The sequence below is a fragment of the Erigeron canadensis genome, chromosome 9 (assembly GCF_010389155.1).
Source record: "Erigeron canadensis isolate Cc75 chromosome 9, C_canadensis_v1, whole genome shotgun sequence".
NCBI classification, from domain to species: Eukaryota; Viridiplantae; Streptophyta; class Magnoliopsida; order Asterales; family Asteraceae; genus Erigeron; species Erigeron canadensis.
Window position 1 is genome coordinate 17,668,090 of NC_057769.1, and position 72,089 is coordinate 17,740,178.

Genomic DNA, 72,089 nt, shown 5'->3' on the forward strand with positions numbered 1-72,089 from the left:
ACTACTTGTAATGTAATGTTGTTAGCTGTTTAGCTCAATCATTGTCATTTGCGGGTAGGCTTCAATTGGTTATTTCAGTGTTGTCATCTATGCATATCTATTAGTCAACGGTTTTCATCTTGCCTGCGCGGAATATTAGAGATCTTGAAAAGTTGATGCGCGGTTAAAACCAAAGTATCATGGAAAACCGTTTGTGTTCCAAAATGGGAAGGAGGTTTGGGCATTCGAAGGTTAAACTGAAGTAAACAAAGCGCTCATAACATCTCACATTTGGAGTATCCTCACGAAACGTGAATCTTTATGGGTTAAATGGATCCATGATAACAAGCTAAAATGGAGAAACTTTTGGGACATTCCCATCCCACAAAATTGCACTTGGGGCTGGAGGAAACTACTAAGGTTGAGACCAGAAATTAGGAGATTTGTTTGGACTAAAATTGGGGATGGTTTGCACACCTCGGCCTGGTTTGACATATGGTGTGATACCTGCCCACTTCGCACTATCGTATCACCAAGGGATATTAGAGATGCAGGCTTCTCCATTGATGCAATGGTTACAGATATTAGTAATAATGGTGAATGGTTGTGGCCTTCTGCTTGGCATAATCTTTTACCTGTCTTAATCAACGTGCCAAGTATAGGAAAGACGATTTAATCTGGAAAGGTGTTGCAAATGTTGAGATTAAATTCTCTTCCAATACTGTCTGAGAATCGATTCAAAGTAGCCAGCAGGAGATTGACTGGTTTAGACTCATATGGAACCCACATTGTATCCCTTGTCATGCCTTCAATATGTGGCTCATCATGCGTGAGAAACTGTTAACTCAAGACATTATTCTGAATTGGAGTCCATTCAGAAGAAAGAACATGAACATGATGTGCTGTGAGCTACGTAAGGCTGGTTATGATTCCCATAACCATTTGTTTTTTGAATGTTCTTACTATAAACAGGTTTGGGTAGCTGATGACACACCCTGCCTGAGTTACGAAGCGTGTCACGAAGGTCGCGCGTAACAAAGGACGCACGAAAGATTAAAAAGGATAAGAATTGTTTCCCTACAAAATAGAGATTTGTTCTTATCAAAAGGCCGGCATTTATGGATAATATCCCTTGGAGAAAACCTAAATCTTGGCCTATTTCCCAAGTCTAAGACGTTCATATAAAAGGGACGTGATGAGGCGCCATTTCATATACAACACACCATCGACATAACCAATCAGATCCTTGGAACGCTCAAACAAGATATACACATACATCAATTGGCGTAAAGAGATTCACTCTACCTTCGGGGAATCGCCAACAAACAACCAAAAACACCCATCATCCCCCTTCTAAACCTAATCTCGGTTTGGTGTACAAATATTTGGCGCCATCCGTGGGACCCCATCTAGAATCAAGAACCCACGACAAAGATTTTTGTGCACTCACGCCTCAAGAAATGGTGAAGAAGAACAAGAGCAGGCCCCTAAAGGACAGAAGGGCAGCCCTGGCGATCAGCCAAGGAACCACCAGTCACCCAGATCCGTGTCGGATTGAGACAGAAGGTTTCCATTTCCCCCTCTTGGAAGGACAAACCATCCAACAACACCCTCATTATTCAAACCATGGTGTTCAACATCGAAGTGAGAAGGGTCTACTTAGATAGTGGAAGTGAGTGTAACGTGATCTTTGAGCAATGCTTCCTCAAACTACCAGACGCCCTGCGAGCCAGAAAGATAGACCCTCGGGGCCCGTTAATCGGCTTCTCGGGAGAACACGCATGGCTGTTGGGGGAAATCGACTTAGACATCACCATTAGCGACGGAACACATGAAAGAACCGAGACCCTGGATCTTTCGATAGTGCTCTCCCCATCACCGTATAATATTCTCCTGGGGGAACCGCAATGCAAAAGCTGGAGATGGTGCCCTCAGTGATTCACAGGCTTATAAAGTTCCGATCCGAGACAGGGATAGGAACGATCCCCTCCACCTATGAGGCAACTAAGCAAGTTAGTGACGTAAAAAGGGGAGACGACGCAAGCCCGTCCGTCCCGAATGATACGCAAGAAGAGGAAAATACGATGAAGGTCATAATCAACCCTGATTACCCTGACCAAACAATCTCTATTGGTGTGCACCTTTCGGATGGATGCAAACACAAGCCATGGACATTTTCGCCTGGGAATACAAAGACTTGACCGGAGTGCTTCGGATCCTCACGTTGGAAGGCAAGCCATTCGTGACGGAGCATCGCTTGAACGAGCAAAAGCATGTAGAACCGGTTCACTAGAAAAAGCGCAGCCTCTCCGCGGACAGAAATGAAGCTGCCAGAAGGAAGGTAGAGGAGCTGTTGCAAGCCAGCATAATAAGGGAGTACACCTACCCAATATGGATCGCTAACCCTGTAATGGTGAGAAAAGGGGATGGGGGATGGCGGATGTGTGTCGATTTCACAAACATAAACAAGGCTTGCCCCAAAGACTGCTATCCCTTACCAGAAATTGATTGGAAGGTGGAGTCACTGACGGAACATAAACTAAAGTGCTTCCTGGATGCATACAAAGGGTACCACCAAATACAAATGGCGGAAGATTATGAAGATAAGACAGCATTTTACACGAGTAGGGGGACCTATTGTTATAGAAAGATGTCATTTGTTTTGAAGAACGCAGGGGTAACGTACCAACGATTGGTCGATAAAGCTTTCGCGACACAAATAGGGAGGAACCTGGAAGCATATGTGGACAATATGGTCATCAAAAGCAGAGACGAGGAAGGCCTCATGGAGGATGTACTCGAGACCTTCGGGAACCTTCGTAGGATAAACATGAAGCTGAACCCTAAATGTAAGGTGCCCTATTGTTGCGTGGATCGTAATAAGACGCGATTCGTTATGTCAAGAGTGCGGAATCCTCTTGAGATAACTAGATTGCTATTGCCTTTTGTTAATTAATAAGTAATTAATCAACCCAAGGAGATGCACAAGGCTTGTGGTTCGTGTAGGAGAACACACGAAGGAACAATTAACCTTAGCTCGTAAATTTGTGAATAATTAACAAGGATTCGAAAATCATTAACCTAATTTCGTAGATTAGGCCTTAATTACGTATTAGGCCCGAAACAACAAAACAAACCAATCTGCCTCGTGCTGACATCAGCATGAGGCTGATCCTTCATGCTGATGACGTCAGCACGAGGGACGACCCGTTGTTCTTTGTTTGACTTCGTTTGGCTCGTACATAACATCCAATCATCGTTTAAGTGTTCTACGACACTTATAAACCTTGATTCTATGTTCTTGTACCTGCAAAACAATATATAACACACAAACACAATACAAAACACAAACATATATAATATTGAAGTTCAAACGTAATCATTAAATATCAACACAAGTTCTTATTTAAATGATTACACACAAGTTCCTAAAAACATGGACGATAATCAAATCTATGTTGCGATTGTCACAACGAATCTGCATCTACAGACTCCCCCTTGACGATTGCAACTAGATCTCTTTAAAGTCTTCAAACTTGAACTTCAAAATTATCCGTTAAACAAAAGTCTTGTGCTACTCGCATGAATTCTCTCTAGTAAACAATGAGCGAGAATGTTGCGATAGCGCCTTTCTTCAATTCTCCAAAAGTCCACTGCTGAGCAAGGTGTATCCAAAAGTCTTCTATGATCACCTCTTGACAAGTTGACAACCTGCATCGGATCATACATGCGTAGGAACATCTGTTTTTGTGAATCATCAACAAACATCTGTGCTTCGCCTGAATTGATATCTATCTGCCAAAATGTCATCTCTGTCAGCATATCTTGATCCCATCTGATAGCGGGAACCTTCTTAACACATTTAATTCTTTTCTGGACAAACCGAAATGTGCCATCTGGATTCTTAATCTTCTTCAAAGGTGTTGGCTTTATCAACCTTTCTTTTGGCTTCAGACCTCTAGCACTGAAATACTTAATTCTTTCATCTCTGAATGTATTCCAATAGAAATCTGCAAGTCCATTGCTCTGAAGATTAACGAACCAGCGTCTTCCCAAATCTATCATGTCAGAATCACTAAGAGAGTGGAAGTGTCTTTGACTCATCGACATGTACTGGCATCCCTCCTTTCTCTTGATAATAAACAATTTGATTCTGTGATCATGAAACCAAATTTGTATCACTGAGAAGTATTTGGGTGCATCCTTGTCTGAGATATATCCCAAAACATTGATGGTTTATACGTATCACGTATCATCAAACCAGTATGTCCTCTATAACCTGGAATTAGTCTATTAATAATAAACTCATGATCTTGCTGCACCGGAGGTATATTAAATCTTCCAAGCCTAACCTCTCGCGTAGCATCTATATTCCAGTATAGATCAAAAATATTATCATGTCCTTCATCAACTATATTTGAATATACCGCAAACCTCAAACTTGCAGCACTCTTAGGTTCATCTGGACTATCTCTGATTGGATTGAGATTGAGATGTTCCACTTCAGCTATTAGTTCAACTTGAATGACTTCATCTTCATTAAAGACACGATCAAAGTCATAAGGTGTCTCAAACAACCTTTTTCTATCAGCTTCCGTAGTAATGAACTCTCCTTCTTCCAAATCTTCGTCATCGATACTTTCTAGATCTTCTTCAGCATCAAGATCGTCCAATGCACCTATCCTTTGAAGCTTATCTGCAATTCAAACGATTTACATATACAACGATAAAGAACATAAATCATAAGTCAAGACATAATAAAATAGTATAAATACATAAAAGAAATTAAAATAAATAATACTATATCATAAAAATAATGCAACAATTACATTAATATTTATCTTATAATCTTTATCTATTTTAACTTACAACAATAAAATTATATCATAAATGTAATGTAACAAATACATTCATATTTATCTTATAATCATTACAAAAAAAAAAAAAAATCATTAGCACTAAGGTTCATAATCCGAATCTGAATCTGAATCTGACTCTGACTCTGAAGATGTATGAGTTAACCGTGACTGTTCTTTCATTTGATCCCTAAGTGATCTTGGATCATAATAGTTATCATAATCCATAATCTCTGCTCTAGCTCTCATATGAGCTTGTGGATCATAACCCAATCTCTTTTATAGTCTATGCACAATTAAACGGTGAAAATCTGACTCTGTAGAAGCATTGGTAGTAGAATCAGTCTTAGTTGACTCACTATCCTGAGTAGATTTTCCTTTGCTAAGATTTTCTTTTTCTATATGATTATGAGGATCATTCACTATCTCCCTTTCTATTCTATCAGAATTAGAATCGGAGTTACCTCAATTGGAATCTTCCCCATCATCATTATTAGGATCATCAGGATCTACATCTGGAGCGGTCATCACAGCTTTTCCTTTATCTTGAATCCTAGAAGTACTAGCACCATCTATATTAGCAATCTCTGACTCTCTTTGTCTTGATGACTCCCCTGAATGTTTGCAGTCTTTGTATCCATAGCATCACCAGCAATATCTTGACCTTGACTTCTATTCTCTGGCTCACCAAAATCTGGTTGTGCTTGATTAGGACCTTGAGCTGGATCTTGATCTTCATGATCATCATCTCTTGACTTACTTGCTAGCTCATCATCCTTACAACCACTCTTATCTCCCCCTTGAGCCAAGAATTGGTCAAGTCTAGAACCAAGAGAATGAACAAGAGCTGTCATCATGTCCATCTCTTCCTGGTGCTTAGCAGCTTGGAGCTTTAGTTGACTCTCCAAAGCTGTGACCCTCATCTCTAACATCTTCTTCTCTGAAAATAAATGACTCAACTGCACTTGAACTAGAGCAACTGGACGTGATGTAGACGCAACATCAGATGTAGAGGCCTGAGGTGGCATCGTAGCTTCAAATGAAGGCATACGAGCACTAAAAGTTCCTGTGGGAGGCATGTGTGGCATCTGGCTCTTGACGAACTGTAGACTCCGGAGCAGCAGGAATCGTAACAGTTGTAGCCTCAGTAACAACTTATGCGCGAGAACCAATTCCTCTTATTATAAACTTTGGTCTCGACCTTCTCTCCCCAATAACAACACCAGCAGAAGTAGTAGACACCGAAACAGGAACATCAGAAACTGAAGCTCTTAAAGCAGCAACCAATGGAGTATCACCAACAGTAGGTGCATGAGACCTCTCCATGGCTTCATTATTGTAATATAGCTGAAATCGTTCGTGTTCGGGTGCGGAAGTAAGGTGTATAACAATGGTGGAAGTGTGTGTGTTAGTGTGTGTAATGAGACCGACAAACTGTGTGTGTGGAAAGATTGGGAAATATTATTATCAAAATGTGATAAAAGGTTAAAAGGTTAAGGCTTGAGGGGTATTTATACTCTAAGTAAATACATAAGCTCCCCCTCAACCTTATATTACATATACAAAATAACAAAGATAAAGAAATACAACTAAGCACTATTTTGAATTTCTAACATTCTCCCCCTTAGTGTTTGGTTGTCTTTTATCAGTTCCTCCTGTTCCTCCTCCTTCTTTTCTCTACTCGTCTTTTCTTGTTCTTTCTTTTCTTGTAATCTTGAGTTGCTTTTGATGTAGATGGCTTATCATTCATAGAATTCCAAAAAGCTCTTTTCTTGTAACTATTCCAAGAGTCATTCCAATACCTGTTAGGAATGAAATGCCAGTTAGCACCTTCTGGACGTTCATCGGGCAATCTGATATTATCTTGAAAGTTAACTGGAGGAATATTATGAGGACCTCGTTCATGACCTAGATTCCAAAGAACCCATGAACCAGTCTCAGTATGAATAATTCCTTCTCTTGGTCTAATAGTTCTGGCAGCAATAAGATCTCTAACTCTTTGACGCATATCAATTGTCTCTTGAATCCTTCTTATGTGTCTTTCTCTCTGAGTTTGGATATTTTCATTTTCACTAGGATCAGGATTATCATGTATGGCTTTGAGGAAGAATAAACAATATTTCAAAGTGCCATCTGAATACTTGGGAACAGATGCATGGACAAAGATTTTTCCTCTGAAGCTGTTAATGAAAACAAATCCATCCAATTCTTCTATTGGATCTCCAATCTGATAAGAATTCAACTTATAACCTCCTGCTCTCTGATTTGGTCTCGTGAGATTGATTCTTCTTGTTCTCCTTTCTATACCAATTTGGAAATCATTAAACTCATAATATCTGATTAAAGCATGAATATGACTCTTCAGAGCTTCATAAGCAAGGAGTTGATCTGGAGTCTTTGTAATCAAATGAGCATACTGGTTGTAGAGAAAGAGGATGTCAGAGATTGGCAAGTATTGGAAAGATTCTTCATGAACAACATAAATGTGACCATCTGCTCTGCGAACTCTAAATCGGACAAGTCTCTGGTTCTGATACTTGATAGGAGCAATCAAAGTTAACACACTTGTAATTGGACTCTGGAACTGATTATACCACTCTTCACTTCTTACTGAACTTTCAGCATTCATCATTTCTAAGCATGCATCCCTTTGATTTTGATGTCTGAAAAAAAAGAATGCTCTCAACCTATTCAAGGTCATGTTAAGTCTTTCCTCAGATGAGCAGTAAATCGGGAAGGCTCTTTCTTCAATGTATCTTGCCCTGCATACTAACTCTTCAGGTCTGACATTCAAATCTAGCATTTGTGCATAATTCTCATAAAAATACCCTTCATTGATTTGCCAGATTTTGTCTCGAGTGATTCTTGGATGTCTAATACCCATGCTAAGCTCTCTTGGAGTGTCAAGATTATTTGTATCTCTCAGATCATAGACAATCTCTTCAAAGATATCTTTCTCAAATTGTTCTTGAGACATAGCTGGTCTTGGTGGAGCATCATTAGAATCATCCGAATTAGAATCACTATCATCATCAGTCCTATTCCCTGGTTGAAAGGGATCAGGATCACTTGATTGATCAGAACTTGATGTAGTTGAGTAATAGTGAGAGATGTATTTAACAAGCGGAGGCAGATCATCTGAATCAGAATTATGAACTTGATGAGCTCGAGATGATGAAGGAATATCTACACTTTGACTTTGATCTTGATTTTCTTCTGTTGTATCTTGAACACTTGCTTCTTGTGTTGTGTTATGACCTTCTCCACTATCTTGAATATTCTCCCCCTCGGGTTGATCATCAGGATTTTGATCATCCCGACTCCTTAAGATAGTGGCCGGTCGACATTGTTGTTCAAGCTCAGTTATTCTCTTTCGAAGAGTTTCAGTTTCAGCCTTATGAGTAGTATCAGTATCCAAGAAATGTAGATATGAAAGAATTGAATGACAGATGGCTTTCTTTGGTGGGTTCAGATTAGGCTCTTCAGATCTTAATCGACGAAGTACTACCATAATGAGAGTATCAGTGGATATACCACTTTCATGAAGCCTACTAGCAGTATAGTCACTCAAATAAGTATCACTAAGATCAGATTCCGACGATGATGAAGAACTTGAAGAATAATCAGGAGAATCAGGATCAAGAAATGATTGTTGAATTGGAATAGTTGTCGTAGATATTGATGTTAATGAAGTTGGAATTTCTGATGAACCAATTCTAAGTGTACCACCAGTAAGCAATCTACGTGGTGATGAACTGGTTTGAACCATGGGAAGTTTACCAGTAATAGTATATCTTGAAGCACGTAATACACTTTCTTGTTCTTGTTCAATTCCTTCAACCAAATGAGTCACAAGATTACGAAAAATCGGAGATAGTGTTACAACAACTGGAGATTCAGAAATCGGAGTATCAGGAGTAACAGAAGTTGGCACATCAGTAGTTCCAAGTGGTTCTACTGAGTGACCTGACGACATCATAACTGTCACAGGATTTCCTGTTGGTTCAAGAGTTTGAACAACAGTTGATGATTCGGCTTCACAACCAGAATCCTTTGGAAAGTGGACAAACATAACACCGGTGTCACTTAGATCAACCGTTAAACCCAAAGCACGAATAGCCGCAGCAACTGCTCGAGCTCGAGAGAGTTCAAACCGTCGCTGAGCCAATTCAGCTACACGGGTGCCTTCGTTCAAAGCTGGCATAATGTTAGCAATGGAAGGACTTCCAAACAATCCTTGAGAGGGCACTAAAGCCGAGCTCTCTATGTTTGTTCCGGTAGCATCACCTAGATGTGCAAATGGTACAACAATCGGTGTAAGTGTCCTAGGGGTTCTAGACAAACGTGCAAAAATGAAAGTCAAGAGAGGGGCAGATGTCTCTTTATCTTCAACATCCACAGACTCTGAAGGAGTCTGGGATGGATTACGTGGATTTTGCCCATGCAAAAATGAGACGTCAGTCTGTAGAGAGACTTCCGAATAGCTAGTGGAGGTTTGACCTTGCAAGAGTTGGGAGCTCTTGTCTTCTATCCTAGGTCAAACCCGGCGAGTATATGTGGTTTGGACTAATGGAAGGCCAACGTTTTCTTTATGCCTTATACCTAGCCCGGACCTCTCATCCTCTCTAACATTTTCGACTCCTCCCTCATTTCCACCTTGTTCCTCCGGGATGTCCATGACATCATCAGCAAATTGATTGGCTTCATTATCAGATGAATCAATATCAGAATCAGCCACATCTTCTAGTTAAGCTCGTGAAAAACGATCATACTCAAAGCGAGATCTTTTGAATGTTTTCTTTTTGATATTAACAGGAATGGACTTCCTGCGGCCTTGAAAGTATGTCGGTGGAGGAGATAGGAAAATAGTTGTAGATGTTGTTGATGAAGGAATATGAGTTGGAATTGATTGTGATTGAGGCATTGCTGGGGGTTCTGGTGTTAGAATTTCTGGAAGTGGAGTTGTTTGAATTGGTGAAGAATGTCTTTGTGGTGATGGTGTTCTTGGTGATGGTGATCTTCTGATATTTGAAGTTTTAGGAGGTGGTGATCGAATAGGTCTTGGAGTCCCAGACTCAGAGATAGTATTCTCAGAAGATGTAGGGGAAGAAGGTTCAGCTGGTGTTTTTCTTTTCAATTGCTTTTTCTTTAAAGAACTTCCTTTCTTCTTCTTTTGTTGATGCACTTTCTTACTCAACTTTAACACAAACATATCACCTTTTTGTTTCTTACTCTTTGGCCTACCTAAACTGGATTCACCCTCACTCTCTTTTCTTTTCCTCTTAGACCCCTCACTTGGCAACCTATGCACAACTTGGGTAGGAACCGGGAGGCTTTCCGGTCCCAGAGTTGTTCTAATCCAGTCTAGATATGCCTTCTTGGCATCATCAGTATCGGGAACCATATCAAGTAAAAATGATGGAATCAGATAAGAATAGTTAGGGATACCAGAGTCTCTAACAAACTTGAAAGAATGAGTAACAACTTTCCCTGTTTCAAGAAGTCTTGGAATATGCTTCTTGTTCCTAATTATGCTGCGAACAATTGCCGAGAGAAATCTTATAAAAGGAATATATTTCTTGGGAGCAGATATTTTTCCATTTACTGCAACTATCAGCTGATCCCGAAGAAGTTGAGCTATGTCGTAGTGCTGATTGAACATAAACCCATAAAATATGTACAACATTGTCTGGGTCAAATTATCCATTCCTCTTGTATATGGATGAAAACAGTTGCTGAGAACAGAAAACACATAGTACCAAATTCTTGGTAACTTCTTCAGCTTGAAATCAGTTGTTTTTGTCAAAGGACCGTCATAGCCAAGTGATATCAAGGCAGCAAACATCACATCATTTGACTCAAATACATCATAATCATTTCTCCCATTTGAGTTTGCTTCTGGTAGCTTTAAATATCTTCTGAAATCATCTAAATTGAATTCGAAGTCATATGTATTCTCTCCAGAATGAAGTTCAAATTGAAAATGGCCTTGTCTACGAAGTTCTGGAGATTTAACTTTGGCTTTAGTCCTTGATGAAGATGGATCATGTGGTTGCACAAAGATAATAGATCTCCACATGTCAAATAAATATGATTCAGCAAGATCAACATCTACTGTGAGAGCATGAGTAAGAGGATAATTGTGGAAGATTGCTGAAATGATTGGAAAGCCGGGTGCATTGAAAGGATCATTCAGATATCTATTATTTCTCATATTGATGGAATTTCCGGCTATGAGAACTTCTTCAATTGATTCATTAATGGCAATCTCTTCATCATGTCTAACCTCTTCTTTATGATCCATTATTTTTATAATTTTATGTTTTTAAGACATAAAACTTTTAACACACACAGAAAAATAATATTTTAATAGCAAATAACAAGGTTCACACAAACAATTTATAAAAGATACAAGGAGGTTCACAAAGGCGATCAACTCAGTGTATCCTTTATAAATCATTTGTTATGAGAAAATAAACACAGAATAGTTAAATACATATTTTCCATATATAAGTTTATAAAGAAGTTCACAAAGGCGATCAATTCTTTGTACTCTTATATACTTTGATATGTATATAACTTTGAAAATAAGATATAATCATATAAGTATGATATATTTGAGAATAATAAGGAAGTACACAAAGGCGTTCGATTCCTCGTATTCCAAAATATATGACATTTATATGATCATACAAAACAGTTTGTCACACCACACAAGAATAAAAGTAAAATAAAATTTTGAAAGGAAAAAAATTACTAAGTATAAAAATCAGAATGATCTAAATTTAGATCGTTCTGAGTAAAACTCAGTTAAAAGGAAATGAAACGATCTAAATTTAGATCGTTTTGAAAGATTTAAAGAAAAATAATGAAGTATCGAAAACTGAAGATGAAACGATCTAAAAGAGATCGTGTTAAACCTTTATTTGAGAAAAAGTTTAAGTATGGGAAAAAGGAAGTAAAACAATCTAAAAGAGATCGTTTTAAGTTTCTCATATGAGAGAAAAAAATGTTAAGTATGGGAAAGAAAAAGTAAAACGATCTAAAAGAGATCGTTTTAAGTTTCTCATATGAGAGAAAAAAATGTTAAATATGGGAAAGAAAAAGTAAAATGATCTAAAAGAGATCGTTTTAGGTTTTTTTTTTTTTAAAAAAACTTTTTGAAGTGAAGAAAAATGAAACGATCTAATTTAGATCGTTTTGGAAAAATTTTGAGAAAAACTTCACTTCTTCTTTAAAGATTTTCTAACACTTAAAAATATAAAGTGAAATCAAATTCATGATCTCTCCTTACACTTAAAAGTATCAGATTTGAGCGAACCGAATTCATAAGAATTCAGTTACCCATCAATCGAATTCCAAACTTTCTTTCAAACCACACAGCGTTCAGACCCAAGAACGATCCAAATTAGATCGTTTTGGTCTCAGTCTCAAGGGATTAACAAAGAAATAACATGAAGTGAACAGAAAAGGTGAATGGTAAACTTATTTTACTTCCAAGTCGTTTAGAAATCAAAACGATCTAAATTTAGATCGTTTTAGAATCAAACAACTCTAAAATAAAATATCTTTGCCAAACACTTTTTCAGTTAGCCAAACATACATCTAAATTCACATTCAATGGATCAAACTGCAAATTGAGCATGGCATAACATTCATCGCTAGCCAAACTAACATTATCATTACACAACTTATCTAAACTGAAACGCATCAAACCTTTTAAACACACACTCTGATCATGTTTTTTCAAGAAAAGGGGGGAAGGGTTTTTGAATTTTCAAAAACTTCAAATAAAGCATTTAAACATGTTGTAATCATTTACACATATCCTAAACATGTTTCTAATTCACACTATCAACACAGAAGTACTAACAGAAATGAGAAATTCAAGAAAAATTGAAAAAATGACATCTACGTTCAATTTGAGATAGTACCTGTGGATGTGATTGAAATTTGATGATGTTATGGAAAGAAATGATCACAGAACGATTTGGAACAAAACCCTTAACTTCTTTTGCTGATCAACAACAAAAAGTTTTATGAAGATTTTTGGGTGAGAGTGTTAGTGAGTTTACGGGTAAATGTGAATAGATAAGAAAGAAAAAAAATGATTTTTCCCTCCTTAAAGAGAAAGAAAAGGAAAATGGGTCGGGTCAGGCTGACTGGATTAGGTTTGGTTATCTGGGTCGGGTATGGATTTGATTGGTATTAGGCTTGATTGTTTTTGGGCTTTTTCATATAACAGAATTCTTAAAACAATAATAAACAAACAAAACAAAACAAAACAAAACAAAACAAACAAAAATATTTTTATGAGTTTTAAATTTTCTATTTTTATATTTTGTTTTTCTAAAATAACAATGAGTTTCTAATCAAATAGTGAAAATACACAAACTCCCTTTCGATTTATGAATTATCATTTCTCTCCCCCTCAAACATTGCATGATATAAAACATATTGCACGTAAGCATAGCATCAATGTTTAACATATAATGAATGAAATTAGAGAGATAGAGGATTTTTTACAAAACATGCAGAGGCAAGTTAGCGTATTGGTAATGAGCACTTATTTGAGATAGTTTCTTTGAACAGAAACTCATTCCAGGATCATGTGTTGAATATCTTCCAAAGTGGAAATACGTAACACAGACCTTTATTACCTACAAAAAAAATTAAGTTGTTTTTGGTACCCACTGTTGAATGGGTCCTTTTGGGTTAGAAAAATTGGTCATGGTATTGTTTGAAGATTTAGGATCCTGTTTCTTTGGAGTTTTGACAATGAACCAACCATATTGATCCCTATAAATAGTTATACCCTTAGATGTTTCTTTTGTGAGGAAAACTTGATTAGTTTTTGACATCTTGGATATTAGACTATTTTTAGAGATAGTTTTAAAAGCAGAGGTTCTAGAAACAGATGAAACATGAGCCTTAATGGTGTTCTTACCTTTGACAGCTGGTGCAAGCTGACTTTTGGGTGAGTAAAATGAAGTTGGAGCAATCTTAGATTTAGATTCCTTCTTTGATTCAACTTTAGGCTTTTTGAAAGAAAGTTGTTTAACTTCTTTTTCAATTTTTGATTGACTTTTTGGTTGAGAACCAGTTTTGGTAGTCATCTTTTCAATCAATGCTTTTGCTTTAGCCTTAAGATTTTCAGGAATCTCAATTTTATGCCCTAAAGTCACTTTACTTTGGTCATTAGGTGTGATCATAGGGGTTTCAAAAGAAAGTACCTTTTTGACAGAAGCAAGACGTTTAGTCTTCAAAGCTTGAATTTTCTCTTCAATCTTGGAAAATGAAGATAACATTGTTGTGGACATATCTTGAATTTCTTGAGAAGAGATGCTATCATCCTGCAGTACTTTATTAGAATTCTCACTCCCATTGGATGGAGTGGAGCAATCATCAGAATTATGATTAATCATCATATGGGTAGGGGTGGTCTCACTTACCTTTGGGGAATAATCTTGAGTTTTCAGATGTTCAATGACCTTTTGTTGAGACTCAACTTTTTGTTTTAGGTTTTCAATTTCTTTTTCCAATATGGTAGTTGGAATATAAATTCTGTGAGAAATTGATTGTGAAGACACTTGTTGAAACTCATTTTGTTTCACTGAAATATTATCTATTTCTTCTAACTCATAAATTGATCTGTTATGAGTTTTCTTGTAAGTATCATTAAGAGCAACATAATCAATGTTTATTTGAGTTGGTTTTGGTCTTTCAACATCATCCGACTCAAAGTCATCCTCAGATGGTCTGATGAATTCTTGAATCATGCCAAGGCGAAGAAATTTTTCATCATACAAAGCACCAAGATCTTCTTTTTGAATTTTCTCTAAATGTGCTGGATTCTCACAACCTAAACCAAAAAGAAGTTCTGATTTATCAATCTTTGATTTATTGTAATAAGCAAAGAAATCTAAAAAAGGATTTTGTTCTATTTTGTAGATCTCTTGGTAGAACAAAATGTTTGCTTTCAAATCCTCAACTTGTTTTTGAAGAGTTTCAATTTCAACTCCTTTGAGAAAACAAGAACTGTAATGCGTTTTGCTGCAATCAAATGTGACTCTTTCGGACTAGCTTGAAATCTAGCGCAAAGACAAACAGCGAACATAATATCTGGACGCGAAGCAGTCAGATACATCAATGAGCCAATAATAGCACGATAATAAGTTGCATCCACAAGTTCATCTTTCGGATCAAGAACCCCTAAACCATGATTTTGCTGAATAGGAGTACCATGTGTCTTGGACTCTAACATTTGAAACCTCTCCAAGATGTCATCGACATACTTAGACTGATGAATAAAGAATCCATCTTTCCTTTGATCTACTTGTAGTCTGAGGAAAAATTGTAATTCCCCCATAGCACTCATTTCAAATACATTTTTCATGCTCATTTCAAACTCTTTGCACATCTTTATATTAGATGAACCAAAAATGATATCATCCACGTAAACTTGTACAATTAGATAATCTCGCTTCTTCCACTTAATAAACAATGTGCTATCTATCGATCCTCTTGTAAATCCATTTGTCAACAAATGCGTCGACAACTTTTCATACCACACTCTGGGTGCTTGATGCAATCCATAAAGAGCGGTATCCAGTCGATATGCTCTTCTTGGATAGTTCGGATCTTCAAACCCCGGTGGTTGGTGTACATACACTTCTTCTTTGACTTCACCGTATAGGAAGGCACTTTTAATGTCTAACTGATACACCTTTATACCTTTGAAACTTGCATAGGCTAAAAATAACCTTATAGCTTCAATCTTAGCAACTGGTGCAAAAGTTTCGTTATAGTCATATCCTTCTCGTTGTGCAAACCCCTGAACAACCAAACATGCTTTATTTCTAGTAACGATCCCTTTGTCATCTCGTTTGCATTTATATACCCAACAAGTTCCAATCGGTTCTTTACCTCTAGGCACATCTACTAACTCCCAAACTCCAAGTTTTTCAAATTGAGCTAATTCTTCTTGCATAGCTTCAACCCAACATGGATCTTGAAGTGCTGCCTTAACATTCTTAGGTTCTACTTGTGAAATGAAACAAGAATACAAACATTCAGTTATCAATCCAGTGTCTTTCACTTCACAAAACAAACTAGTTCGACTGATTTCTAGTTCGAACAGGTTCTGTAGCATTACCAAGAATATTTTCAACTGGGTGATCCTTATTAATTCGATATTGAGGAACTGAATCATCATTCAGACTATCTCCTAAATTTGTTCTAATCTGAAACTCAGGAGAGAGCTGAAATCATCTTCCGATTCTTCAGAAATAGGATCATCATCAGGCAGTGTAACCTTCGATGGAGTAGGTGGTGTAATGTTCTCGGGTTCACCATTATCTGAATTTGGTGTCTTATTCTTGTCCTTACCACTTTCATCAACATCAATAGTAGACTGAACATCGGTTGGAGTAGTATTGACATTTTGAGTAGGTGGAGATATAGGAGTATTATCCATGTGATCTCTTAAAATAATCACATCATCAACTGTGTCTGGATCTGAATAAGAATCAGGACCATGGAGTGAACTAAACACACTATCGTAATCGAAGTTTTTGCCACTTCCAGAATGAATAACGGGCTTATGACTGACAATCTTGACATTTGTTCCCAAATCAACTTTGCCGGTCTGTTTGTTGTAAACCCGTCGAATTGATGTTCCCAGTTTATAACCCATGAGAAATCCCTCTTCAACCTTTGAATCAAACTTTGACTGAGGTAGATACTTCAAGAAAGTACACGGTACACCAAATGGTTTAACATTCTGTAAATTCGGTTTGTTTTTATGTAGAAGCTCATAACATGTCTTATTATGACGCTTAACTACAGTAACCCTATTTAAAATATGACAAGCTGTATTCACCGCTTCCGCCCAAAACATAGTAGGAAGCCCTGAATCTGCAAGCATAGTTCTGGCTGTCTCGATTAGAGTCCTATTCTTTCTTTCAGCAACTCCATTCTGTTGTGGTTCATACGGAGAACTGTATTGATGTTGGATTCCCTTTGACAAACAAAAGACATCCATCACATTATTCTTGAATTCAGTTCCGTTGTCACTCCTGATTCTCTTAACACGAACTCCATAAATGTTTTCAATTTCAACAAAGAAATTTATCAAAATCTGTGGAGTTTCATCTTTCGATTTAAGAAAGAATACCCATGAGAATCTCGAGTAATCATCAGTAACCACCAAACAGTAGTACATCCCACCGATACATCTTACATTTACTGGACCAAATAAATCCATGTGAAGTAACTTGAAAGGATTGGCAATAGAATTTTCTTGTTTCGGTTTATGTGCAGACTTTTGCTGTTTACCTTTCAGACAAGGTACACATTTGTCTTCCATTCCAAACCGCTTCATGGGAACGCCGTCAACCAAACCATGTTTGACAATGTCATTCATCTTTCGGAAATTGATATGTCCCATTCTTCTATGCCATAGTAACGATTCAGATTCGTTTGCTTTTGATAACAAGCACACAGACTCCTTTGGATCATCAACACCTAACACAAGGCCATAGATGTCTCTCTTCCTAGGAGCTTTTAGCAGGATCCAGTCTTCAGGAATAACATATCCTGGTTTCAATATAAGTGCTTCTTTCTCATTAAAATGGACAGTGTTACCCTTGTCACAAATCTGAGAAACACTTAACAAATTATGTGATAACTGTTCCACATAATTGACTTTCTCCAGCGTAATCTTCCCATTGACAACATCACCTTGGCCCGAGATGTTGCCACCCTTGGGACCAGCGAAACTAACATACGAACCATTTACATCTTCATAATTGGACAAAACATTCTTGTCTCTTGTCATGTCCGAAAACATCCACTATCAACATACCAAAGACTGATAGGCTTCCTTGGTTCTCCCTACACATCAGACGATAAGATGGTTAGTTTCTGAAGGGAACCCAAACCTTTTGAGGTTTAGGTTTGCCGAATTCATCTCTAATGATCAATTCGGTCCAATATCGATCGCTCTGTAATGGAGCCTTGGATGAAGATGGTGTCTCAGACTGTTTCTTAGGTGAAGTGAAACGAGTCTTAGGAGGTGAATTCCTTGGTGAGTAAGTACCGAATCTAGGTTGACTCCCTAATCGATCATAGAATTTAGATGAACTATTAATTCTAACAGGAGAAGATCGATTTTGTTGAGCCATCTTCCTAGGTGAATTACTCCTTTGAGGTGTACGAAAACGACTCGGACTTACACTACTAGAAGTAGTATTCTGTGAAGGTCCCTGTCGTTTTGGAGTCTTAGATCTATTGACATTAATCCTTTGGTCTGTAACAATAGACTATCCATATGACACATTTCTAAGTAACTTAACATAATTCTGTGCATTTTTATTATCAGGATGTCTTTTTGCATACTCCTCATAATAATCCCTTTTATATGCACTCATAAATTTTGGTGAAGCTACTTGTTCAACTAGTTTACCCTTCCCTTTAGGATTAGGAATATCACTAACATCCTTTGACTTGACTTGACCGTCATTCTTAGGATTCTTGACCTTCCTATTTGGACATTCAATAGCTATATGGCCTTTTTCACGACAAGTATAGCACTTCTTTACTTGTTTTCTAGACTGACCATTCTCTATTTCAGGGATTGGTATACCATACTCCTTCATTTCATTTATGGTATCAAGCGTCTGTATTGCTTCTTCCATATTTGTTATTGGTTTAAAAGGAGCATAATGTCTATCCTTATATGGAATTTGTTCAGCTAACCATTCTTCTTTATTTTCCACACACCAAACTTTATCAATTCTTGATTTAGGTTCAATCCTATTTATAGATACTTTTTTATCATAGAAAACTGTATCACAGTCTTTCAATGTGTAGTATACTACTTCATTTGGATTAAATTCTAATTCAGTTTGTTGGTGACCTTGTAGAAGTAAATCGAAATCTTTAGACACATTACTTTCCCTTTTAAGGATAACATTTTCAGCAGTTAAACTAGTTGAATTTTCTTTTAGTTTCAATACTTCTTGTTTTAAATCTGACACCATTTTACATACGTCAATTATAGAAGATAAAGAACAAGATACCTTCTGATCTGCAGCCTTGCAATCTACCATGTATGCAACAAAGTCTTCAGTTGTCATACCTTCAGGTATCACGAAGTTCTTCATCTGTTCTTCAATGCTCTTCATGGAAATATCATCAACAGGATATGATGACTCTTCCTTTTCTTCAGATGTTTTTACTGCTGTCACTTGTTCACTCTCATATCTTACTGTCTCAGCAACATTACATATATTCTTCTATACTATCTCAGATGCAATTTCTTCACTTGAGTACACAGCATAATCAATCGTTGCAGCTACCTCATCATATAATTCTACCATGTAGGAAGGATTCGAGGTATCATCAGATTGTGTATCCCATTGATAAGTACCATCTGGATTCTGAACAACAACAGCCTTTGACTCTGAAAATGGTGACGAAACTGGCTATTGTGGAGTAGCAGGATATGTAATCATTGCTTGCGTCTTATGATTACTCGGAGTAATACTACCTTGATTATAATTTTGACGACCAGCAACGGTATTATCAATCCTCTTAGGTCGTTGACACTCTCTTGCAAAATGACCAAATCCATCGCAGTTATAACATTTCACCTTTGATTTGTCAAAGCCTTTAGTGCCATTACCTATAGGTCTCCCAGTTCTCTGAGTGAATCTTCTGACCTTAATAGTAAGCATAGCAAGCTGCCATTGTAGATCCATTTTTCCAAATCATCAGGATCAATTTGATTGTAATCCTCATCAATTACTGTAGGATCAGTAATCTTTCCTCCAATAAATGCTTCATGAGCATTACAAAAGGCTGAGTAAACACTCATTCTTCCTTCTGCAGAACTCATACTCATTGGCATAGAATGAAAAGATTGTACATTGCTTTTGACATTCGAATGTGTATTGTCATAAGCAATGTATCCAGCAATACCTTCACCATCTACTATTGGTGTAGCTTATGCACCACTTAGAAATGCATTGTTTCCTTAGCTGGATATTGCTAAATGAACAAACTTAGCATGATATAAGGATGGATCTTGTTTAAAATCCGAGTGAGTATCTTTAATCCTTCTCTTCATGTCTCTGTTCTTCAGCTTGGAGACTACCTCTTCAAAGTCCCATGTACTATATTCCTGATCATCTTGAAGTTGATGAACATAATCAGTCCATGTCTTAGGCAGTGAATCCAAAAACTTATCAACTAGCTCAGTTTGAGGATAAACAACTTCAAAGTACGACAACTCAGTGGTCAAATGACTGAATCGAATAATAATCTCGTCAAGAGATTCCCTTTTCAGTCCATTAAAGGCTTCATACTGCCGCTTCAGAAGCTTGATACGATTCTTCTTCAAAGTTACATCGCCCTCACAATATCTTTCAAGAGCATCCCATAAATCCTTTGAAGTAGTGTACTTTTAAAAAAATGTACACTATCTTGAGGCAAGGCCATAGTAAGAGTGGATAATGCCTTTCCCTCAACAGCGTATCTTTTACGTTCTTCAATAGGCATATCAGCATAAGTATACCTACCGATCACTCCGTTCTTCTCATATGAAGGCCAATCAAAACCTTGAGTTATCACTAGCCACATATCCATGTCAGTGAGACGAATGTAGTCTTCAAAACGTCTCTTCCACATCCAATAATTTTCCATACGGAAAAGATTTGGAGGTGTATTACCCCGACCAACCTCATGATCGTGCATGATCATCTGGCTTATAAGTACGGCATTGGGTGAGTTTGCGGCAGCTGGTAAAGTCGTCATTTTGAATCTTTTGAATTCAAGTAAAACGAAATACTACTTAGTTCGTATAGCACGAAGAACACGTGGCACGAGGTACAAAGTCACGTGGCACGAAGTACGAAGTCACCTGGCACGAAGTACGAAGTCACCTGGCACGAAGTACGAAGTCACCTGGCACGAAGCTGTATGACTTCCACGAAGTACACATCGCACGAAGTACGAAGTATTAGTCACGACCTAAGTCACGAAGAGTGGTTCGCGCTGACGTGGCACGAAGTTAACTGATGATGTGATCACGAACACGAAGTTCACTTCGTGCTGACATATGCACAAAGTAACACGAAAAAGAGCACGAATTTTCAAATTAACAAGAATTTTGAACGAAAATTGCAATCAATAGCTAATCAAACGATCTTAAACCTTCTGGTAATCAACCTTAGGGCTCTGATACCACTTGTAAGGTGCCCTATTGTTGCGTGGATCGTAATAAGACGCGATTCGTTATGTCAAGAGTGCGGAATACTCTTGAGATAACTAGATTGCTATTGCCTTTTGTTAATTAATAAGTAATTAATCAACCCAAGGAGATGCACAAGGCTTGTGGTTCGTGTAGGAGAACACACGAAGGAAAAATTAACCTTAGCTCGTAAATTCGTGAATAATTAACAAGGATTCGAAAATCATTAACCTAATTTCGTAGATTAGGTCTTGTATTTATACTAGTTAAGTATTGGATCGTGTGGGTTAGGCCTTAATTACGTATTAGGCCGAAACAATAAAGAAACCAATCTGCCTTATGCTGACGTCAACATGAGGCTGATCCTTCATGCTGATGACGTCAGCACGAGGGACGACCCATTGTTCTTTGTTTGACTTCGTTTAGCTCGTACATAACATCCAATCATCGTTTAAGTGTTATACGACACTTATAAACCTTGATTCTATGTTCTTGTACCTGCAAAACAATATATAACACACAAACACAATACAAAACACAAACAGATATAATATTGAAGTTCAAACGTAATCATTAAATATCAACACAAGTTCTTATTTAAATGATTACACACAAGTTCCTAAAAACATAAACGATAATCAAATCTATGTTGCGATTGTCACAACGAATCTGCATCTACACTAAAAAATGCTCATTCGGTGTAGAGGAAGGCAAACTTTTAGGATATTACATCAGCAACAAAGGGATCCATGCAAACCCCTCGAAGATAAACAAATTAAAGCAGATCCCGGAGCCAAAAACAATTAAGGAGGCCCAGAGCTTAAATGGAAAACTCGCCGCACCCAGTCGCTTACTTTCCAGGGGCGCAGACAGGCAGCTCCCCTTCTTTAAGATATTAAAGGGCTGCGCCAGCAACAAGGACCTCAAATGGACGGACGAAGCAAAAAAAGCACTAGAACAAATGAAAGAATATATCGCAGACCTACCAACACTTACGACCCCGAGACCAAAAGAAACTCTCTTCGTGTATCTAGCAGCATCGGCTGAATTTGTGAGTGCAGTACTAGTGGCGGAAAGGGATAGGCATCAAATCCCGATCTATTTCGTAAGCAGGGTCCTACAAGGCGTAGAAGCCAACTACCCAGAGCTAGAAAAGCTTACCCTGGCATTAGTTCATGCAGCACGTAGGTTGCAAAGGTACTTCCAGGCACACCTATCGTTGTTTTGTCCGATAAACCGGTAAAACAAATACTGGTGAAGCCGGAAAAATCAGGACGAGTAGCTAAGTGGGCCATCGAGTTGGGAGAACATGACATAATTTAGAGCAAGGAATGAAGTTAAAGGCCAGGTGTTCGCTGACTTCATTACCGAAGTCCATGAAGGAAAAAACTCCATGATGCATTCTGTATCGTTGGAGGTGATAGGAAGCGTCGAACATGACACCTGGAAGTTGTACACTGACGAGGCCGCCAGTTCAGACGGCTGTGGGGCGGGCCTCATGTTAATTAGCCTGGAGGCTGAGGTTTGAGTTCGAAGTAACCAACAACGAGGCCGAGTATGAAGTATTACTAGCAGGGTTGCGAATGGCCAGGGATATGAAGATCCGCAATATCCATGCGTACGTTGACTCCCAGTTAGTGGTGTGTCAAGTGAAAGGGGAGTACGATGCGAAGCAGGGAACAACAAAGCTATATCTACAAAAGGTGCGGGAATTGATAGAATGCTTCATTCATTTCGAGATAGAACACATTCGAAGAAAACAGAACAAAAAAGCAGATGCCTTGAGCAAGTTAGCTTCGCTCACATTTGGACATTTAGGAAAACAAGTACTACGAAGTCCTGAAGGAAAGATCAATAGAAGAAAAACAGGTTTCGGACCTCGTGGAGGAGGAAGGAAAGAATTGGATGACTCCCACAACGAATTCTTGCTAAGTGGAATACTCCTGGCCGATAAAGACGAAGCCCGGAAAATAAAAGTTAAAGCCCCACAATACAAAATCCTAGAAAAGAAATTATATAAAAAAGGCTTCGTCACGCAATGGCTTCGTTGTGTAGGGCCTAAGCAAGCAGAGATGATAATCAGAGAAATACACGAGGGAATCTGCGAAGCCCATTCGGGGGCATGGTCTGTCGCGACGAAGGCCATGAGGCTGGGATATTTCTGGCCAACTATGCACCAAGACTCCACAGCATTACTGAAGAATTGCGAGGCGTGCCAGCTGCGAGCCAATGTCCTGAGACAACCAAAGAATGACATAACTTCAGTTATCTCGGCTTGGCCCTTCATACAATGGGGAATCTACCTCGTAGGACCATTCCCCAAAGCGCAAAACATAAAAAGATTCTTGGTGGTTGCGATCGACTATTTTACAAAATGGGTCGAAGCGAAGCCGCTCGCCTCAACAAATGGGGACCAAATGAAAAAATTTGTGTGGGAACATATTATATGCAGATTCGGGATACCACAAGTGATAGTATCTGATAACGGACCCCAATTTGTAAAAGGAGTTTTTCCTGAGTTCTGTAAGCAGTTACAGATTAAGCAGTCGTTCGCATCAGTCTACCACCCCCAAGGAAATGTACAAGTAGAGGCCACCAACAAGGAAATAATCAAAGGAATAGAGAAGCGTCTGGGACGGAGCCATAAAGGGTGGGTAGACGAATTGCCTTTGGTGCTTTGGGCTAACAGGACAACACCAAAGAGGAGCAACGGAGAAACCCCGTTTAGCCTGGCATTTGGAACGGAGGCCATAGCTCCGACAGAGTTCCAAGTCTCGAATCATCGAATGTTAGACACGAAAGGAAACGATGAGGAACTGCGAGTAGATTTGGACTTGCTCAAAGAACGAAGGGAGATAGAAGCCATCCGGGAAGCTGCTTTCAAAAAGAAAATAGAAGGATACTACAACAAAAGGGTAAACCCTACAAGTTTTAAGACCGGAGACTACGTGCTAGGACTAAATAGTGCTAGTGAAAAGGAGTACAAGGGAAAATTTGGACCGACGTGGGAAGGCCCATACCGAGTACAGACGTCCTTCAGAAATGGGGCATATAAGCTCGAAACGCCCGAAGGAGTTCCGATCGATAGAACATGGAATAGTTGGAATTTACGAAAATTTTACTGTTAAGTTTATCTATGCATTGATATTTTTTACGTTAAATACAAATAACAATTTCAAAGCGTGTTGAATTACCACAACTAACAAAATGAATGAAAACCTTTCAAAAAAAAAAACACAACAATGCAAGGCTACGAGCCTAGAAATTAAAGCCCCACAAGGGGCAGACCACACAAAAAAGGCTAATCGCCTCAAAAGTTGAGGGTCACAACCTCAAATGGGAACAAACTGGCAGGGACGCCTGAGTAGATAACCCAAAAAGCATGGAATAAATTATATAGGACGAGATAAAGTCTAATACATAAACATTCCATCATAAAGTTTCATAAGACAAAATAAAAATTTTAGTACAAACGAGGCTTCACAGCCAGAAAATCATGCACATCAGGATCAGACAAATGAGTAACATCATAAATAAAATTACTTTGGTAGGCAGCCAAGTTCCTGATAGCTTGATCAAATGACTCCTTCGCCTTCACATAGCCGGGATCATGTTCAGAGTGAGTAGCAGAAAGCACCCCCTTTTTCTTTGATGTACTCACTATAAGATCAACCATTTTTCTATAAAAGCAGTGTTGAATAAAAGAGAGTTTTATAGAAAGAAGGAAGAAACCCTACCCGTCGATATAGATACCTGGGATTCGTGCAAGACTTCTTGAATGGCATTTACCACAGCACGTCCTCATTAGTTATTGGTTCAGCAAGAATAGTCTAAGACAATGTTTGAGTTGCAAAAACATCCCCTTGGACTGGGGGCTTGATGACACACCCTGCCTGAGTCATGAAGCGTGTCACGAAGGTCGCCCGTAACAAAGGACGTACGAAAGATTAAAAAGGATAAGAATTGTTTCCCTACAAAATAGAGATTTGTTCTTATCAAAAGGCCGACATTTATGGAAAGAATATCCCTTGGAGAAAACCCTAAATCTTGGCCTATTTCCCAAGCCTAAGACGTTCATATAAACGGGACGTGATGAGGTGCCATTTCATATACAACACACCCTCGACATACCCAATCATATCCTTGGAACGCTCAAACAAGATATACACATACATCAATTGGCGTAAAAAGATTCACTCTACCTTCGGGGAATCGCCAACAAACAACCAAAAACACCCATCATCCCCCTTCTAAACCTAATCTCGGTTTGGTGTACAAACAGTAGCTATCCGTGACATCGTGGATATGCAAAAAAAACTCCACCTATTTGGAGCGCTATTATTGATGAGCTCCTCCCGTATGTCACGTCCAAGATTTTTATCAATGTTGTTCAAAGACTACTGGTGGCAGCGACCGCTTATCTTGATGGCAAGAACGCAACAATTAAATGTTTCGCAACCATGCTCGACCTCCTGATGTATTGGGCAAGATGATTTTGAATACTATCCATGCCAAGCTGACGGGTTTTGAAGTTCAGGAGAACTCCTCGTGTTGTCTCTTTGCTCCAACGTTGGGATATCCAAGGAGATTGACTTTTTTGTTAGGAAGAGAAACTAGATAGCGAGTCGTTTTTTCTGCTTGTCTATCATGTATTTGTTTTGATAGACTAGTTTTTTTTTTCTGGTTATTATTTTTGATATAGTTATTGCTCGTTTCACATATATGGGGCCTGTCCCATATATGAACTAGTGTCATACTCTGTCATACTACTTGTACTTTATTTTTTTTGGGTTGAAATAAAAGTCACCGAGGGTTTTCCTGCCCCTTATACCCGAAAAAAAGCTTCAATACACATATGCGGCATGTCGTATATGTGAACTGATATGGTACTCTACCATATCACTTGTTATTATTGTTTTTGGGTGATATAAAATCTTATCGGGGTTTCAAATCCCCATTACCCCAAAAAAACAAACTAAATCCCCCTTTAAAATTTGAAAGAAAAATTCGACCCTCCCAATGCCCCCATAACCGAACCACCAATCAAAAAAGGGATAGAAGATTGTCTCGCAACATTCAAAGAAACATTGTACCCAAAACTACACTCCAACTCCCTCCCTTCACACTATAACCAAACTTACACTTTCCCATACATACACAAACACATTTCTCTCTCTTAAAATTCTTTCTTCCTTATTTTTCTTCTTATTTTTATGGCTTAAAGAAGGCAACAAAAAGGCAAGAAAAATCAAATCTAAATTATATTAATAATAAGAGTTATAAAGTATTAAGCAAGGGTTATTATCCAACTTCTTACGCAATCCATCTACACGAGCATGCATGTCGCCTTGTTTTAAAAGAAGCTTGCGCATGGGAGTTTTGATAGTCTTGAGCTTCTTAACAACATGAAACATGTGACACCTAGTAACTTCCTCTGCCCAATATCGTTCCACAACTTCCATAAAACCTTGTTTATGAACTAGAAAATTTGCCACTACAAACTTAATATTCCTTATAACATGGTCTATCTTGTTGGAAATCCCTATAGCTTTCTTCAACTTCTGATTCGATGTTAAATGTATCCTTGGGCTTTGAATGTCCGAGACTTCAATTTCTTATACACATTCTCTGAAATCTCTCATCTGTATATTAATCGTTGATGATCCTGTCATAACACGATTTCTAGCACCGAATTCACGTCAACAATGGCAGTTTTGTGAGAGTGTGTGTTCTTGGTGTTTGTGTGTGTTTTGAGAGAGAAAGTGTGTGTAATTGGAAAGTTGGAATTAATGTGAATTGTAAAGGTTACAATGTGTGTTGGAAAACGTGTTTAAGCACGTTCCCAAATCGATTAACATGAGATCTATACAATCATAGATGTGCGGAATCCGTCTATGATCGTCTTTAGGGTTAATTAATGATTATCATGATAAACACACACGAAGATAATAAGAACAGGAGATAAACACGAAAATACTATCATTAATCATATGATTACAAGGTGAATCCGTATGAAAAACATCTACAATGATTACGGATTACAATCATTGAGACGAATCGTGATAGTTTGGGCGGTATCTCGAGGTATAGATCTCTACCTCCAGAACCTAGTGAATGACTCTATGTTGCAACTAAATCATCAATCTAAAATTCGTGACCTAAGACTTATATTTATAGGCTAAACAAACTGACTGGGCTGTCAAATTCGTACAAATAGGCTGGGCCTTACTAACTTAATAGATCTTACGAACTTAATCTTCGTAAGGCATATATGTACGAAGTTAATAGTTCTTACGAACTTAAACTTCGTAAGCATAATTGTACGAATTTCTCAGCCTTATAGAATTATTGCATCGGACAACAAAATTGTGCACTTTATGTGCTCTAACAACGTGTTCAAGGCTATCAAGGTTCTAAGATTATGATTACTAAGGTAGGAGGGGTATTTATAGGCTAACTATACAATTATGCTAATTATCACAATTAGCCCCTCAACCTTAGTAATCATTTACCTATGACTTAACCACAAGTAAGTCCACAATACTAAATTACAATTTATCAATATTTTTGGATTTCTAACATTCCCCCCCTTAGTGATATATTGTAATGAATGAAGTACGTGTTATGTTGTCTTGTAGGAATGAATTTGATGAGCCCGGTGGTGAAGACAATTGGTGTGTTGAAACAAGTCTTCAAAGCTTTCTCTTTTGTCTTTGGAGAACTTGATTCAATCTTGGTCTTGGACTTCTTGAAGTTAAATCATGTGGTGATTCTCAATGTTCTTTTTGAACAGAGAATAATGAGTGTGTGTGTGTGTGTCTCGAATCTTTGAAGATTGTTGAATCATGAATCAGAGTTGTCTTTGGAGATGCGGAAGGTATGAACTTATCTTTGATTCTTCGATTCTTGAGTGATATTCATCTTCTTGTTTCTTCATTCTTTGATTCTTGAGTGAATTTCATCTTCTTGAAATGAAGTTTCATGAATAAGTACTCTCCCCCTTGATGTATGCATTGGAGCTTCTTGATAAAGTGTTATTGTATGACTTGAAGATCTTTGAATGAAGTATGTTGATGAAGACTCTCTTGAAGCTTTACTTCTTTGACTTGAATCTTCTAACCAATCTTTCAACTTTTGACACTTCGATCTTTGTCACTTCAACTTGAACACTTTGGAGAGTAAGCATTTGAATGAAATTTGAATAAGTCTCTTATGAAGTAATCTTGCTCCCCCTCAAATCATGAGTATAAACACTTTTGGAGCATCTTTGACCTTTTGTAACATCTTGAATAAATATCTCTTCATCTTCGGTCTCATTCTTATCTTTGAGATCAATTCGGATTTTCTTTTTCAAGCCAAGATCTCAATCAACTAAGATCTAGTGAAAATTTGAGCTCAATTGACTGAAATATAGTGAAATTCTTTCATATCATGAATATCTTGATCTTCTTATCTTCTCATCTTTGAAAGATAAACCTTTTGAAACAACCAAACACAAACTTTTCTCAACTTTCCTCCTTGCTTTCCTTATCAATTATTCTTATTTCTTCCCCAATCAATCATAATATTTTCTCCCCCTCATAATGACAAAGTTGTAAACCAATGTCATTATGCAAACGTTGATTGATAAAATATCAAAAAAAATAACATGAATCAAAACTAGATTCTGTGCACATGGAGAAATATCGACCTTCAAAACATCAACCCAGACCATTAGCCCAACCCAAAGAATCCTAGAGGTGACTAAAATGTAAGGTTGAAGTTGTTGGTACAAACATTATAGCATGGTGTTGGTGTTTTTTGTGTTTGTGCGATGAGAAATGAAACCGGATAAGAATGATCCGTTAGCATGTTCAAAAATCGAAAGGATTAATGAAATTACCGATAGAAATGTATAACTTTTTTCGGATTTCCTATGTATCATTCAGATATGCACAAAGCAAGACTCTAACATAGTTCGGTATGCGGCTTTGCAACCACGAGATTGCTTCAAAGAATATAAATCATGGTTAGTACAGCCGAAGTGTTCGATAACCACAATCTATTATCCTTAAAGACTTTTTAGGAAAAACCGAGGTCACAATTTCTCGTTAACTCAATAATCACATAAATGTAATTATGAGACCTACGTTCAATGTTGGAAAAGATGTTAGCATTGGTAGGATTTCCATTTGATCATCGTGGAATATCAATGAAGATATCACCACAAATGTTCCGGCTATATCACAAAGATAAGCAATAATATTACAAAGATATGACTCGAATGTGTCCTAAAGAAATGGATAATGATCAAATTAATGATCAACCAAGATAACTCTAGACACAAAGTGATCAAATGAAGTCGGGGACTGGAGCAGAGTGTCGCCCTTTTTCAATATCAACATCTTTCAAATGAAGAGTCAATAAAAATGTGAAAATCTCCGTGAGAATTAAAACAAGTATTTGTTAACAAACACTTGAGTGGTTAGGTAAAGATGTGCATTGCTTCACTGGGTCCATGAAGACTTCTTCAATATCGAGATATCAACAAATATCATCCGATAGAAATGTGTTTTACCCGGCGATTTGAGAATTTAGGGAAGGGTATCATTTCTTTTAACCCTTTTCTCTCAACATATCACCTTAACCTCTCACTTTTCGACTTTACTCCCTCCATCCTATTTGCACGAAAACATCATCACTCAAAATACCCTCACTATCTAATGAAAGATAGCAATACTCCGGGGTTAGAACTCATCGGCGATGATGAAGTTCATGGATTAAATTTTGAGAAACCTAATCGCTCATGTACAAACTAATCACCGAACTTCTTTTGATTGAAAAAAATTTGGAAAAACATCAAATGTGTGTGAAAAGGTTTAAAACACATTTGAAGTTTTGGAAGTTTTTGAAATCACAAACTCCCCCTTAATCTATGCAAGGATAGATCAAGAAGTTTTCCATAGAAAGGTGGAGCAAAAATTTGTTTTTGTGAAATCAAAATGAGTAAAATCTTTGTTGTGGTTGAAAACTTTTAGAAAACTTTAACTCAATCAATTGTTCAACATGAGACAACTAGGGAGTACACAAAGGCGTTCGATCCTTCGCTTCTCATATCAACAATTGAGATTTTTAAAAAAATTTTTAGTTGAAAGCAATTAACTGCTATTACACATAGATATTCATATAAGACCACTTGGAAGTACACAAAGGCGTTCGATTCCTTGTTATCTTATATCAATCGATATGTATAACAACAGGATCTTAGAATGTATAAACATTCTAAAATAAATAAATCATTGAAGAACGGGTTACATACATAGTATATGCAAGCCACTTTGAATTAAATAAAACAATTAAGAATGGGTTATACACGGAGTATGTATAAGCCACTTTGAATTAAATAAAATCTTTTTGTATTTTTGAAAATTTTATATTTTTGTATTTGAATTTCTCTTTTCAAATTTTGTATTTTGATTTTCTAGAATGTGTCAAGAATTCCATCAAAGGTAAAATGAATTAAGGTTCAAGATTTAACATACCAAGCTTGGAGATAAGAAAGTAAACCTCTTTTCATCCAATGGTTTTGTGAGATTGTCTTTAATGTGAAGTGATAAAGTGAAATTACCCCTAGTAACCCATGGTTTATCATGGATGAAAACATTATGGTTTATCATGAAATACTGGTGAACAAAATTTTATTTCAAGTAATCAAGCTATAAAATAATAATTATGCAAGACTCACAAAACAACCAAAAATTCTTATAAATGTCCAACAAGCTGAACGTCAAGTTTATTAAGTACATATGAACAAAAAAATATGATGACCGTGTAACAGCCGTGAGTTGACCATTTAAGATTTCAAGTCAAAATAAATCCTTCAGTAAATACGACCTCGTAATTTTGGACTCAACCTCGTATTTTAAGTCGACATCGTAGTTTAAGCGTAGCCTTGTATTTGGGTCGGTATCGTATTTTTGGTGACTAGCCTCGTATTCGTGACAGCCTAGTATTAAGGCCTTGTATGAAATCCTTCTTATTTAACCCTACCTATAAATACTCCCATTCTCCACACATTCTCACTTTCCACCACCTTAGCCTCCTAACAAAAACACACACACACTTTTGCTACCCCATATTCCTTTACTACCCCATCTTTACTACCTCATCATTACTACCCCATAAACAATAAGCTTTAATGAAATCCAACCTTAATTTTGTTTAGATTTAGTGTCAAAAACTGTTTTTCTACCTTCAAAGCATCATCACAAACATCTATTTTGGGCAGATTTGATGTAAGAATCAAAAGCCTTTTTATGCTCTTCTTTTTTTATTTTTCGATTTTTCTTTTAATACACAAACTACACACGCCAAGTATCAAAATTTTTATGTCCAAAACGTTTAGAATCATATACTACAGCTTTTGTCACAGTTTCGTGTGATTTCGTTAACAAAATCTTGAGATATAAGGATTTTTGTACACTTTTTATAAACTTTGTTCAAATGGGTTTTCGGGTTTAAGTCCGTTTTTCGAGTTTTTGACTTTAGGATTGTTTTCCCATCATATTAGGGAGTCTAAAAGTACAATCTAATGTTAAAAAACACCTTCCAGATCGAAAGAAACGATTAGGGTTTTCTAGAATGAATTTTGGGGAAGAACAACCCAGTTTGCGACCCCGTCAGTTTGTGACCTCGTAATTCCAATATGACCTCGTATTTCAAATGTGACCACGTATTTCAAATGTGACCTCGTATTTCCAATTACGACCTCGTATTTCAAATGTGACCTCGTATTTCAGTTTATGACCTCGTATTTCAAATGTGACCTTGTATTTGGAAATACTATCCCAGATTTACTAGCCTCTCAAATTTAGCCTCTTAAATCTAGCCTCTTAATTTCAGTTTTGTCTTTTAGTGAAATGAGACTCCAAATTCAATTTAAGACCTCAACATTGAATTGAGACCTCGGACTTCTATTACTACCTCGATATGATCAACCTTGTTCAACTTTGGTCGTTTTAGTCAACTTTGGTCGGTTTAGTCAACTTTGGTCAACTTAGTCAAACTCGTAATTTGGTCAACATTGGTCAAACTTGTAAAATTTGGTCAAAGACTAACTAGTAAGCTTTTGGACAACATAGTCAACGCTTGGCGGCACGTTATGAACACGTTTACCTAATGAACACATACCTAATTGTGATAACTTGAAACAGATTGTTGCGTGCTGGTTACTTGCTTCCCGATACCTTGCGTAGCTTAGTCTTGTTGCTAGATTTCAGGTGAGCTTCATAGTCCCCTTTTTACGTGTTTTCTCGAGGCTAAAAGGATACAAAATGTTTTCTGGTAAAACTGTATTTATTTGATATGATATTGTGACAACCTATTTTGACTGCACGATTGATAACCTAGTTTGACTACACGATTGTTAACATATTTTAGATACATTTTGATAACGTGTTGCAGATACATTTTGGTAACGTATATGATTTCATGACATGGATACTTGTTGATTCACATGATGGATACATTTGGATGCATTAGATATATGTTCTTGAGCACGACTGGTTGTTGAACTATAAGCCTGACATTTGACTAAACTAGATGCATCGGCTGGTTGTTGAACCGTAAGTCCTGACTAAACTTGATAAGTCCATGGCAACCTTGTGGTTATGAAGACCTCAAGACATTGGCAACCTTGTGATTATGGAAACATTGTGACGTGGCCTCGTTGACTATACATGAAATGCATCACGTTAACCTGACAACCTAGACTACAACTCTACGAACTCACCAACCATTGTGTTGACGCTTTTAAGTACCCTTTTAGGTGCATAGGTTAGAGGTGGCTAAGGAGAGTAGCATGGAGCCTTTATAGCAGACTTTGGACTCTAGGATTCCTTGTTGCTGCTATGTCATCTTATGTTCTTTTTGTATTAGTATGGTATTATGCCTAACCCTTGATCCCCTGCATGGGAGTTGGATTATGCTTTATTTGTGTTTTGATTTATGTTAAATGTTTGTGAAAATCTATGACAAGACTATCTATTTTGTGGATTCATTTAGTCTTCCTATGTAATATTCATGACGCATGTACTATGCGTCGCATCCTGAGTTTTCTGCCTTAGTCGGGGTGTGACAGATTGGTATCAGAGCCGTGGTTGTAGTGAATTATGTGGTCTTACCTAGACTGTAACCTAAGAACCTCATGTAGCATGCATGATAGGAATTATGTGTGCATTTTGATTTAGAGAACCTTATGTGATTCTTTATGTGGTATATAAGTTATTGATTTATTGATTGAGACGTGTGATCTGTTGGAAACCATGCTACTCAGCCACCTAAGAATCATATTGTTATCTGGTGGAGTTCGTAGGTGTGATTGTGATGCATTTAATGTTGCCATGATGATGATGTTTATTTATTCTCTTATTCCTATGTCCCCTAGTGAAATAAAGCGTTGTTAACGACAAAGTATGGCGATATATCATCACAGAAAAGCCTGATCAACTTTTCGCATGTGGTATAACCGCCTTTGGAACCGCTAGCAACATTGATCGCGCCCCGATGGTTAGAGTGTGGTAGCAACCCTGGGCTGTTTAATGGGTGTTGGTTGGGTGGAGGGTTAGCCGTTGGTACACCCTGTATACATACCTTTGCCAATACCTAGAGAGCATACCAATACTGTGATCCGAACTTGCATTAGATGTACTAGGGTATGGAGGGTTAGCCGCTGGTACACCTTGTATACATACACCACTAGTGCAACGGATGTAGGTGTTAGATTCGGACTGCACTTTAGCTGTCGAAATTTGATCGATGCATCTAATTTACTAGACATGTGGAGGGTTAGCCGCTGGTACACCCTGTATACAATACATGAATGGTGGGTTAGATGTACAGGTCAGATTAGACTTGCCCTTTTGCCGTGATTATTGAATGTTTAGTTGTGATATTGCTTTGTACTGCATGATTGACATTGATGTTAATGCTTAACTTTAGACGTAATACTTGATTTCTTGAGTTGCATGCGATAATGAATGCATACATGTATAGAATTTTAGAAAACTAACACGAGTGTGCTTGAGAGTGCGTAAATGACGTCACGAACGACTATTTCCTCATTCTAACGTCGATCACGTCTTTTCCTAATATAGGAAAAATGGTGCGAACAAGAGCAAACCCAAATGCCGAGACTCAAGGAGATCAAGGCGGCCGTGGTAATCTAAGAGGCGGTCGAGGGGAAATCAAGGAAGAGGCCATGGGAGGGGCCATGGTGGCCGAGGTGGTCGTGGTGGTGCTGCGGGTCATGTTGAGATTACCGACTTAGCTACTATCTTTGCTGAGCAGTTGACTGCTTCCATGCCAACTATTGTGGCACAAGTCACTGCTGCTATGCGTAAACCCCAGAATTAGCCTCAGAGAAGAGCACTAGAAGCTGTGCAAGAACCAGTAGGAGTTGAACCAGAGGGAGCTAATCCAGAACAGGTGGCCCATGAACAAGAGGACTACAACCCAGAAGGTGAGTTTGTTGGAGATGGCATTTATGTTGGTCCGAGACCTAGGAGAGTTGTTCGAGTAGATGTTGACGATGATGAGACCCAAATGGGTTGTACTTATAGGGAGTTCCGCCATTGTGGGATACAAGACTATCATGGAAAGGGCGGTGTTGTGAAGTTCATTCATTGGTTGGAGAAAATGGAGTTTGTGATTGATATGAGTGAGCGTGCTCCGCATCAGAGGGTCAAGTATGTAGTTGGGTCCCTCACTGGTGAAGCTTTATCATGGTGGAACACTCAATTGCGAACTAGAGGAAGAACTGCTGCTGTAGCTATGCCATGGGAAGAGTTCAAGGAACTAATGTTGAAGAAGTTTTGTTCGGCAGTGGAAGTTAATAGGTTGGAAAGAGAATTCGGAGAACTCAAGATGACTGGAGTTGAGCATTCTAAGTACACGAGCCGATTTGAAGAACTATCTAGGCTTGTCCCACATCTAGTGACACCGGACTCCAAGGGGATTCAGAAGTACATCTCTGGTTTGATTCCCCCGATTAGATTGACTATGGCAGGGATGACCCCCACTACTATGCACGAAGTAGTGTTGAGATCTGAGGCTATTACTGATGACTTGGTTCAAAGTGGAGTTTTAAGTAATTCGAACGAGAAGAGGAAGGATTGGGGAGAAACAAGCAAATGGAAGGGTGACAGTAAAGATAAGAGGGTCAAGATGGGAAAAGTGTTTGCAGCAGTGGAGACTATGCATAAGGGGTATGCTAGGCAACACCCTATGTGTGTCATGTCTAATACTCATCATTCATTGGCAACACCGTGTAGAACTTGCTACAATTGTTAGAAACTTGGTCACATAGCAAAAGATTGCAGATCACCCAGAATCCAAGCGGCACCACTAAATGTTGCACCATTGAATGCCGTGTCACCGAATGTTAGAAACCCCCAAGCTAACCGTGTAAATTGTTATGCGTGTGGGAGCACTGATCACTACCGTAATGCATGTCCCTGACTTAACCATTAGCCAGCCCCAGCAATAGCAGCGAACCCTTACCAGCTTCGCATTTCCGGTCCACCTCCACCAAGAGCAAACCAAGGCCAGCAAGCCAGAGGTCGAGTCTTTGCCCTAAATGTTGTGGAAGCTGCAAATGATCCAAACGTTATTACCGGTACATTTCTCTTGAACGCTCATGATGCTACTGTGTTGTTTGACTCTGGAGCCGACTATAGCTTTGTGTCTACTAACTTTTTGTGTAATTTAAATGTTCCAACATGTTTCTTGCATACTTGTTATGAGATTGAGGTAGCTAGTGGTAAACTAGCTAGACTAGACTGTGTAGTGCCTAAGTGTATTCTTACTCTTGAGGGTCATTCATTTTACATTGACTTGATTCCATTTGGAATGGGTAGCTTTGACGTTATCGTTGGGAAGGATTAGTTGTCCCGAGTGGATGCATCCATCGTATGCCGCGCTAAAATCCTTAGAATACCTATGAGTGATGGACATGTACTAGAAATTCATGGTGAGAGCACAGAAACTGTCGACCAACACCTTATGTGTGCTACTGATAATGTAGTCAAGTTAGCTGACAATCCTATTGTGTGTGACTTCTCCAATGTTTTTCCTGATGATGTGGTGGGATTGCCCCCACCTAGACAAGTCGAGTTTCGCATTGATCTGGTACCTGACGCTATGCCAGTAGCGAAAACACCGTACCGTTTGGCTCCTTCTGAATAGCAAGAACTAGAAAAACAATTGCAAGAATTACAAGATAAGGGATTCATTCGACCAAGTTCTTCGCCTTGGGGCGCGCCGATATTAATTGTTAAGAAGAAGGATCTTTTCGCATGTGCATTGATTATCGCGAGTAGAACAAGTTAACTGTTAAGAATCAATACCCTTTACCGCGTATTGATGATTTATTCGATCAGTTGCAAGGCACCAAGTACTTCTCTAAGATCGACCTTCGTTCGGGCTACCATCAGTCTAGAGTCCGCGAAGAAGACATACCGAAAACAGCTTTTAGCATGAGATACGGGCACTTCTAGTTTTTGGTGATGCCATTTGGATTGAGAAACGCGCCTGCTGTCTTCATGGATCTCATGAACCGCGTATGTAAGTCGTACTTAGATGATTTCATCATTGTATTCATCGACGACATCCTCATATACTCAAAGACCAAGAAAGAGCACGAAGTGTGTAATAACACGATTTCTGCTATTGATTTGATCTCAACAATGGCGGTTCAAGTGTGTGTGTTCTTGGTGTGCTTAGTGTGTGTGATTTTTCTAGAGAGAGAGAAAGAGACGATCTATTTATGTTGTATGTGTAAAAATGGATAAAAGGCTTATGATTTCTAAGGAGTTGAGGGTATTTATAGTCTAAATCTACAATTAAGCTAATTGACACTCCTAGTCCCTCAACCTTAGAAATCATTTCACCATGTCTTACCAACAACAACGTCCACTAACTTAAATTACAATTTATCACTATTTTTGGATTTCTAACATTCTCCCTCTTAGTGATATATTGTAATGAATGAAGTACGTGCTATTTTGTCTTGTAGTAATTAAGTTGATGAGCTCGTTGGTGAAGATAATTGATGTGATGAAACAAGTCTTCAAAGCTTTCTCATTGTCTCTGGAGAACTTGAATCAATCTTGGTCTTGGACTTCTTGTAGTTAAAACATGATGAAATTCTCAATGTTCTTTTTGAACAGAGAATAAAATGAATGAGTCTAGAATCTTTGAAAATTGTTGAACCGTGAATCAGAGTTGTCTTTTGAAGTGCGGAAGGTATAAATTTGGCTTTGGTTCTTCAATCTTCGATTCTTGAATGAAAATTTGTTTCCTTGGAATGAAGTATCAAAAACTTAAACTCTCTCCCTTGATATATGCCTTGAATCTTCTTGATCAAGTATTATTTATGACTTTAAAGATCTTGAATGAAATGTGTTGATGAAGACTCTTTCGAAGTTTAACTTCTTTGTCTTGAATCTTCCAATCAATCTTTTCAAGTTTTGTAGCTTTGATCTTTGTCATTTTGACATAAACACTTTGGAGAGTAAACTTTTGAACAAAACTTTGAATTAATCATGTTCCCCCTCAATTCATGAGTGTAAGCATTTTGGAGCATCTTTGAACAATATCCTTATTTTCGATCTCATCCTTAAAAAAAACTTTCAAGAGAACATATTTCGGCGGCAAAATTCACTTCTTTTTCAATCACAATTACATTTCATTTCATTCCACCTTTACTCCGTCAAATAATCTTTTTCTTTCTCAATCAATCATAATCTTTTTCTCCCTCTCATAATGACAAAGTTGGAAACCAATGTCATTATGTAAACATTGATTGATAAAATGCGAAAAGAAACCTCTTGCATGGTGGTTTTTGTGTTTATGAGATAAGAAATGAAAGACCAGATAAGGATGATCCGTTAACATATTTAAAAATCAAAAGGATTAATGAAATGACCGAAAGAAATGTATGACATTTTTCGGATTTCCTATGTATCATTGGATTATGCACAAAGCAATTTTTCTAACATAGTTCGGTCTTGTAGCTTTTCAACTACGAGATTGCTTCAAAGAATAGAAATCATGGTCAGTGTCACCTAAGGCGTTCGATAACCACAATCTATTATCCTTAAAGACTTGTTAGGAAATATCCGATGTCACTGATAGACTTCTCGTTCACTCAATAGTCACATAAATGTGATTATGAGACCTACGTTCAATGTTGGAAAATATGTTAGCATTGGTAGGATTTCCATTTGATCATTGTGGAATATCAATTAAGATATCACTACAAATGTTCCGGCTATATCACATAGATATGCAATAATATCACAAAGATATGACTCAAATGTGTCTTAAGAAAATGAATGAGGATCAAATTAATGATCAAGCAAGATAGCTCTAGACACAACGTGATTAAATGAAGTCGGGGACCGGAGCAGAGTGTCGCCCTTATTCAATATCAACATCTTCGAAATGAAGAGTCAATAGAAATGTGAAAATCTCTGTGAGAAATAAAACAAGTATTTGTTAACAAACACTTGAGTGGTTAGGTAAAGATGTGCATCGCTTCATTGGGTCTATGATGTCTTAATCAAGATATCAACAAATGACATCCAATATAAATGTGTTTTACCTGGCGATTTGAGAGTTTTAGGGAAGGGTATCATTTCTTTTAACCCTTTTCTCACAACATATCACCACAACCTCTCACTTTTCAACTTTACTCCCTCCATCCTATTTGCACAAAACCATTATCACTCAAAATACCCTTACAATCTAAAGAGAGATTTGAATACTCCAGGGTTAGAACTTATCGTTGACGATGAAGTTCATGGAGTGAACGAATCGCTCTAGTGCAAACTAAACACCGAACTTCAATTGATGAAAATCATTTGAAAATCATCAAATGTGTGTAAGAAAATGATTTGAAAACACATTTGAAGTTTTGAAATTTTTGAAATCACAAACTCCCCCTTAATCTATGCAAAGGTAGATCAAAAATGTTTTTCACAGAAAGGTAGAGCAAAAATTGGTTTTTGTGAAGTCAACTAGAGTAAAATCTTTGTTGTGATATATACATGGAAAAAAATAATTTGAGAGTCTAAAAGTGAACAAGATTTTAAGAAACACAAAGTTTTGCGTCAACAACAATGTTCATAGTAAGATTACTAGGGAGTACACAAAGGCGTTCAATCGTTCGCATCTTACATCAACAAGTTGGATGCAAATAACATATTTAAGCACACATTTAACTCAATCAATTGTTCAAGATGAGACAACTAGGGAGTACACAAAGGTGTTCAATCCTTCGTTTCTCATATCAACAATTGAGAGTTTTTTGAAACTTGAAATTCTTTTGAAAAATTTTAAGTTGTTTGCAATTAAATCAAGACTCTTGAAGAGAATTGTTTGCAATTTTAAACAATTGAAAAATTGTCATTACACATACATATTCATATAAGACCACTTGGAAGTACACAAAGGCGTTCAATTCCGCGTTATCTTATATCAATCTATATGTATAACAACACATTTTATACCAACTTTGAAATATATATAATTTCAAATAAGAACGGATTATGCACAGAGTATGCATAAGCCATTTTGAAATAAATAGCTCAATGAAGAACGGGTTGCATACAGAATATATGCAAGCCATTTTGAAATAAATAAATCGTTAAAGCGCGGATTACATACATAGTATATGTAAGCCACCAAGATAAAGAAGAAAAAAAATTAAGAAAATCTTTTTGTTATTTTTCAAAATTTTATATTTTTGTATTTGATTTTTGTCTTTTCAAATTTTGTATTTTGTTTTTCAAGAATGTATCAAGAACAAAATAAGTTAAGGTTCAAGATTTAACATGTCAAGCTTAGAGATAAGAAAGTTAAACCTTTTCTCATCCAGTGGTTTAGTGAACAAATCTGCAAGCTGATAGTCAGTTCCCATAAAGTAGAGCTCGATATCACCTTTCTCAATATGATCCTTGAGAAAATGATATCTCACATAAATATGCTTTGATCGAGAGTGGTTTACTGAGTTGACTGCAATAGCAATGGCACTTTGAGAGTCACAATAGATGGGAATATGATCATATTTCAGACCATAATCAATAAGTTGAGTCTTCATCCATAACACTTGAGCACAACAACTGGCCGCAACCACATATTCAGCTTCAGCTGTTGATAGTGACACACAAGTTTGTTTCTTGGAAGACCAACTCACAATTTTATCACCCAAAAATTGTAAAGTACCAGAAGTGCTCTTGCGATCAAGCGTACAACCTGCATGATCTGCATCTGAATAGGCAGTTAAATTGAATCCAGTATCCCTTGGATACCAGAGACCTAAATTGGGTGTACCCTTCAGATAACGAAATATTCGTTTCACAGCTTGAAAATGTAAATCAGTTGGAGCAGCTTGATATCTAGCACACATACATGTTGCAAACATTATGTCTGGGCGAGATGCTGTAAGATACAACAATGAACCAATCATACTTATATATCTCTTTTGGTCAAATGGTTTCCCATTTTTATCAGCATTAATACTTGTACGAGCAGCCATTGGAGTTGAAATTGAAGAACAAGTAGTCATATCAAACTTTTTCAACATGTCATGAATATACTTACCTTGTGATATGAAAGTACCATTTGGTAGTTGTTTGATTTGAAGACCCAAAAAGTAGTTCATTTCCCCAATCATGCTCATTTTAAAATGATTAACCATTAGAGATGAAAAGTTTCGACAAAAATGTTTGACTGGTTGACCCAAAGATAATGTCATCAACATATATTTGGTCAAGAAGAACATGCTTACCTTGTTTGCAAATGAATAGGGTAGGGTCAATTGTGCCTTTGGTAAAGCCACCTCTAATCAAGAAAGTAGATAAGGAATCATACCATGCTCGGGGTGCTTGCTTAAGACCGTAGAGAGCCTTGTCTAACCTGTAGACATGTTTTGGTCTTTTAGGATCAACAAAACGTTCTGGTTGTTCAACGTAAACTTCTTCTTTGAGATCACCATTCAAGAAAGCTGTCTTCACCATTCAAGAAAATCTGAATGGCTTCCATTCTTGCAACTGGAGCAAAAGTTTCGTCGAAATCAACACCAGGTTGTTGGCAATAACCCTTTGTGACTCATCTTGCTTTGTTCCTTACTACCACTCCATTCTCATCCTTCTTGTTCTTGAAAATCCACTTTGTACCAATAGGTTCATTTTTCCTTGGGTTAGGCACTAATCTCCATACTTTCAGTCTCTCAAACTGAGCGAGTTCGTCTTGCATAGCTTAGACCCATTCTGGATCTCGAAGAGCTTTAAAAACAGTTTTGGGTTCAATGTTGCTAAGAGAAAGTGCAACAAGACACTCATTCACTGAAGTACGAGTAGTTACTCCCGCTTGTGGATCTCCAATAATGTTATCAACAGGATGATCTTTTCGCATACGTGACCATTTGCGATCATGAGGAAGCGGATCTTGTTGATTGACATCAACATCATCATCATTAAAACCAGAGTTTTGCTGAGAGATGGAATCATAGCTTGGTAGAACAGCTTCCTCGTAAGATGGATGATCAAAGTCAAGAGGCACATATACATTTGGAGTGTTTATCAGATTGGTAGTCTGGGTAAATTGGGTAGGTTGTTCTTGAACATTTACTGGAGAAGAATTATCAGGAGAGGATTGAGAAGAAGAATCATTAGAAGAGGATGAAGAACTACTACTTGAAGAAGTAGCAACTTGCTCAACAGAACTTGATGATGATTCAGGAACTGGATCATTGTTCGGATTTGGTTCAATGATGACTTGAGGTTCCTCATCATGAATCGGTTTTGAATTGTAGAATTCTTCAAAAAGAATGTCTAACTCATCACTCGTTGGAGCTGGAAACTTCTTGAATTTGGATGCTAAAGTAGAAGTCCTTGATGAAGTACTTGAATCACTTGGACCATTATTTGTTGGTAGCAAACTTTCTTGCTCGAAAATCATGCCCGACATCTCATCAAACCAAACATTCATTGTTTCTTGAATCGTATTTGTTCGGCGATTGTAGATTCGATAGGCAATTGATGTCTTGGAATAACCAACAAAGTAACCTTCATCACCTTTCTTCTCGAACTTTCCAAGATTCTCCCGATCATTCAGAGTATAACAAACACACCCAAAGATATGAAAATAGTTGATGTTGGGTTTCCGTTTGTTAACAACCTCATAAGGAGTCTTCTCAAAACGCTGATTTACAATGGACCGATTCTGAGTGTGACAAGCAGTGTCAACAACTTCAGCCCACATATTAGAAGGTAACTTAGAATAAGCTAGCATGGTTCTTGCAGCTTCCACAAGCGTTCGATTTCTCCTTTCAACGACACCATTTTGTTGTGGGGTACGAACCGCAGATAATTGGTGAGTAATGCCTTCAGATTTACAAAATTCATCGAACACGGCATTTTTGAACTCAGTTCCGTTATCCGAACGGATGTAACGGACTGGAAGTTGAAGATTTACTTGAGTAGAAGTGATGAAATCGATCAAAGTTTGAGTTGTTTCATCTTTGGAGGCAAGAAACTTGACCCAAGTATATCTTGAATAATCATCAACAATAACCAAAATGTATATCTTCCCATTTCGGCTTTGAACTTTTATTGGTCCACAAAGATCCATGTGAAGCAAATGAAGAGGTGCTAAAGAATTTGGAGATTTCTTCGGTTTATGAGAAGCTCGTTTTATCTTCCCAACGGCACAAGAAGGACAGACATGCTCACTTTCATACTTATAGTCTGGCAAGCCTTCAACAAGATGCTTATTGACTAAAGTATTGATGGTAGGAAAATTTAGGTGAGAAAGTTTTCTATGCCACAACCAAGAATTCTTTGAAGTAGCCTTTGAAATGAGACAAATATTATCGGTTGGTTGGTTATCATCAAGATTGACTGTAAAGAGGTTATCATCGCGGTCGCCACACAAAATGTCAACTCCATCTAGAGTTTGAACCTTGCAGACAGATTGTCGAAAAAGAACTTGAAGATTGTTGTCACAGAATTGTCCAACACTAAACAAGTTATGACTTAATCCTTCAACATAGTGAACTTTCTTAATGACAATTCCATTGCGTTCAATGTCGCCATAGCCTAAGATAGGAGCGAAATTGTTGTTACCAAACCGAACAGTTCCCATGAATCGTTCGATAAAGTTCTTGAGCAATGCTTTATTGCCAGTCATGTGTTTTGAACACCCGGAGTTGAGTATCCAAACACAGATGGTTATTTCCTGCAATCAAATAGAATTAACCGACTTTAGGTACCCACTTGAAGACGGGTCCTTTGTGGTTAGTTAGCACAGGCAGGGTATATAACTTAGGTGATGCATACAGACATGCTTTCGAATCAACATACTTTTTAACAAGCACATTATCAACAAGCACATTTGGATCAAACAAACGAATATTAACACACGAATCAAAGGTAACATGTCTACCACCATTCAAACCATACAAATAAGAGCGAGAATTAACATTGTTTACAACATCAAAAGGCATTGCCTTGGCATCATTAACATTTGTTTTCAAAGATGACTTAAAAGATAAATTGTTTGAAACATCAGAAACAAGCTTCTTCTTATTACCCGCTTTTCTCCTTTGCCTTTTCTTCTTTTTCTTAACTTTAGTGATCTTAGGTACTAATGACTTAGCTACCCATTTATACTCACTAATCAAGCTCTTTCCACCTGTGGGGTTGACACTAAGAAGATTAGAACGAGAATTTTGAAGAACTTTTATCTTTTTAGTCTCTTCTAAAGGTGCGGAAACTTCTTGTTTCTTAAGTTTATCATGAGAAAACCAGCCATATCTATCCCTATATCTAGTTGCAGCATTTGTAGCATCCCTAGTTAGCAAAACTGAGCTAGACCTAGACACTTTAGAAATTGAACTAGAATGAGAGTTAGCTAAAGAAACATTTGTGTTGAATCCCAGAAGTTTCTCTTTGTTGTATTTGATTTTGGGAATGGTCTCAACTTGTTTGTTTTTGACATGCTTTTCAGAGGTAGGACACTTTGTTTTTAACTTATTGATTCTTGATTTTTTGACAGTCTTTGGTTCAATCTTGACAAGTTTTGAAATGACTTGTTTCTTAGAATAATATGAAGTTGGAGCTTTGGAAAACGATTTTGGAGATTCCTCTTTTGATTCAACTTTGATTTTAGTAGATTCAATCTTTTTCTTAGTTTCAGAATCAAAAACATATTCTCCCTCCATGAATTTATCAAAATCATTTTTGATAAATGGTGAAACCGGAGAGATTTTTGAAAAATCAGGAATCTTGTTTTCCAACTTCACACTATGGGTAATCTCAGGAATGAAATCAACTTGAACTGACACATCTCTTGTTTCACAAGAAATTAAAGTAGAAGTATCAACACCTATACTAGCACTAAGCTTAGGGTGAACTACTAACTCTTCAAGAGACTCACAAGTGAAAAACCTAAAGTAGTACCATATCAAAACTAAACTATGCGCAAGTTCGTCATAAGATATGTAACAACCGCCTTATAAATATTCTAATTAAGTTTCTTAAATCGTACTTTCGCCACCTGAACAGCAAGACAGTTCAATTTGATTAAGTTCTTGACGTACTTTAGACGTAAAATATGTGCTTATTTGAAGGTCAACTTGATCTTAAATCTTGATTTATGTGACAGATTATAAATTAATTCGATAAAATATGAAGGTTCGGTTCATAAATGTCCATGTCCACAATTTCTCTAGTGCAAAATGTTCACAAATAGTCCCTTGAAATACCTAGTGCATTCATTTGAAAAAGGTATAAATAGAAAATTGTAGTGTGAGAAAATTCACTATTCATTCATCACCTCCAAACACCACTCTCTCACTAGAAACACATAGTCAGGCTCTCCACCACCATTTTCACACACTAAAAATCACCATTTTGATTTTGGGTTGTTTGAGTGAAATCATTTGTACTTTTGGGTTCCTTGTGACAATCAAAACACGTTTCTAGCATCAAATCGTAGGTAATAACAACATCTTTTGAGAATTTGATCAAAATAAAAGTGTACTTTTTATGTTCTTGTTCTTGATGATTTGGTCCAATTTCTGATAAGAAATCATGTTAATAATCAATGGGTTTGTGTCTAAATGTGTTTAACATCATTTTGGTGAACAAATTTGGGTCATAACATGCTTAAACCTACAAAACCCATTTTTTAAAATGAGGAAAATGTGTTCTTGATGTGCCACGTCCTATTTGTGTTTCAGATGGTCTTGAAATCGTTAAAAGTGTTAAGGGTTAATGTTATTATGTATATACGTACAAGTTTTATGTTCTAACTTATCCCGGATTCTATCTAGACCATGGTGTAAGTCCTTGTTCATGTTTTAACCGTCCTGGAAGAACTAAGACGATCTCCTAGGACGACCTTATACGTACAAGTTGCTCAGATGCTGGAAATTCCATTAACTGAAGGTACTAAGACTACCCGAGCAACTCAGACCAAGAGAACCCAAGGAGAACTTGGATGGTGTTAGTCAGATCAACACTCGGGCTACTGCTGAAGGCAGAATTAGCCAAGGCAGAGGGTGTTGAGAACATGGAGGAGGGAGCTGCAGAGTTGTTGATGTAGTTTGAGAACATAGAGGAGGCCTTATACCATACTGAGACTGCTGAAGATAAGATGGTGGAGCACGCGACTAGCCAATTTGACGGAGCTGCTAGATCATGGTAGACTGGCATCATCACTACTGATGGTAGAAAGTCTGCCTATGCTCACACTTGGGAGGAACTCCAGAAGATGATGAGAGCTGAGTTCTGTACCAAAGATGCATTACAAGAGTTGGAACAAGAGTTTTGGGACTTGAAGATGAAGGGAGTGGAGATTGAGAAGTATATTCTGAGGTTTAATGAGCTTGCCAGGCTTGTACCACACTTGGCTTCGACTGAAGAGAAGAAGATCGACTTGGGGCTTGATCCCGGAAGTCCGTCGTGCTGTTACTAGCAAAGGCCCTAAGACTATGTCAAGAGCCACTGTACTAGCTAAGACTTTGACTAAGGATATTATCAGATCAGGAGGGTTGACTGAAAATGCTGAGAAAGGGAAAAGGAAGGCTGAGGAAGTGGTGGAAAGGAAAGCTGAGCCCCCAAGTAAGAAGGGGAAGATCTTGAAGAACTATGCGGTGACCGCAGTGCCTCAACCTACTAGATATTCTGGAGCTTACCCAAAGTGCACCCACTGTAATCTTCATCACACTGGTGATTGTCCTGTCTGTTTTAAGTGCTAAGGGATTGGTCACATGGCCAAGTACTGTAGTGCTATTCCAACAAATCCGCCCAGGAACAACCCACCGCCAGTCAACAGAAATCCTCCTGCCAGGAACCCTTGACTTCCACTACCACCTGCTGCTACAGTTCAAAGGAACCAGAACCAGAACGCCCAAGTTCAGCGTGTTGCTTATCCACGCGGGCCCAGAAATCAGAACCAGCAGAACAACCAGCAGTAGCAAAACCAACAAGGTCCAGCGAATGCCCGTGTTTTTGCTGTGAAACCTGAGGAAGCTCGTCAGAACCCTCGGGTTGTGACAGGTACTTTTCTTCTGAATGATCATTATGCTTCTGTGCTATTTGACTCGGGTGCTGAACGTACCTTTGTTGCGCTAGACTTTAAAGCGAGAACTAAAATGATAACTGGTAAACTAGAAGATAAGTATGTGGTAGTGTATGCTAATGGCCAGAGGTGGTACCAATGAAATTGTTCTAGATTGCCCGATGACCTTAGTAGACAAGAACTTTACTATCGATCTAATCCCTGTTGAGATTAGTAGCTTCGACATTATCGTGGGAATGGATTGGTTATCCAAACACCACGCGACTATTTGTTGTCACGAGAAATCTGTTCATATACCACTACTGAACGGCGAGATCTTAATCGTACAAGGCGATAAGTCCACGAACGAACTTAAAATCGTCACAGCCATGAAGTTCCGAAAGTACTTAGACAAGAAAGATCATTTAGTGTACTTAGCTCACGTCATCGATAAAAGTGCTAAAGAGAAGAAAGTTCAAGACATCCCCATTGTTCGGGACTTTCCTAATGTCTTTCCTGACTATTTACCAGGTATTCCACCTGTTCGACAAGTCGAGTTCATTATCGATCTAGTTCCCGATGCAGCACCTGTCGCTAAGGCACCGTATTGTTTAGCTCCTCCCTAAATATAAGAACGGTCTAATCAATTACAAGAACTCTTGAGCAAAGGCTTCATTCATCCTAGTTCATCCCCTTGGGGAGCACCTATTCTATTCATCAAGAAGAAAGATGGTTCCATGAGAATGTGCATAGACTACCGTGAACTGAACAAACTAACCGTTAAGAACCGGTATCCCCTACCTCGCATAGACGATCTGTTCGATCAATTGCAAGGTGCTTCGTACTTTTCTAAGATCGATCTACGTTCGGGATATCACCAAATTCGTGTTCAAGATGGTGACGTCCCAAAGACAGCTTTTCGTACTCGCTATGGTCATTACGAATTTCTCGTGATGCCATTCGGTCTAACTAATGCTCCAGCAATCTTTATGGACTTGATGAACCGTGTCTGTCGTCCGTTCTTAGACAAGTTCGTTATAGTGTTCATAGACGACATACTTGTGTACTCCCGGAACAAGACTGATCATGAACAACATCTTCGATCTATTCTCCAACTCCTTCGCGATGAACAGTTGTACGCTAAGTTCTCTAAGTGCGAGTTCTGGCTTTGCCAAGTACAGTTCCTCGGCCACGTTGTGAACGAACAAGGCATTCATGTAGACCCGGCCAAGATTGAAGCAATCAAAAAGTGGGAGTCTCCGAAAGCTCCTACTGAACTTCGTAGTTTTCTTGGGTTGGCCGGCTACTATCGTCGTTTTATTAAGAACTTCTCCAAAATCGCACTACCGTTGACTCAATTGACTCAGAAAACCAGAGACTTCGTTGTAACAACCCTACTTCTTAATATTATATACGTGCTAGTTAGGTTGTCTATGTTCCCGCAAGCCATAGTTATACTTGAAGTTAGTAGATAATGCCCTTAAATTAGTAATCTAAAGCTATTGACTAATTCTAAGTTCAATTTAATAAAATAACATTGAACAAAAACCTTAATGTTCAAATCAAGTTATAATTAATAAAGCGAGTCTCACAAGTTGAGATAACAATTAAAAAATCCTTATAAATGTCCAACAAATTGTACCATCAACCCAACTAAATAATATTTGGTCATAAAAAATGTCATGAGTAACTTAGAAATATGTATAGCTCATAAAGCATATAAAAGTGTTTAAAAATCTATAAGTGTATATATATATGCTTAAAATAAATACAAGAATGCAACTAATAAGCCATGTAACAAATTCAAAACACAAAAATGTACATACACATACATATATATACATGACATACATACATGCATATACTAGAGTAAATAGTCACTTAACATTCCTAATAAACACATAATACTCTTACAAAATATATACATACACTTATACACTTATATAAAATAAACTTACAACTTTTATAAAAAAAAAAAGAGGATAAACCCCTCCAAATCCCCTAAGTGGCCGGCCCCCTCTCACACCCTCACACATACCCATTTCAAATTTCCTTTTCACACAAAATCACTCTTGGAACTCTCATTTTTACACACTCTTCACACTCTTCACACTCTTCACATACTAGTCATTATTTTCTCTCAAGAAACTCCTCCTCCCTTCTCTTTTCTTGTCCATTTCGGCAGCCAAAAAGGAGAGCAAGAACAAGGCAAAAATCCAACTTAAACTTATACTAATAATAAGGGTTTAGGCTAGATTAATAAAGGGTTGATTCAAGCATAGTTTAAGGGTTGTATTAGGGCTTGAATAAGGGTTGTATTAGTCACGAAAATCTGCACCATTTCATCTTCAAAAAAAAGTGTTCTTCAAGGGTATATATCTTCATCTCTTTATTAGATTAATCTTGTTCTTGTTCATATTAAAAAGGTTTTATCAAAAGTCCATGTTTTCTTTTGAATATACACTTGATGAGGGCAAAGTTGATAGGATCTTTCTTTCCATGCTCATGCATGTTGAATCCATGAAGAAAGATCCAAGGATTCAACTAGTTTAAAGACCCAAAAGTGTAGATATATATTATATAGCTTTTGATATGGTTTTCTTGTGAAAGATGGTCACATTAATATGTATTATGAAGTTATATTTTCTGGAAAAATTTCATAAAAATATGGATTTTATGTTGTGTTGTTAGATCTATAAAAGTTAGCATGAAAAAGGTGTTGGTTGTGTTGATAGTTGTAAGGAAATCTTTTTGCATGTAGAGAAGAACATGTTTTATACAATCTTATGTTCATATTTTCTGGAATATTTCATAAAAACATGTTTTCATATTGATGGATTTGAGATGGATAAAGCTTTATGTTAAAAAGTATTGGTTTAATTGCATGCATGCTAGATTTAAGAAGGTTGGATTGTTGTTTGGATTATGAGATGGTTAGAGGCTTGTAGCAACTGAAAAATATGTTAAAAGTCATGCAAATATTCTGGAAAAATTCACAAAATATCAAATATATAAAGCTTGGGTCAAAACAAGTTAAAATATGCTTGAAATCGTAAACCGAAAGCTTGTAAAAATGCATTTTTAGCACCCACATACACCATAAATACTTTGACCATGAAAATATGATGAACATACTGGAAATATGACATATCAAAAGTATAAAACTCAAGTCATTTGATACATGACAAGAATAAGCTCAAAAATTGCCTTTTCGGGTCAAATAATCACTAACCGAAAGCACTAAATTGCACATATCACACCACCACCACCATCAAGACTTGAACCACCAAAATGTGATGAACTTACTGTGAATATTGAATTTAGAATGAAAATCCATTTTGAAGTACCTTTGTAGCTTAAGAAATGAGCCTAAAATCACTATTTCGGTAAACGATTTTTAATTATAAAATCCTCAATTTAAGCAAGACACAAGAGAGGTTGAATTGATATGAATTTGTGTTGATATAAGTTGCCTAAAAGGCCTGGGATTTTCGGACTAAAACCCTTGTGGTGATTTGTCCTAGGCCAGCCGTGCAAAAGTTGGAGATAGAATTCTGGAATCATGCTATGAAGGAAATGGAGTTAGAGACATATGCGATTCGTTTCCACGAGTTGTGTGTGCTGGTGCCTGAAATGGTGACTACTGAGGCCAAGAAGGTTGAGAGGTTTATTTACGGATTGGTACCGGAAGTAAGATTGTAAGGAATTATGGAATCACCGATGGTGCGGCACAAAGATGTAACCGATGTGGCAACACCCATCAGGGGGAATGTAGGCAATGCTCGATTTGCTACTCATTTGGATACCTTGCTGCCACTTGCTGTAACACCCCAACTAAGGCGGAATGATGAGATGTACAGAAAGTCGAGTATTCAAAACAAAGGATTATAAATAACATTCACCATAGTTTTATTTGATAAAAGAATTTACAAATGTACACGCATGTGAACCAATTTCCAAGTACAAATGCGTCCACCGTGCTTGAATATTAAGTTCACGAAACAAATAACAAGCACATGAAGTAGTATACTACAATGATCAAGGCGGATTCCATTGCCTATCACAAGGTTTGATCTTTGACTCCAAAGGGCAATGCAAATATTCATGAAGCATATAAATCCTCAATGCTTAAGCTTATTTCCTGAAAAGCATGAAGAAAAAGTGTCAACTACGAAAACGTAGTTGGTGAGTGCATAGGTTTTTATATAAATGTTGTACATCACCGTTTTAATACTTAGAAAAACTGATTACTATTACATTTCGAAATATCCAAACCATATGATCGACAAAGTTTTCATATCATGTTATCAAGTTTCCAAATACCATAATGTCATATCAAGACTTGGAGAATCTATAGTAAACTTTCAGGTTCTCATTTGTCAAATCATCATGAGAGAAAAAGTATATAAATTGATTAATCGTATATCACACCAAAATCATTCGGTTACCAAAATTATTTCAATATCACCAATTTCAACGTCTTTCAAGATATCACATGAGGGACGATACCCAATCCGTATGTCCAAACAATTTCCAATTATCAACAATATTAATATCCCTTTCACTTAGCCACAAGGGCATAATTCAATATCAAATTTCATTTAGCCACAAAGGCATAATTTACATAATTTTGATGAGTAAATGCTTGAGCCACTACTACTACCATTTTATTCAAGTCCGATTACAATCCAATAATTCAATTCATAGCACAAGCTGTCAATCAAGTGCCGTAATAATAATTACAATATTGATAATGGGTCGTGCCATGGAGACGCCCGATTATCTTAAGGTAGTTAGAACACCCGGGGGCCAGACTAGAAGTGGAGGTTGTCACGAAGGCAACCAACCTTCCAACGGTACGCTTTGGGTGGGCGGACGAAACCTAGTTGCGCAACTAACTAACTACAGGCCTCCACTTTCGGAGTAAATAGTAGTGTACCGAACGCCGCGGTTTGACAGAACTCAAGCTCATCACATAAATCCTTTATTATCATTTCATACTCATATATCAAGAATCATTTCATATAACAAACTCTCTTTCAAGAAACATTGCATATATATAAAGTAGTTTCATTTATCATGCTTTTCACCCCGAAAGTAAAACACATAAAAAAGGTTTGAAAGGGGGCTATGACTCACCTTGATATGCCGCATATTATACTCATCTATCCAAAATGGGTACTTCCCATCTATTGCTTCCTTGACCATATATCCATTATGTTCCTCCATCATATTTCAAGCCAAGACTATCCCTACGATGGGACTAATATACATAAGTTCCTATCTTAAGCCATCACTTAGAAATGCCACTTTCATTATGTTGCTATCAATTGTGGAATCCAAGTATATTGCCAACCTTCGCATTGTTTTGGTTGTAGCGATTGATGGTGAAAAAGGTTACTTTAATGACATGCGTAGTTATAAGTTGTTAGATTTTTGGTAACTTGGCTTCATTTGTGGTTTCACTTGGCATCTTAGGTCATCATGTAGAAATATCTTATTAAGTTATGTTATCCCTATTCATCATTTGTTGTGTAACCGATTTTAGCGTGAATTAACATTTGTGATATCAATATATAGCTTGGTTAACATAATTACTTATGTCAATTTCACTTAATTATCTTTGTTTTATTTTGATTACACTTATCTCATGAAATTCGTTTAAGTGTTATGGGCCATTATCAATTGGGCCTTAGGTGTCATGGGCTTTTAAATGTTTTGAGCTTACATTAGTTATTGGGCTTTACCTTATTTGGGTTATGTGCTTAATGGGTTATATTGGTTATTGGATTTTATGGTTTGTTGGGCCAAGTGGGCCTACTGATTTATGGTTCTATGGGTTTGGTATTTGGGCCGGGTTAGCCCATTATGGTCTCTAGTGCATCTTTTAGCCCATTATACAAATGGTTAGTTTCCTTTCAAATTTTCTGTTTTTAATTCAGATTTTTATGAAATGTTAGCTACCAATTTGGGGTCAAGCCGAATTATTTGGACCTTTATGATTTTTACACAGTGACTTATACGTATCTAGTATTTTTGTGAATTTTTGGTGAATTTTTAGATGATGTTTGGTGTCCGTAAAAATTATCCAAACACAAACTGTCCCAAATGGGCACTGCTTGCGACATCAGAAGTTTTATAAAAGTTCTTGATGTTCTGATTGTTAGAAAAATCCCATGATTTTATTTTAAGTTTATAACACATTGAAATTACTTCCCACCAAGTATGACTTCCTGGAACTCTATGGATTAGGAGATAAAAATTGTTGAAGTTTATAAAATATTCATACAAAATTACAGTTTGACCAGTTTCAGTAGAAAAATCATATCTTTCGTTTGGTTTAGTATTTTTGAGTAATTCCAGTTGGAGGTTTATCTTAACTCATTTGTCTACAACTTTTATTTTGATAGTCTTTCTTGAAAATGCCCTCACATGCCCAGTTTTCCCGTTCAAAGACAGAAGATGGATTCTGTCAGCTTACTTTGTTTGCCCAATGCATGCCTTTACTTTATGGCTTCACCCAATACTTATTTTGGCAAACCCAATACATTTTGTTCATCCTAATTCATCTCTTCATCTTTCATTAGAGTTTTCTCCAGATTTTATTTCATATTTTATGGACAATTCATGTGATGAAGATGATGAATTTATATTTGTGTTCTTGTGATTTCGGTTAGTGACTTTTATGCATTGTTTGGTCTTGAATTCTTATAAAATCCTTATTTCTTGTACTAACTTCATAAATCTCAGATTATTAACATGTATTTTAACATCAAACTATATATGAAATCATCAATTAAAGACCCATCTCAAATCTCAAATCAAAACAACTTAAACTAGTGCAAATCCAAGCATGCATGTAATCATCTCATCATTTTAACAACAAATCTTTATCCAACTTCAATTCAACAACTTAAAAACATATTTTTTTTTTGAAAAACTCCAGAAATATATTCATCAAGATATATAAAAATATGACCATATTTCAAAGGAAAAATCACTTTAAAAGTTATTTAATCTACAACAACACTTTTGGGTCATAAACTAGTTGAATCCTCGAATCTTTCTTCTAGATTTCAACATGCATGAGCATGAGGAAGAAGATTCTATCAACTTGCCTTCATCAAGTGTATTTTCAAGAAGAAAATCAAAGAAAAACATGGTCTTTGATAAAGATCTTTTAGTATATACAAAAACAAGATAGATTAAACTAAGAGATGAAGATTTATACCCTTGATGAACTCGAAATGGGGGCTGTTTTGGGCAGAAAATTTCGTGGCTTTTATGCCCCATATAAACCTTATTTCCAAGCTTGAAATAACCCTTAAAAGTATCTTGAATCAACCCTTGTTTAATCCTTTAAAAACCCTTATTATTACTATAACTTTAGATTGATTTTTCTTGCTTTCTTTGAACCGAAAATGATGAAGAGAGGAAGATGATAATGTGCAGATTTTTGAGAGAAAAATGAGAGAGAAATAAGAGATTAAGTGTATTGGAAAGTGTTGGAGTGTTTAGGGAGTGTATAGTGTGAGTTGGAGTGTAAATATAGGTATATGTACCTTGGAAGTGTAAGAAACAAAGCATCTAACTATTTTTTTGGTTGGAGGGAGGGTCTTGGGGCATAAAAAATGTGGCTTATGCAGAAAATTAAGGGTATGGAGTGAGTTTATTGGTTAAGAGGTGTGGTGGGAAGACATGGGTTGGTTAACTCATGGGGTGAGGTGTTGGGTTAGTTCCCAACTAGTGTTAAGACATGCAAATAAGTATATGTATGTATTATGGGTGTGTGAGTGTAAGAATAAGTGGGTTAGTTGTATGTTGATTGGTGGATTTTATAAGAGTTTATATTTATAATAAGTTTAAGTTGTATGCATATCTTTTAATTGGAAGACTTATTCAAATGTTGCAATATATTTATGTACTTATTATTATTCAAGCTTACTATTATGTACATAATAGTTTATAAATCTATTTTCAAGATGGTCATTATATCTTTGTGTTCAAATGTACTTTAATTAGCTTTGTGTTTGGATTGTTGGACATTTATAGAGATTTTTGGTTGTCATCACAACTTGTGAGTCTTGTACAATTATTTATGTAACTCAACTTCTTGAAATAAAATTTTTGGTTCATTGACATTTCACCAAGTTTGATTAGAACTAATTTATAGTTTGAGATCGTATTGAATGATTATAGTTATTATTTAGGGCATTTCTAAGGCATTTCACTGCACTAGGGGGCAATTATCACTATGCTTGAATATCTAGGAGGCAATTTCTCTTAATGAACCTCTAGGGATCGAAACCTAGATAAATATAAGTAAGTAGTCATAATTTGAGATTGAGGGTTGTTACATCATTACCCCCTTAACATCAACTTCGTCCTCGAAGTTTGCTCGTTCATACGGTTATAAAATGAATAGATTGGCAATAAGGGTAGCTTCACGGAGTCGTACAAATTTGAGAGTTCATAGAGGTTTTATCACGACCTTTCGGTTACTTACGGGCTTTTTAACCTCCATAGCTGGGGGCATCTATCTGTTGGTGCCCTAAATATCACCTGGTTAGAAGCTTTGAAAGGGTTATAACTTTCGCTCGTTTCCTGAGACGACTTTAGATTAATCGTAAGAAATCACTGTAGATTGTCCATTCCGCCTAGATCAATGTTAAGTAATGGGATTATGACAAGAATATTAATATGGAGGTGTAATATGAGCAGACGGTTCATTACGTGAGTTATAACAAAAATAATAAGAGACGTTGGAATTTCGATCGTTGGTGGCTACTCATTTCCCATTGTTACAGTGTATACTTTCCTTTATCGTTTGCTTTGTCCCAATAAAGAATCCTCCACTGGCTCCTCGCCTACTTTTATCTTTCTTTGGTTTGATGTTGGACACGCTTGCCGCTACTAGAAAATATTGACTTTGGTTGTGACTAATCACTTGTTAAGGGATTACCCCCTTAACAAGGGTGATGCTAATCCGGGATGCCGAGTTGTATTAAAATTTGCAAGGGTACATCTCCATAATACCTCATTCTAGGGTTTTTAGTTCGACTTTATTGCCTCATGGCGTGCAAGAGAAATCGGTCATGTAATGTATGATGATAGTTCCATCTTGTTCCTCATACTCACCTTTGTTCTTTCAATTTTCGCCCTTATTTTCCCAAAATCACCTTTTTCTGTTATTCGCTAAGGCACATAGTTAATAATTTCTCTTGCTCTTGCCGATATTGGCTTTTAAATCGTTTCATGGTACCTTTACTTCTTCCCTTTTATTGTAGAATGACTACCATCCATGACATATTTTCGACTAAACTCCTTTTTAACATTACACATATAACCTCTTCCATTTCTACTCTATTCCTATGCAATCCTCACGGCAGAGTTTACATAATCCTTATGCTTACAACTAATCATATCAAATCCTCACCATCTTGGTAAGACGAACACTTCAAACCCTTATTAGTATGGATCCCTTCTCAAGGACAATTTTTCTTAGGTCCCTTCAGGCCTACACAAATCTTCCAATGACCTTGCTCTCTAAAGCCTCATATCTACCTTTAGTTTTCTAAGCTAAGCTTCTTTTCAAGTATACTAGCCTAATGCTTGTAGGAATCGCGATGTAACATAATTTAGGTGAAGCTTCTTGCCTCGTCTTTCTCTCAACCATCTAGTTTTCTCCATTTCTCCTTCGTGTTCTTATGGATAACCATACTCCTTACCGTTTGCCACTTGGATCCATCTCTTACTAGATAATTGTTACTATGGTTGACACACGCGCAGTCGATAGTCCTTGGAGTTTATCTCAGGGGTACTTGCGAGATCATAGTGATAGGGATCCTTGGATCCTAACTCATCACAAATGTATGTTATCATTATCACGCTTTCGTTCCAGTGTTTCGTAAATTGCCCTTTCCGGAGTTTGTAGTTTCTTAAAAGTTAATTCAACGACCAACTTCCTTAATCGTTGTGGTGGTATGTGCCTTAACTTCTAACGTTGTATTCCTAATTTACTCTGACTACTAACTTAGCGATTTCATGTCGTTTTCCTTTTCACTTCTCTTGGGCGCACTACTTCATGGGTCGATGGTTCTTGACTGTTCACCATGTGTTCTAAAATTTTTCATGCCCAAGTTCATCTTATTTTAGATTACCTCCAAACGACCGTTGACCTTGAGGGAATATCCATCACTCATGTTTCCTCCACTTATCGACCATACTCCCCTTCTTTAGCAAAACTAGCCTCCATTGGGTGTTGGGCGTATACCGCTTCCCCTCAGCTTAGTTGATATGTTCTACTAGTAGTTTGTCTCTCAATGAAGGCTTTCCAATAGGTATTTAAAGTATAATGCATGGAGCGCCATAAAGATGAACACCGACAGAACTACACCTTATAGATAACGTCAATACCTTCACTTTATCGTGTGGGTTAGATCGCCTTCCTTTACTTTACTTTCTACTTCACACAGCTTCAATGATGGTAGTAAATAGCTCTTATTGAACGATAAAGTATAGTCTTGTGCTTCATTCTCCTTGTTCGAATATCTTCCTTGTTGCGATTACCCCCTTAACATTTTTCTCCTAGAAAAATGTAAGGGATTTCTTGCTTTTCGTATCATCTCGTTTTCTCCTCTAAGCAAGCTCATTAGCCACCTTCTTAGTTAGGTTCCTTGAATCACCATTACATCTTGTCAATCTTCAATTCGCTAAATTTTCTCATCCTTCTAGACGACTTTCAATTCGCTAGATTTCGTAATCTTACTTGTAACTATTCTAGTCCTTTATCAAATCGCGGGGGTCACATAGGTTTTATATTACTTCTTATCCTCCTTAATTTTCCATCTTCGCTCCAACGGTAACCTTGGAATTTCTTCTAATTTCCGTCAAGGCTCCATTTTACATGGATAAAAGGACCTTTAATTCCTTCATCACTTTGAGGCCTCGGTTCAATTGCCTCTACACTCGCTCACATGTAGACCATATCCAAGGAATCGCTTCCATTGGGTATACTAGTTTATAGTATCTCCTATACTATATTCTCCGACTCGCTAGTTTCTTGAACTTCCTTGTATCGAGTGAGTCCTTCTCTTAACGTCGTTGCGAGTGGGTGGTGCTAGTTATTTGGTCTCACCACCTTCATGTGTTGTGTCGAGTCATCCGTGGATTAAGGGAATCGTAAATCTTTGGAAAAGAAGAAGGACCATGCTTCCATCATTTTTGGTCCTCGAGTTTGTCAAAATTCACTTGGCTAGCTTCAACGTGGAAGTGAGGAGTAAGAGTTCGTAGCGAGAATAAGACGTCAACCCAGATTAATATCTTTAGGTGAGTTAGACGGAATGCCTTAACGTCGCTTGTGAAAATTTGCTTCTTTGTACTTTGATTGACATACAACATATCTTCCACAACCTATGTTATGTACATGATCCAATAGCATTTTCTATGCTATATATTTATCCCAAGCATTTCGCTTTTGGACAACTGAAGACTAAACGTTATTCGCATCTCTTGATGTCGCAGCGAGAGCGGAGTACTACTTACTTGATTTCGTCATTGCCGAGTGTGGCGTGAGTGAGTTGTACGTTGTTAGGTTACTAACTTTTGAAGAGAAGCGGTGGTGATCATTACATTGAATCATTAAGAATATCAAGGATATAGAATTTGGTTTCGAATGAATCAAGTAGGAAATATAAAACAAAAGATTCATTAAGGCTCGAATCAGACTCCTTGCGCGAGTTAAAGAAATCACTTCTATGTGTTACGTTGCCCATTGGACTCCAACTTTTAATGACGTCAATATACGCCGCACTGACTTAAATAATATAGATAGATGTTCGCGTATACGTGTTAAAATAGAAATATTGCACCAAATTTCGAGGTTACATTCCTCACAGTGTGTCATCTAGAATGTATGGGTACGTGTTCGACTGGTGACGTTGTATCGTGATAAGGCCTTAGTGCCGCTCACCATTTGTAAATCTCCGACTTAGTTTGACATTCCCTGTATGTTTTGCGCCATCTCAGATCGCATAAAAAGGCTGTGTGTAGATATCTTCAAGTCGCGTCATATCTTGGGACTATAATCCTTAGAGTATATCGTCAAACGCTCGTGAGAGGATGCTTTATAGGTGATATTGCGTCGTCGTATGTAAATAATGAATAGCGGTGTCATAAGAAAAGGATATTGAATAGTTTCAAAAAGCATGAGTGAACGAATATCGGAGGGGTACTTAATGACAACTTTCATACTTAGAAAATTTCTAGTTTATAATGAATTTCCCCAGGGCAATCACTAGTTCTCAGGCGATCGAATCTCAACATACAATATCTATCTTGATAGTAAGGACTAACTATATTATCGTCATATCAAGCGATTACTAGTTCTCAATAGTCACATCTTAGAGCATCATAACTATCTCATAATTAGGCACAACTATATAGTCATTACATCATCTACGCACTAGCCCTTATATAGCTCAACCTTAGGGTGCAATAAGTATGTCAATAGTAAGGCATGACTACATAATCATCGCAATATTCACACGCTAATTTCAATAGCTCAAACTTAGAGAGTAAGGGCTCTTATATCCATATTTCAAATAGTCCAAACTTAGAGAGTAAAAGCTCTTATATCCATATCGGCTATAGAATTTCATATTACTTGTCATACCTATATCCCCTTTCAGTTCATTCTTAAATAATCAGTCTCATCACCCGATAACTTAAACAAGTCATATTCGAAGTAAATTCATGCTTCATGATAATCACATTATTTTATAGTGCATATGCTACTTAAAGTTCGACATCATAATTCATAAATCTTTTACGCATGCATTTCTCACAAAATTTTCACATTGCACCTTTAAACTTTCACATAGACAATACAAGCTTTCACATTGCACATTACAACTTTCACATTGTACCTTATAACTTTCATATTGCAATCAAATCAATCATGCCCAAGTTTGCACGTTATAGCATAGAGTAGCATGTATCAACAAATAATATATTTCAATCTTAGATTCGTTTCACTTCTAATGTGCAAGGAGAGGAATCCTACCAAGCTAGCATAATCCTTAACTAAAGCAAGTCTCAAATCCTTATATGTGCTTAGGTGAATGTCTAAATGCAACACGTACGCTCATAAAAACGGATTTAATAAAGATCTCTTTTATTTATTTATTTTTTTTTTTTGAAAAGGAATCCTTTTGAACATAGGTCCAAGTGGTCGTTTGAGTTTTACATGGTTCTCTCATAATTAAACATAGATTCATGACTCTATGTTTAATTAGGGTCCTACCATTTAAAGCTCAAACTAATCCACTTAACCTCATGCTCGACTCGACTATAAAAATCGTTTTGAAAAGTGGCTATAGTTTTGAAATTCCCGTAGGAACCCCAATGTTCTCTATAACCTTGGCTCTTGATACCATTTTCTGTAACACCCCAACTAAGGCGGAATGATGAGATGTACAGAAAGTCGAGTATTCAAAACAAAGGATTATAAATAACATTCACCATAGTTTTATTTGATAAAAGAATTTACAAATGTACACGCATGTGAACCAATTTCCAAGTACAAATGCGTCCACCGTGCTTGAATATTAAGTTCACGAAACAAATAACAAGCACATGAAGTAGTATACTACAATGATCAAGGCGGATTCCATTGCCTATCACAAGGTTTGATCTTTGACTCCAAAGGGCAATGCAAATATTCATGAAGCATATAAATCCTCAATGCTTAAGCTTATTTCCTGAAAAGCATGAAGAAAAAGTGTCAACTACGAAAACGTAGTTGGTGAGTGCATAGGTTTTTATATAAATGTTGTACATCACCGTTTTAATACTTAGAAAAACTGATTACTATTACATTTCGAAATATCCAAACCATATGATCGACAAAGTTTTCATATCATGTTATCAAGTTTCCAAATACCATAATGTCATATCAAGACTTGGAGAATCTATAGTAAACTTTCAGGTTCTCATTTGTCAAATCATCATGAGAGAAAAAGTATATAAATTGATTAATCGTATATCACACCAAAATCATTCGGTTACCAAAATTATTTCAATATCACCAATTTCAACGTCTTTCAAGATATCACATGAGGGACGATACCCAATCCGTATGTCCAAACAATTTCCAATTATCAACAATATTAATATCCCTTTCACTTAGCCACAAGGGCATAATTCAATATCAAATTTCATTTAGCCACAAAGGCATAATTTACATAATTTTGATGAGTAAATGCTTGAGCCACTACTACTACCATTTTATTCAAGTCCGATTACAATCCAATAATTCAATTCATAGCACAAGCTGTCAATCAAGTGCCGTAATAATAATTACAATATTGATAATGGGTCGTGCCATGGAGACGCCCGATTATCTTAAGGTAGTTAGAACACCCGGGGGCCAGACTAGAAGTGGAGGTTGTCACGAAGGCAACCAACCTTCCAACGGTACGCTTTGGGTGGGCGGACGAAACCTAGTTGCGCAACTAACTAACTACAGGCCTCCACTTTCGGAGTAAATAGTAGTGTACCGAACGCCGCGGTTTGACAGAACTCAAGCTCATCACATAAATCCTTTATTATCATTTCATACTCATATATCAAGAATCATTTCATATAACAAACTCTCTTTCAAGAAACATTGCATATATATAAAGTAGTTTCATTTATCATGCTTTTCACCCCGAAAGTAAAACACATAAAAAAGGTTTGAAAGGGGGCTATGACTCACCTTGATATGCCGCATATTATACTCATCTATCCAAAATGGGTACTTCCCATCTATTGCTTCCTTGACCATATATCCATTATGTTCCTCCATCATATTTCAAGCCAAGACTATCCCTACGATGGGACTAATATACATAAGTTCCTATCTTAAGCCATCACTTAGAAATGCCACTTTCATTATGTTGCTATCAATTGTGGAATCCAAGTATATTGCCAACCTTCGCATTGTTTTGGTTGTAGCGATTGATGGTGAAAAAGGTTACTTTAATGACATGCGTAGTTATAAGTTGTTAGATTTTTGGTAACTTGGCTTCATTTGTGGTTTCACTTGGCATCTTAGGTCATCATGTAGAAATATCTTATTAAGTTATGTTATCCCTATTCATCATTTGTTGTGTAACCGATTTTAGCGTGAATTAACATTTGTGATATCAATATATAGCTTGGTTAACATAATTACTTATGTCAATTTCACTTAATTATCTTTGTTTTATTTTGATTACACTTATCTCATGAAATTCGTTTAAGTGTTATGGGCCATTATCAATTGGGCCTTAGGTGTCATGGGCTTTTAAATGTTTTGAGCTTACATTAGTTATTGGGCTTTACCTTATTTGGGTTATGTGCTTAATGGGTTATATTGGTTATTGGATTTTATGGTTTGTTGGGCCAAGTGGGCCTACTGATTTATGGTTCTATGGGTTTGGTATTTGGGCCGGGTTAGCCCATTATGGTCTCTAGTGCATCTTTTAGCCCATTATACAAATGGTTAGTTTCCTTTCAAATTTTCTGTTTTTAATTCAGATTTTTATGAAATGTTAGCTACCAATTTGGGGTCAAGCCGAATTATTTGGACCTTTATGATTTTTACACAGTGACTTATACGTATCTAGTATTTTTGTGAATTTTTGGTGAATTTTTAGATGATGTTTGGTGTCCGTAAAAATTATCCAAACACAAACTGTCCCAAATGGGCACTGCTTGCGACATCAGAAGTTTTATAAAAGTTCTTGATGTTCTGATTGTTAGAAAAATCCCATGATTTTATTTTAAGTTTATAACACATTGAAATTACTTCCCACCAAGTATGACTTCCTGGAACTCTATGGATTAGGAGATAAAAATTGTTGAAGTTTATAAAATATTCATACAAAATTACAGTTTGACCAGTTTCAGTAGAAAAATCATATCTTTCGTTTGGTTTAGTATTTTTGAGTAATTCCAGTTGGAGGTTTATCTTAACTCATTTGTCTACAACTTTTATTTTGATAGTCTTTCTTGAAAATGCCCTCACATGCCCAGTTTTCCCGTTCAAAGACAGAAGATGGATTCTGTCAGCTTACTTTGTTTGCCCAATGCATGCCTTTACTTTATGGCTTCACCCAATACTTATTTTGGCAAACCCAATACATTTTGTTCATCCTAATTCATCTCTTCATCTTTCATTAGAGTTTTCTCCAGATTTTATTTCATATTTTATGGACAATTCATGTGATGAAGATGATGAATTTATATTTGTGTTCTTGTGATTTCGGTTAGTGACTTTTATGCATTGTTTGGTCTTGAATTCTTATAAAATCCTTATTTCTTGTACTAACTTCATAAATCTCAGATTATTAACATGTATTTTAACATCAAACTATATATGAAATCATCAATTAAAGACCCATCTCAAATCTCAAATCAAAACAACTTAAACTAGTGCAAATCCAAGCATGCATGTAATCATCTCATCATTTTAACAACAAATCTTTATCCAACTTCAATTCAACAACTTAAAAACATATTTTTTTTTTGAAAAACTCCAGAAATATATTCATCAAGATATATAAAAATATGACCATATTTCAAAGGAAAAATCACTTTAAAAGTTATTTAATCTACAACAACACTTTTGGGTCATAAACTAGTTGAATCCTCGAATCTTTCTTCTAGATTTCAACATGCATGAGCATGAGGAAGAAGATTCTATCAACTTGCCTTCATCAAGTGTATTTTCAAGAAGAAAATCAAAGAAAAACATGGTCTTTGATAAAGATCTTTTAGTATATACAAAAACAAGATAGATTAAACTAAGAGATGAAGATTTATACCCTTGATGAACTCGAAATGGGGGCTGTTTTGGGCAGAAAATTTCGTGGCTTTTATGCCCCATATAAACCTTATTTCCAAGCTTGAAATAACCCTTAAAAGTATCTTGAATCAACCCTTGTTTAATCCTTTAAAAACCCTTATTATTACTATAACTTTAGATTGATTTTTCTTGCTTTCTTTGAACCGAAAATGATGAAGAGAGGAAGATGATAATGTGCAGATTTTTGAGAGAAAAATGAGAGAGAAATAAGAGATTAAGTGTATTGGAAAGTGTTGGAGTGTTTAGGGAGTGTATAGTGTGAGTTGGAGTGTAAATATAGGTATATGTACCTTGGAAGTGTAAGAAACAAAGCATCTAACTATTTTTTTGGTTGGAGGGAGGGTCTTGGGGCATAAAAAATGTGGCTTATGCAGAAAATTAAGGGTATGGAGTGAGTTTATTGGTTAAGAGGTGTGGTGGGAAGACATGGGTTGGTTAACTCATGGGGTGAGGTGTTGGGTTAGTTCCCAACTAGTGTTAAGACATGCAAATAAGTATATGTATGTATTATGGGTGTGTGAGTGTAAGAATAAGTGGGTTAGTTGTATGTTGATTGGTGGATTTTATAAGAGTTTATATTTATAATAAGTTTAAGTTGTATGCATATCTTTTAATTGGAAGACTTATTCAAATGTTGCAATATATTTATGTACTTATTATTATTCAAGCTTACTATTATGTACATAATAGTTTATAAATCTATTTTCAAGATGGTCATTATATCTTTGTGTTCAAATGTACTTTAATTAGCTTTGTGTTTGGATTGTTGGACATTTATAGAGATTTTTGGTTGTCATCACAACTTGTGAGTCTTGTACAATTATTTATGTAACTCAACTTCTTGAAATAAAATTTTTGGTTCATTGACATTTCACCAAGTTTGATTAGAACTAATTTATAGTTTGAGATCGTATTGAATGATTATAGTTATTATTTAGGGCATTTCTAAGGCATTTCACTGCACTAGGGGGCAATTATCACTATGCTTGAATATCTAGGAGGCAATTTCTCTTAATGAACCTCTAGGGATCGAAACCTAGATAAATATAAGTAAGTAGTCATAATTTGAGATTGAGGGTTGTTACACTTGCCGTAAAGGAACAAGAGTTGGAGGAAACCGGGGAACTTGTCATGAATGTGGAAGCACGGAGCATTGGAAAACACATGTCCTAGGTTGGGGAGAGCTCAAGGAGGACGAGGAAATGCAAACAACAACCGTGGCAATCTTAGAAATGTTGGAAATCGTGGGAACCAAGCAAACCGAGGCAATAATGGGAATCAAGTGACCCGAGGTAATGGAGGAAATCAAGCAAACAATGGGAATCAAGGAATCAATGCAAATCAGAACCGTGGGAATCAAGGAGGTCAAGCTAGAGGACGCGTGTATGCAATGGGTGCGAATGAGGCACATGATGACCCAAATGTCATTGTAGGTACGTTTCCATTAAATAATGTTTATGCCTCTATGCTATTTGATTCTGGAGCCGAAAGAAGTTTTATTTCTTTTGAATTTAAGGAAATGATTGGTAAGAAACCTAGTGAGCTTGATGAAATTTACTATATCGAATATGCTAATGGAAACGAGTATAGGACTAAGGAAATTATTTTTGATTGTATGTTAACCTTAGACGAGAAATATTATAGTATAGACTTGATTCCCATTGAGATAGGAAGTTTTGATGTGATAGTAGGAATGGATTGGTTATCTAAGACGTGTGCTGAAATACTTTGCCATGAAAAGGTCATTAAAATTCCCTTAGATAATGATGAAGTGCTTATAATAAAAGGCCATAGGGCGGGAGTCCAACCCAAGATAGTGTCATCTATGAAAGTAAGGAAATATTTACGTAAAGAATATTACACATACTTGGCACAAGTAGTGGATAAGCAAGTAAAAAGTAAGGACCCTCATAAGGTCATGGTGGTTAGGGACTTTCTGATGTGTTCCCTGACGAACTACCTGGACTTCCACCCATGAGGCAGGTGGAGTTTACGATTGATTTAGTTCCCGGGGCAGCCCCCGTAGCTAAAGCACCGTAAAGGTTAGCGCCCTCCGAAATGCGAGAACTTTCTGAGCAATTGCAAGAATTGCTTGATAAAGGTTTAATCCAACCTAGTTCTTCGCCATGGGGTGCTCCAATTCTTTTTGTCAAGAAGAAGGATGGATCTTTGAGGATGTGCATAGATTATAGGGAGTTGAATAAGCTGACGATCAAGAATAGGTATCCGCTGCCACGAATAGACGATTTGTTCGATCAACTTCAAGGAGCGTCACATTTCTCGAAAATCGATCTTAGATCTGGCTATCATCAGTTGAGGGTACGAGAAGAAGATGTACCTAAAACAGCTTTTAGAACGCGCTATGGGCATTACGAGTTTCTAGTGATGCCATTTGGTCTCACAAATGCGCCTACCGTTTTCATGGATCTAATGAACCGAATTTGTAGGCCATACTTGGACAAATTCGTGATAGTATCATTGATGACATTCTGATATACTCTAGAAGTAAGGATGAACATGAGAAACATCTGAGAATAATCTTGCAGCTACTTAGAGATGAAAAGCTATACGCTAAGTTTTCTAAGTGTGAATTTTGGCTCCGACAAGTCCAATTTCTTGGACACATTGTGAACGAAGAAGGAATCCATGTAGATCCGGCCAAGATAGAAGCGATCAAGAAGTGGGAGACACCCAAAACGCCAACGGAAGTGCGTAGCGTCCTAGGTCTAGCGGGCTACTATAGGAGGTTCATCCAAGGATTCTCTAAGATTGCGGTGCCTTTTACCCAATTGACCCAAAAGTTGAGAGAATTCGGATGGGGTGAGGAACAAGAGCAAGCGTTTCAGACACTTAAGAACATGTTGTGTGAAGCCCCAATACTAGCCTTGCCGGATAGAATGGAAGGATTTGTAGTATATTGTGATGCGTCGAATAAAGGACTTGGATCTGTGCTTATGCAAAGAGACAAGGTCATTGCCTACGCGTCTAGACAATTGAAGCCACATGAGAAAAACTATTCGACACACGATTTGGAGTTGGGAGCCATGGTATTCGCCTTGAAGATATGGCGACATTATCTCTATGACACTAAATGCACCATATTCACCGACCATAGAAGCTTGCAACACATCTTTGATAAAAAGATGTTGAACATGAGGCAAAGGAGATGGATGGAGTTGCTAAATGACTATGAGTGTGAAATAAAGTATCATCCGGGGAAGGCGAACATCGTTGCCGATGCACTTAGTAGGAAGGTGAATACTAAGGTGCCAAGGGCAAAAATCAGCCACTTACAAGTAAGAATGTCTCTAAGAGATCGTTTCTTAGAAGACCAAGCAAAGGCCTTTGAAGGGAAGAACATTAAGGAGGAAGCATTGTGTGGTATGGAAATGAGGTTTGACAAGGATGATGAAGGTATCTTATACTTCAAGGAAAGAGCTTGGGTACCGAAGGTGAATGGTTTAAGGGATGTACTTATGAATGAGGCTCACAATACGAAGTATTCAATTCATCCGGGCGCGGATAGGATGTATCAAGGCCTAAGAAGGGATTTTTGGTGGCCTGGGATGAAAGGAGATGTAGCCCGATATGTGAGCCGATGCATGACTTGTGCGATGGTCAAAGCTGAGCACCAAAAGCCATCTGGTCTTTTAAAGCAGCCAGAGATTCCCGAATGGAAATGGGAGCAAATAGCAATAGACCTAGTGACGAAATTGTCTCGAACAAAGAAAGGTCATGATGCTATATGGGTGATTGTTGATCGTCTTACGAAATCAACCAATTTCATTCCCATCAAAGAAGATTGGAACATCGAGCGTCTAGCTCGCTTGTACGTCGAGAAGATTGTAACACTACATGGCGTGCCTTTGTCCATAGTATCCGATCGGGATGGTAGATTTACCTCACGTTTTTGGGGTCATGTGCAAGAGGCAATGGGCACAACACTAGCATTAAGCACGGCTTACCACCCTCAAACGGATGGACAAAGTGAGCGAACAATACAAACGTTGGAGGATATGTTAAGAGCCTGTGCATTAGAATTTAGTGGAAGTTGGGATGAGCACTTGCCTTATGCTGAATTTACTTACAATAATAGCTACCACTCTAGCATACAATGTGCACCGTATGAAGCTTTATATGGACGCAAGTGTAGATCTCCTATGTGTTGGATAGAGACAGGCGAAAGAAGTCTAGCTACCGTTGATTTTGTCCAAGAAACAACGGACAAGGTAGCTATCATTAAAGAAAAGCTTAAAGCCGCCAGAGATCGGCAAAAGAGTTATGCGGATCAAAGAAGGAAGCCCCTAGAATTTGAAGTTGGCGACAAAGTGCTCTTAAAGGTGTCGCCATGGAAAGGAACCGTGAGATTCGGTAAGAGAGGAAAGTTGAGTCCTCGATACATTGGGCTATTTGAAATTGTGGCTAGGATAGGCCCCGTGGCCTATAAGTTGAAGTTACCCCAAGAATTGGGAGATGTTCATGACACTTTTCATGTGTCAAATTTGAAGAAATGCGTGGTGGATCATTCGAAAGTAGTTCCACTCGAGGAACTACGAGTGGAAGATAAGCTCCAATTTCGCGAGGAGCCAATAGAAGTTCTTGACCGCGATGAGAAACGCCTTAAGAGGAGCAAGATCCCTATCGTTAAAGTTAGATGGGATACGAAACGCGGACCCGAATTTACATGGGAACGTGAGGACTTCATACGTGAGAAATATCCGCACTTACTCCCCAAGCAAACTCAAATTCCGGGACGGAATTCTTCTAAGGGGGTAAGGATGTAACAACCCTACTTCTTAATATTATATACGTGCTAGTTAGGTTGTCTATGTTTTCCCGCAAGCCATAGTTATACTTGAAGTTAGTAGATAATGCCCTTAAATTAGTAATCTAAAGTTATTGACTAATTCTAAATTCAATTTAATAAAATAAGATTGAACAAAAACCTTAATGTTCAAATCAAGTTATAATTAATAAAGCGAGTCTCACAAGTTGAGATAACAATTAAAAAATCCTTATAAATGTCCAACAAATTGTACCATCAACCCAACTAAATAATATTTGGTCATAAAAAATGTCATGAGTAACTTAAAAATATGTATAGCTCATAAAGCATATAAAAGTGTTTAAAAATCTATAAGTGTATATATATGCTTAAAATAAATACAAGAATGCAACTAATAAGCCATGTAACAAATTTAAAACACAAAAATGTACATACACATACATATATATACATGACATACATACATGCATATACTAGAGTAAATAGTCACTTAACATTGCTAATAAACACATAATACTCTTACAAAATATATACATACACTTATACACTTATATAAAATAAACTTACAACTTTTATAAAAAAAGAAAAAGAGGATAAACCCCTCCAAATCCCCTAAGTGGCCGGCCCCCTCTCACACCCTCCCACATACCCATTTCAAATTTCCTTTTCACATAAAATCACTCTTGGAACTCTCATTTTTACACACTCTTCACACTCTTCACATACTAGTCATTATTTTCTCTTAAGAAACTCCTCCTCCCTTCTCTTTTCTTGTCCATTTCGGCAGCCAAAAAGGAGAGCAAGAACAAGGCAAAAATCCAACTTAAACTTATACTAATAATAAGGGTTTAGGCTATATTAATAAAGGGTTGATTCAAGCATAGTTTAAGGGTTGTATTAGGGCTTGAATAAGGGTTGTATTAGTCACGAAAATCTGCACCATTTCATCTTCAAAAAAAAGTGTTCTTCAAGGGTATATATCTTCATCTCTTTATTAGATTAATCTTGTTCTTGTTCATATTAAAAAGGTTTTATCAAAAGTCCATGTTTTCTTTTGAATATACACTTGATGAGGGCAAAGTTGATAGGATCTTTCTTTCCATGCTCATGCATGTTGAATCCATGAAGAAAGATCCAAGGATTCAACTAGTTTAAAGACCCAAAAGTGTAGATATATATTATATAGCTTTTGATATGGTTTTCTTGTGAAAGATGGTCACATTAATATGTATTATGAAGTTATATTTTCAGGAAAAATTTCATAAAAAGATGGATTTTATGTTGTGTTGTTAGATCTATAAAAGTTAGCATGAAAAAGGTGTTGGTTGTGTTGATAGTTGTAAGGAAATCTTTTTGCATGTAGAGAAGAACATGTTTTATACAATCTTATGTTCATATTTTCTGGAATATTTCATAAAAACATGTGTTCATATTGATGGATTTGAGATGGATAAAGCTTTATGTTAAAAAGTATTGGTTTAAGTGCATGCATGCTAGATTTAAGAAGGTTGGATTGTTGTTTGGATTATGAGATGGTTAGAGGCTTGTAGCAACTGAAAAATATGTTAAAATTCATGCAAATATTCTGGAAAAATTCACAAAATATCAAATATATAAAGCTTGGGTCAAAACAAGTTAAAATATGCTTGAAATCGTAAACCGAAAGCTTGTAAAAATGCATTTTTAGCACACACATGCACCATAAATATTTTGACCATGAAAATATGATGAACATACTGGAAATATGACATATCAAAAGTATAAAACTCAAGTCATTTGATGCATGACAAGAATAAGCTCAAAAATCGCCTTTTCGGGTCAAATAATCACTAACCGAAAGCACTAAACTGCACATATCACACCACCACCACCATCACGACTTGAACCACCAAAATGTGATGAAATTACTGTGAATATTGAATTTAGAATGAAAATCCATTTTGAAGTACCTTTATAGCTTAAGAAATGAGCCTAAAATCACTATTTCGGTAAACGATTTTTAATTATAAAATCCTCAATTTAAGCAAGACACAAGAGAGGTTGAATTGATATGAATTTGTGTTGATATAAGTTGCCAAAAAGGCCTGGGATTTTCGGACTAAAACCCTTGTGGTGATTTGTAAGAATTTCTATGATTTAATGAATTAAAATGGTAATTAAAAGATATATAAATTAATTAATAAATTATATAAACCATGAATCTGATCAAAGCTACTTAACCAATGATAAAAGTGACCAAAAACTACTGGGAAAAAATAATTACAAGCAAGGGAACAAGAACTATACAATTTAAAAGTAAATTATTAAGTAAAAGTCACAAATTAATTGTTATTATTAAGTAAATAGAAATAATGCACAAATAAATATAAAAATCACAATATTACAAATAAAAAGGCTTGGAAATCAGTAGATAATCCATCTATAATTATCTATGAATTTTGGAGATAATTTAAGGATTTAAAAATAATTATAAGGAATTATTTAATTAATAAATCAATAAAATAAGTAAATAATTAATTAAATAATATTAAATTAAATAAATAATTATAAATCAGTAAGATATATCAACATTAATATTATAAGAACTTAAATGTCAAATATGGTTATTAAACAAAGTATGCAATGGAAAATATATATATAACCAAGTTAAACTACCGAAATTCCAATACCGAACAAAATGGTATGAATGACCTTTCCTACCAAATGTCTTCCAACCAAATGAGGTGAACAACATAATGTACTTGAATTCCATAATTAAACAACAACCAAAGTTGGACAAGTCTACTAGCATACATCTCATGATCTAGTTTACTAGTCATGTAACACACACTTACGTTGTGCATATTTCGAATACCATGGTTTAGGCTTGCTTGAGGAAAGACACCAACAGCATACATCTCACTCTTGAGCAGCTCTCTTTCACTCTCAAATCAAGTGAGTCATAGCCCCCTTTCAAACTACTTCATGTGTTTTTAACTATCGGGGTGAAAAGCATGATATATAAGCTAAATCGCTTTTATTATTACATATATATGAAATGATTCTTGATATTATGATTATGAAATGAAATTGTTTCGTATGTTCATTATGATAAATGATTTATATGATGAGCTTGAGTTCTGTCAAACCGCTTTCTTCGGTTCACTACTATTTACTCCGATTATGTAGGCCTGTAGTTAGTTAGTTGCGCAACTAGGTTTCGTCCACCCACCCATTAGTGTAACGGTGGAAGGTTGGTTGCCTTTGTGACAACCTCCACTTCCAGTCCGACCACGGGTGTTCTAGCTACCTTACTTAGGTCGTCTCCATGGCACGACCCATTATTATTCTTATTATTACGGCACTTGATTGACAGCTTGTGCAAGATTGTATTATTTATTATTGGACTTTGAAAAAATGGTAGTAGTAGTGGCTCAAGCATTTACTCATCTAAGTTAACTGAATTATACCCTTGCGGTTATGTGATAATGATTTTATTATGGTTGATTATAGTAAGTTGAACATACGCTTTTCAAATGATATATTGGAGGTATACATGGAAATTTGTTGACTCTCAAATTCTTGGTTATGATGGATATATATATACTTTATGTTGTTAGTTAAAAACCTATGAACTCACTCAACTCTCGTAGTTGACACTTCTTCTTCTTCATGCTTTTCAGGTTAAAGCTTTAGGTGCGTAGCTTGGACTGCCTTTTGGACTCTATAATGCTTGTATGG